Source organism: Aethina tumida, chromosome 1 (genome assembly GCF_024364675.1).
Source record: "Aethina tumida isolate Nest 87 chromosome 1, icAetTumi1.1, whole genome shotgun sequence".
NCBI classification, from domain to species: Eukaryota; Metazoa; Arthropoda; class Insecta; order Coleoptera; family Nitidulidae; genus Aethina; species Aethina tumida.
The window spans coordinates 28,194,654-28,266,742 of NC_065435.1; the positions used below are offsets into that span (position 1 = coordinate 28,194,654).

The 72,089-nt window shown below is 33.5% G+C and overlaps 3 protein-coding genes across 3 annotated transcripts; 1 reads left to right on the forward strand and 2 right to left on the reverse strand.

Annotated features, from left to right (window-relative positions):
* Positions 1-30,299: 30,299 nt before the first annotated feature.
* On the reverse strand, positions 30,300-32,451 carry LOC126264367 (uncharacterized). The gene is made up of 2 exons (XM_049962035.1): positions 30,554-32,451; positions 30,300-30,372 (listed from the first exon to the last, which is right to left on the reverse strand). The coding sequence occupies exon 1, from the start codon at positions 32,449-32,451 to the stop codon at positions 31,264-31,266; it is 1,188 nt and encodes a 395-aa protein (XP_049817992.1). The 3' UTR covers positions 30,300-30,372; positions 30,554-31,263.
* Positions 32,452-32,600: 149 nt separating this feature from the next.
* Positions 32,601-34,026, reverse strand: LOC126264368 (uncharacterized). The gene is made up of 2 exons (XM_049962036.1): positions 33,862-34,026; positions 32,601-33,815 (listed from the first exon to the last, which is right to left on the reverse strand). Exons 1-2 carry the CDS (start codon positions 34,024-34,026, stop codon positions 32,601-32,603), a joined length of 1,380 nt encoding a protein of 459 aa, XP_049817993.1.
* Positions 34,027-39,533: 5,507 nt separating this feature from the next.
* On the forward strand, positions 39,534-41,551 carry LOC126264369 (uncharacterized). The gene is made up of 2 exons (XM_049962037.1): positions 39,534-40,486; positions 40,528-41,551. Exons 1-2 carry the CDS (start codon positions 39,534-39,536, stop codon positions 41,549-41,551), a joined length of 1,977 nt encoding a protein of 658 aa, XP_049817994.1.
* Positions 41,552-72,089: the final 30,538 nt, after the last annotated feature.

The window sequence follows — 72,089 nt, forward strand, 5'->3', positions numbered from 1 at the left end:
AATCTTGAAATACTCGGAAATCAAGCCACATGAAAATTTCCCGTGGGCTTTTATTTTGCTGTATCAAAATATTACCAATTATATTTAAAGTTCACTTAAATAAAGTTAGGAGATAAGATATATTAACAAAACACCAAAATGTCTTAGAAACTGTAAAAAAAAATCCCGATTTGTATATATATCGAAAGTTAACCAAAGTTATACAATATTACAGAGTACAGAGAGTATTTAGTGTAAAATATCGTGTTATATATACCGCCCCTTTGGTTGACTGAATCAACGCACTACAACGCCGTATAATCAAATTGAGACATCCCTAATTAAAAATCGCTCCGTTATTTTCCTTCTTTCAAAAAAATCTTTGGTCACTGTGTTTTTCATTCTCTTCTACAATATGATTTATTCAATCAATTTTTGAAGATAATTTTTGCAATACCCTCAAAAATTATTTCTTTTTACAGAATGCAAATTTAAATAAAGTATCTAAGAACTCCATCTACATCCCAACGCATATGGAGAGTTACTACCACGATTTTAACATATTTTTGAAGCAAGTATGGAGCATACAGGTAAAGCAAGTAAATTGTGTCTCACTTCTTGAATGTCTATAAGAGCATAAACTTTCATTTCAATTATGATATACCTTATTACAGATATTTTAGAAGAATACTGCTTAATAGGATACAAGGCTCCGCGATGTTTGATTGTATATAATTACTTCTTTCCATGATCGGTATCGCGATTATATGATAACCGAATAAGCAGAACGAAAATACTACAACTTTAGTTCTCGATGATGTTGTCAGGGTTTTGTCAAAACATGCCTACTCCCAAGAAAATATGGAAACACTAAAAATATATATGCACTAAAGTAGATGAAAGTTTTAACAAAACTGCAACAGATAAATCTATTAATTATAAATTTCAACCCAACAAAGATTTCAAATCTTTATTTCCCCAGAAAATTGTGAAATAGAAATCACTATTTCATGATTTGGTTTATAAATTGTGTTAACATTATTTGAACTTGTCATCCAGACATGAAGAATCTAAATAATTTACGACATAAAATTATCAAATATGGAAAGATTGGTATATTAGTGTTGTTTGAGGGTGATAATTAAAGGTGAAGGAGAAAAATTCAGTGCATAGTTGAAATCTGTCGCTCACTTATTCAAGCTGAAAGAGTCAACTACGTGAATTTACTGTTGATTTAAAAAGGTGAAATATTTAAACAGTTACAAAAATAGCAACTTACCGTCTGAAGGTTTAGATTACGAGCCCTGCAAGTCACTGAAATCAAATCAGTTGCAGATCTCTCGTCGACATTTATTTTCGACAGGTAATTAATATGTGATAGGTGAGGGATAGCAACGAATTGTTTGTCAAAAAATAAAATAACATGTCAAATTACGTTTCTTTATGGCATATGTCAGAAGTATGTAGTAATTTATAAAAAAGTTGTCTTCTCTCAAGCATATTTGATTTGATTCTTACATTGTATTAATATAACACCCAATTGTGGTTCAGTTATATCTTTTCTTATAATTCGTTTTAATCCACTGTCTCAGCAAATTGACAGAGCAAAGGAATATCGTGATGATTTTTCAATTTGTTATAATATTTTTGATGGTAGAACTGTTTCGAATCAATCTCATCCTTGTATTTCAACCTACAGTGGATCACCATAAATGATATTCCCAAATATTTAAATATAACATAACTATACAAATAAAACTACTTTGTTTAACTTATGTCGATATTTTAATATTAATTTGGTGTTATAAAATGGTTTCGACACATTGCCGATTTTTTCAACATCCAAATATTCAGTGGAAAAATATACAGATATACACAATATAATTATTTATGAATCACATTTTCCGTCATAAATTACAGATTAAAATATAAGCAAAAACTACTACGGCACAATTCTAATATTATAATTACTATAAACATGCTTAATTCTCAGATGTTAGATGAGTTGAAACGTATGCCCATACCATGGAAAACTTTCCATAAAATGGAAGTACCTTCTTTATACACAGACAGATATGTGGAACTCCAACGGGAACATTCCTGTCCTCAGCCTTTTTGATAGAACTTTTGAAGACGGTTTCTTGGTATTGCTGTTTTCTCCTTTATTGTGACTTTTTCTTGACCTTTTTTCGGATTTCTTGCATATTTTTTCATATTTCATAGCCTCAGAGAAAATAGCACGTCCTCAATCTCCGGAGATCTATCTTTCAACACTCTAATCCGGAGATTGCATGCTTGCATGATATCCAACCCTGTGAATCCGACAGATACAAGAGACCTTGTCTCTTGGCTGTCTAGACCTCTGCGTCTCTTTTGAACATCTTTTCTTTACTATGTAGCGATTGTTACGTACCTCTTTAGTTTTCCCTTCTATTTTCCTAAACCTTTATGGTTAACTACTCTTAGGTCATGATCTTCGGATCATTGCCCGGAGAGGGGTTTTTAGTCGGTAAAGTCCGGCACTATGTCTTGTAGATTTCCCCCTTTTTGCTCCAATAAAAGAAAATCATAATTTATTCTGAAAACAAATCAATGTGTTATTTTATGAAGCCTTATTTTGTGTTTAGTTGGGAATTCCTGTAAATATAAATAATGAATTTAGCCAAAACTATTCCCTAAAAATAACAGTTTGGTACGATCGGTTTCATTTCTAGCATTACTGTACATAAGTATTTCTGCTAATTACAATTCTCAATGAGGAAGAACCTCATTAATAAAGAGAGAATATTTAACTATTAATTTTGAATTGAAGCGTAGGAGCAACTTCAGAAAGATGTGTTTCTTATGAAATAAAAGTCTGAACTGATTAGAGGTTTGTGGTAAACAAATAAAGAAAACTTTTTGGGCTACTTGATTTTATGAAAAATATTGTAATATGTAATACGGTAATAAATTGGATAATGATAAATTACCCATGTGGTGTGACAATGTCAACGAGGTGAGCAAGCAAGGAAACCCTTTACTGACAGAGAAGGAGGAAGTAAGCAGTTACTGAATATTGTCAATTCAGATATCTGCGGACCAATGCGAGTCAAATTCAGCGGTGGATCAAGATATCTTCTTACATTAATAGACGAATATAATAGGTGGTGCCAGGTTTTTTCCTTAAGTCAAAGAGAGAAGTTTTTGAAAAATTTAAGGAGTACAAAAGAACTGTCGAAAATAAACTGGTAATGAAATTAAGAGAGAATTAGCTGAGAAATTGAAGATCATAGATTGCAAGGTTTTTCTTTAGAATAGAAATTAATCAAAGTAAGAAAGGAGTAACACTAAAACAAAAAAAATATATTTTAGAGAAATTCAGAATGGTAGATTGCAATCCAATTAAAACACCGTATGACTGCCACTCAAAATTTAACAGAGATTTAAAACCACTAATGTACTCTAATGTAACCGATCAAAACTGGGGCTTTACAATAACTAGTTGTGTCGTTGGATGTGGTACCGCCTTCCTTTCTGCCAATAGAACCTGGATTTGAGCCTCCTTTTCCTTTTCTTATTTCACGATTCTTGTCTTTTAATAGGAACTTTAATAGGGTCACTAAATAAAAACGAAAATATCACCACCAACACTTTTCCGTAGTTGCTACCGAAACTTTGTTAAATGACGATCGTTACCTCTGCCATTGATAACGACAGAAAAGTCTCTTATTGTTAGCGACTTTTGTCAATTGTTCAAAGTGTGGGTAGCAACCAGGGAATATAGTTGAAAATTACAAATTTTTTTGAGTTGTTCGTCCTTCTTTTGTCTGAATTTAGTTATAATAGTTACCATAATCGAAAGAGAAGAGCTGTTAATTTGGCTTGTAACCTCGGTTACTAAACCAATAAACCATGTGTAGGGTCCGGAAAAAAGAAAAGCTAAGTGAAAAACTCAATAAAACGCAAAAGTCTGCTGACGTTTCCAGAGGTACCCGATTTTCTTAGGAATAAAATTTTAGAACTAGAATGTGAGATACAGAGAGTGAAAGAGTGCTTACAAAGCTTTGTCGTCTAAACTGGGGATACTATCGGTAAACTCTGATAGTACCCCTACTCCTAACGCTAATCCAAAATCTTTATCCCAACTAGCCACCCTTGCATCCCCTGCAAAGTCTCCCAGCTCCAAAACTCAGAAGACTTCTTGGAACTCGGTCACTCCCAAGGAGGTGATGTCGAAATTGCGATCCATTTATGGTTCAGTGTTGAAATTTATGTATATTGAATTGTATTAAAGTATTTTAGACCAAGTACCCTAAGAATTAGAAGAGCCTTCTCATAGAAAATAAACTCTTAAATTAGTATGGCAGAACTGGGTAGATAGAAATGGAATACAGGTTACAGTACTTTAAATCACAAACATTTATATAACCTTGTTATTAAAGTAATTATTTAACGTTTCTAATTGAATGAAATTATTTGGTAGCGCTTATGGCTAGCCGTCTCAGTCTCAGTTTCGGCTCGTATTTTTTGACAACTCACTGACAATCTTGACAACTGATCTTTGTGTAATTTTGTTTTGTTTGGTGTCCGATCCTATAATGCTCTTTGGCGAATTACAGAAAGAGGATATTTCAGTGCGAAAAATGGGATCATATAAATACTAATCAAGGAGATGACTCAGCTTACAAATTCCGATAATATGCATTCCTCAGTTAATTTAATGTTGTCTTGTTAACCCAAAGTAGTTTACCTGAAGCATTCTTCTCAAAAAAATCTAATTTACAGCGCAATTATAACACAACTTAAAACAAATAATGTTTCATCTTCTCTTGGGAATCCAATTGTAACTGATGCGATGACCTGTAGAAACTACACATAAACTGATAAAATTGTAATTTGAATTGTGCGTCTGTAGACAGTTAAGTTGTAATTTTAACACTAAATTCTTAAATATAAGTTTTTCTCCTGAAATAAAAAATTCTTTTAAGAAAAATTAACAGGTTATGGAGCCAGAAAAGCCCAGGGAAGCCGAGAATGGTTTACTTACTGAGAAAAGTAATGAAGTAAACCTAAAACGTCAATACGACAATTGAAAAGTGTTTTCTCGTAATATCTGGAATAAGGGTTCTTAAATTGTCAGCAAACAATCAATTGGCATTAATTGAAAAGTTAACCGGCCGAGATAATTACGTAACGTGGCGATTTGCTTTAAAATCATACCTACAGCAAGAGGAGTTGTGAAACTGCATAGACCCCACCACATGTGTCATTGTGGACACAAAACGAGACACAAAGGCAAAAACTAAGATAAATTTACTAGTTGACTCAATAAATTACGTGCACATACAAGAGAGTAGTACTGCAAAAGAAATATGGGATACGTTTTCATAAGTATTTGATGACTCTTGGTTGACACGCTGTGATGGGCTGCTGCGTGATCTCTATAATTCTTCACTTACTCTATGTCAAAACGTAGAGAAATATGTGAGCAAAATTATGTGTATTGCTCACAAGCTGAGAAACATTGGTTTCGCAGTTGACGATGAATGGCTAGTTACATTGCAACTCTCCGGTCTACCAGAGTCCTCCTATCAACCAGTGATTATTGCTATTGAAAGCTCCGGCATGAAGATAACTTCAATTTATGTGAAATCAAAACTATCACAAGATGTTAAACAACCTGAAAGTGACTCAACTGTATTCTCAGTCAACAATACCAACCACAAGAAACAAAGTAAGTAAGGGTGCTACACTTGTAATAAGTAAGGTCATAAAAGTCCTCAAATGCAAATCCAGGACCAAGAATGTTCAACAAAAAGCAAGTAGTTCATCATATGCTGTTGTGTTTGAGGCAACATCCAGCCAAAATGACCCATGGCAAGTGGCTTCCGGTGCATCGTCACACATGACAAGACGTAAGAACATGCTTGAAAATATGACTCTGTCATACATAAAATCAGAGTCGCAGACAACAAAGTATAGGTTGGACCATTATGACGATGAAGGTCAAAACAAAAAGGTGCTTTTTCCAAAAGTATTATGTGTTCCTAAACTGGCAACAGATTTATTGTCTCTAAGTCAGATTATTTGCGGTGGTCGCCAAGTAAAACTTGACGGAACAGGCTGTGTTATGTGAGGGTCGACTGGAATAGTATTAGGACTAGCATTAGTCTTTTCAAATCTGTTTAAAATTTGTTCCACATAAATACTAAAACTTTCTATTTGCATTCCCAAAAAATTACTTGGGGTTTCCATTATTTTAATTCCAATATGTGTTTTTCAGTTTTTTTTTTAAATTAATTTAGTTCTGATTCATCAATTGAGAATAACAGGCCATCATCAACATAGGCACAACTAGCATTTCTTCTTACTGAAATCAAATTTACTTGAAAGAAGGCAACTTTTTTTAAATTACATATTTCGAATATGGTTTAATTGGACATTGGATGTTTTGTTTATATTGTAACGTCTGGCATATGTCACAAGGAAACGTATTCTTAGCAACATAAATGTTATTTTCTTTTATTTGATAAACAAAATTCTTTCGTTTCGTGATTTCCGTGATTTTTCAGGACTCGTAATCGAAACCTTCAAACAAAAAGTTGCCATTATTGTAATTGTTTAAAAATTTCACTTTTTTAAATCAACAGTAAATTATCGTGGTTGATTCTTTCAGCTTGAATTAGTGAGCGACAATTTTTCTCTTTCACTTTTGGTTGGGTTATCACTCTCCCACAACACTAAGATACCAATGTTTCCATATTTGCTAATTTTATGACGAAAATTATTTAGATTCCTCATGTCTGGATGACAAGTTCAAATAATGTCAACACAACTTTTAAACCAAATCATGAAATATTGATTTCTATTCTACAATTTTCTGCGTAAAGATTTGCAATCTTTTTACAGTAAAAATTTATAAGTAATAGCATTCTTTTGTTGATTTATTACATATATATTTTTAGTGTCTCCACGTTTTCTTGAGAGTTGCTATCGAGTACGCACGTTTTGACAACTTTCTGACAACTTAGTCAACTAATGTTGAAGTATTTCCGTTCTGGTTAATTGCTGATCTTATAATCGCGATACCGATTATAAAAAGAGGTTATTTTATACGACAAAGCATCGCAGAACCTGGAATCCTATTAACCATTATTTTTCTAAAAATCTACTTTATAGTGCAACAAGGGCAACATAATTAAAAGGAACGCTTACGAAATTATAGACATTCAAGAAGTGAGACACGATTACTTGTTTTACTTATATGTTCCATACTTGCTTTAAAAATATATTAAAATCGTGGTAGTAACTCTCGATATGCGTTGAGTTGTAAATGGAGTTCTTAGGATGCTTTATTTAAATTTGCAATTTGTAATAAGAAATAATTTTTGAGGGTATTAGAGAGTTTGATGAATAACCCGAAAAGTTTTGACAATGACAGAATATGGAAGGGCGTGACAACTAAGTTGACTTATTAATTACTAGTCAATAATAGTTGATGTTAACAGAGAAATGGAAAGATCAACTATTTCTACACATTATTTCTTCTTCAACCATAACGCATACTTTAAGCTGGAATTTATATGCTAAATTACTGTCCATCCCATCTAAAAATTGTTCTGCAATCAGTGCACCAGAATATTCACCAGTTTTTCTTTTACATTTACGCAAATTTATTTTAGTTTGAGCCAAACCAACTTTTCTAGATAAACTACCGCCTAATCTGTTACACATTTCTAAATTTCAAACATATTACATTAAAACCTTTTATGTAAAGTGTAACTTTCGAAAATAATGTTGATTTATTTTTTTTTAAAAACTAATCACTTTACATTACAATCGTTATGATTATCTACAGTGGAAAACTTACTTGACAACTCCAGCCCAGTTAGTTCAGCAAACAATAAATCATGGCAGAATCTATCAGATGCCTTTTAAAAGTCTGTATAAACAACATAAACCTGTAAATGATTTTCAAGAGCAACAACTGTCGAATTGTTATAAATAAGAAGGTTGGTCGCAGAAGATTTACATTTGCGAAATCCATGTTGACTCTCATTTATAATATTTTGGAACTATTTTGAAAATGAATTTTTTTGGACAATTATGGAATACAAAACATTTTTCATACAGGCCTAAATTTTTTACAAGTAAACTATCTCCATTCTTTAAGGTAGGTGTAATAAATGATTTTTTCTGTACATTAGGAAATAAAGCACATTTTAAAAACAAGTTAAATTTCATGGTTAGAGGCTTTGTTAAGGATAATCCACAATTCATTCAATGCTGTAGAAGGAATATCATAAGGACCTCTATTACTAGATAAATCTGACTTCTGAGTTCATTAAAAACATCAATCTGGAAAAAATTATTATTATTTTTTGAATATAAACCAAAATATTTTCATGACAAAACGATATTGCTTAAATTTGTGTTTGCATTGAAAGCTAAAAAACGAAACAAACAGCTCACGTGTAAAGACTAAATACTTATTTCTTTTGTAGTTTTCGTCTTTTCAACGACGAAATTGTAAGTTACTAAATAATTGTTCAAGTTCAGTTTTGAAATCAAATTACATTTTGTACATATTCAGGTTCCAACAGCAATGAAGGCGATATGTTTATTAATCAAAAATAAAACATACTTCTGTTGTCTGAAGAATATGCAATGCTTTAATACAATTCAATATACATAAATTTGAACACTAAGGAAATCGGGTACCTCAGGAAACGTCGGCAGACATTTGGTTTTTATTGAGATTTTCACTTAGCTTGTCTCTTTTCCGGACACTACACATAGTTCACACACATAGTTTATTGATTTAGTAACCGAAGTTACCAGCCAAATTAACAACTCTCCTCTTTCGAATATGGTAACTGAATTGGTCTGAATTTAGTTAGTTACTAAATTCAGACAAATAAAAAAATTTGTTTACCTGGTTGGTAACCTTGGTTACCAATCCAAGAAACAACTGAATTAAGTTTAGGTTTTCGTACTATAAACAGTTTAATAACTGAATTAGCGGTCATGAAATAAGTAAACAGCAAGCGTGCCTGCAAGAAGTTTGAGTGCTTCAGAGTCCTATTGGGGCCACACGGCACATCGCCAGTTTCATTTCAGAAGACGTTCCTATTAAGAGACAAAAACCGTGAAATAAGAAAATGAAAAGGCGGCTCAAATCCAGGTTCGATTGTCAGAAAGACACAGCTAATTATTGTAAAGCCCCAGTTTTGATCGGCTGGATTAGAGTACATTAGAGTACCAATTAATTCTCTGTATCGTGTGGAGTCTTTGAACATTTTTAAATCTCTGTTAACTTTCTAAAATATATTTTTTTTGTTTAAGTGTTACTCTTTTCTTACTTTGGTTAATTTCTATTCCAAAAAAAACCTAGCATTCTTTGATCTTCAATTTCTCAGCTAATTCTCTCTTACTTTCATTACCAGTTCGTTTTTCAGCAGTTCTTTTGTACTCCTTAAATTTTTCAAGAATTCAATTTTTCAATTTTCCTTTTGACATGAGAAAATACACCTTGCACCATCCACTATTATCGTCTATAAATGTTCGAAGATATCTTGATCCACCTCTGGTTCTAACTCGCTTTGGTCCGCAGATGTCTGAATGAACAATATTCAGTAACTGCTTACTTCTTAATTATCTGGCAGTAAAGGGTGTCCTTGCATATTTACCTCATTGATATGTGCCACACCACGTGGGTAATTTATCGTTATCCAATTTTATTTATACTTAATCAAATAATATAAAATATATAAAATATATAAAATAATTGTTTCAAAAGTGCCATACATCTTTGGAAATTTCGCATCCTTTGATACTCTTGAGGTCCGATGGGCTTATGCATAGGATTATGTCCGCATTTACCTTTTTATCTTATTTACATCCACGTTTTAAGCGCTGATTCACTTTTTTTGTCACCCTGACATCTAACTGACTTTGATACTTCATTAACGAAATTCCAGGTATCGATTTTGGTAAGTAACGCCTCTACCTGAATCCGCCTCGTGTCGAAATTTTCTTTGGATAGAAGTTCAATTCTTGTACCACAGATCGCCATCTCGAGTCCCATGTTTCGATAGTATGGACCTACCTTATAACTCATCCTACATCTGAGAATTAAGCTTGTTTATTCCAATTATAATTTTAGAATAGTGCCGAAGTAATTCTTCCTTAAAATTTAATCTGTACTGTAATCAGTAAATGTGTTTCCTAAAAAATTATGTCGCATATATCTTTTAAGTACTTCTTTCCACTAACTAATTGGAGGTTAAAATTAATTAAATTAACCACAAAACTTAAACAAAGTAGTTTCATTTGGAAAGTTATATTATATTTAAATATTTGGGAACCACATTTATAGTCATTTAGTGTAAGTTGAAATATAAGGATGAAATTGATTCGGAACAGTTCTACCATTAAAGTTATTATAACTCATCTCGACATTTCTTTGCTCTGTCAATTTGTTGACACTGTGGATTCAAACGAATAGAATTATAACAAAAAATATAACTGAACCACAATTTGATGTAATATTAATACAATATAAGATCAAATCAAATTTACTTGAAAGAAGACAACGTGATTCCAAACCACATATTTCGAATTAGGTTTTATTGTATTAACCATAACTCTTGCCTATAATTGCACAGGCTGACATACATCATAAGGTGACGTAATCTTAGCAACATAAATGTTATTTTCTCTTATTTGACTAACAATCTTCCTTCGTTGCTACTGAAACAGGAAAGATTGCAAAATATCACTCAATACAACACTCACTCCAAAATGTTTGTTTAATTTTGTAAGTACTAATTAATTAAAATTTTATTTTTGTGTATATACATCAGGCAAGTTACTTGTTTTCAATTTCATCCCCCACGTCTCTTAGTAGCAAAATATATTTCTGCATTTAAGTATAAAGTTAATGAAAACAATTTCTATTCACATGTTAATTATCTGTCAGATTCACAGACAGTATTCCTTTGATGGAAAATAAATGTCGTCGAGACATCTACAACTGATTTGATTTCAGTGACTCGTAATCGGAACCTTCGGACAGTAGGTTCCTATTATTGTAACTGTTTAAACATGTCACCTTTTTAAATCAAAAAATAATTCACGTAGTTGATTCTTTAAGCAAGAATTAGTGAGCGGCAAATTTCAACTAGGTACTGAATTTCTCTCTTTCACGTTTGGTTGGATTATCACCTCAAACAACTCTAAGATACCAATCTTTCTAATTTTGCTAATTTTATGTCAAAATTTATTTAGATTCCTCATGTCTAGATGACAAGTTCAAATAATGACAACACAATTTATAAACAAATTCAAATCACAATTTTCTGTGTAAAAATTTGCAATCTTTGTTGAGTTGAAATTTATAATTAATAGCTCATTCGTAATTTTGATGAAATTTTCATCTACTTTATTGCATATATATTTTAAGTGTCTCCACGTTTTCTTGAGAGCTCTTAACCGCTACGCACGTTTTGACAACTTGCTGACAAATTAGACTACTTGGGCATGTTGGGATATTTTCATTCTAATTAGTTGCTAATCTTATAATCGCGATTATAGGAACCTGGGATCATTTTAAGTAGTATTTTTCTAAAAAAACTACTTTACCGTGCAATAAGGTATAACATAACTGAAAAGAAAGATAAACATTCAAGAGGTGACACACAATTTACTTGGTTTATCTATATGCTATATGCAGAATCTTAACATGTACTACATGTCTGATCGGTATTCTAAATAAATGATTTTCCAAGTAAATTGGGTCTCAATTCTTGACTCTGTTATAGCGTAAGCTTTATTTTCAAGAATAAGATATTTTTTCGCATTGTAAATTAAATTATATCAGCAGAATGCTACACAGTTAACTGTGACAGGAAAATAGCTCCTCGATTATTATTATAGGATCCTGTGTTCAGAATATCTCGACAATTTAGAAGAACAACTTTGTGTACTTGGTAAGGCCATTATAAAATCGTCCAACAAGCAAAATGAAATAACTCCAACATCAGTTGACAGTTAGTTGTCAAAACACACGTACAGAACCAGAGTTCTCAAAAACTTATTCTCTCGTTTTAAGAAATTGTAAATAAATAATTTCATTATTTACTCCAAATAGTATTATTCAAGTCTTAACCGTTAATTTAAACCACACACATTTTCCATTTAAATTTGATCCACTGATGTTAATCATCAAATTTGACTTTCCTTAGAAATTATGTGTTATTCCTTATGAATTACATCTGAAATAAATTAATGGCGCGTATGTTGTTGTTGATTTTTTGAATGGTGAGACACCTACTGTTCTAAAGTTTCACAGCATCTTTTGAATGTTGAAATTGATAATATTTTAAATTAAGTTTTGTGAACAGTTGTAAATTACAGATGCTAGGTTACAACAAGTGTTCTATTGTTTTTTTAAATTTGGATTCCCTTAGATACAGAATTTATTGCAGTTAATCAAGGCGGAATATTGTAACAATTACATTAATAACGAAATATATCTATTTCAGAGCTCTGATTTCAAATAGTGTTAATTAATCATGAAATACTCGGAAATCAAGCCACATGAAAATTTCCCGTGGGCTTTTATTTTGCTGTATCAAAATATTACCAATTATATTTAAAGTTCACTTAAATAAAGTTAGGAGATAAGATATATTAACAAAACACCAAAATGTCTTAGAAACTGTAAAAAAGAAATCCCGATTTGTATATATATCGAAAGTTAACCAAAGTTATACAATATTACAGAGTACAGAGAGTATTTAGTGTAAAATATCGTGTTATATATACCGCCCCTTTGGTTGACTGAATCAACGCACTACAACGCCGTATAATCAAATTGAGACATCTATATTAAACATCGCTCCGTTATTTTCCTTCTTTCAAAAAAATCTTTGGTCACTGTGTTTTTCATTCTCTTCTACAATATGATTTATTCAATCAATTTTCGAAGATAATTTTTGCAATACCCTCAAAAATTATTTCTTTTTACAGAATGCAAATTTAAATAAAGTATCTAAGAACTCCATCTACATCCCAACGCATATGGAGAGTTACTACCACGATTTTAACATATTTTTGAAGCAAGTATGGAGCATACAGGTAAAGCAAGTAAATTGTGTCTCACTTCTTGAATGTCTATAAGAGCATAAACTTTCATTTCAATTATGATATACCTTATTACAGATATTTTAGAAGAGTACTGCTTAATAGGATACAAGGCTCCGCGATGATTGATTGTATATAATTACTTCTTTCCATGATCGGTATCGCGATTATATGATAACCGAATAAGCAGAACGAAAATACTACAACTTTAGTTCTCGATGATGTTGTCGGTGTTTTGTCAAAACATGCCTACTCCCAAGAAAATATGGAAACACTAAAAATATATATGCACTAAAGTAGATGAAAGTTTAAACAAAACTGCAACAGATAAATCTATTAATTATAAATTTCAACCCAACAAAGATTTCAAATCTTTATTTCCCCAGAAAATTGTGAAATAGAAATCACTATTTCATGATTTGGTTTATAAATTGTGTTAACATTATTTGAACTTGTCATCCAGACATGAAGAATCTAAATAATTTACGACATAAAATTATCAAATATGGAAAGATTGGTATATTAGTGTTGTTTGAGGGTGATAATTAAAGGTGAAGGAGAAAAATTCAGTGCATAGTTGAAATCTGTCGCTCACTTATTCAAGCTGAAAGAATCAACTACGTGAATTTACTGTTGATTTAAAAAGGTGAAATATTTAAACAGTTACAAAAATAGCAACTTACCGTCTGAAGGTTTAGATTACGAGCCCTGCAAGTCACTGAAATCAAATCAGTTGCAGATCTCTCGTCGACATTTATTTTCGACAGGTAATTAATATGTGAAACGAAATTGTTTTTGTTAACTTTGTTAATTTTATATTTCCATTAGAATAGATTGCTGCTAAGAGAAGTTTCAACTACTATAAGGTGAGGAATAGAATTGAAAACAAATAAAATTTTAATTAATTTGTAATTAAAAAATAAAACGAGTGTGTGTGATTGAGTGACATTTTGCAAACAAGTATCAATAGCAACGAATTGTTTGTCAAAAAATAAAATAACATGTCAAATTACGTTTCTTTATGGCATATGTCAGAACTATGTAGTAATTTATAAAAAAGTTGTCTTCTCTCAAGCATATTTGATTTGATTCTTACATTGTATTAATATAACACCCAATTGTGGTTCAGTTATATCTTTTCTTATAATTCGTTTTAATCCACTGTCTCAGCAAATTGACAGAGCAAAGGAATATCGTGATGATTTTTCAATTTGTTATAATATTTTTGATGGTAGAACTGTTTCGAATCAATCTCATCCTTGTATTTCAACCTACAGTGGATGACCATAAATGAGATTCCCAAAAATTTAAATATAACATAACTTTACAAATAAAACTACTTTGTTTAACTTATGTCGATATTTTAATATTAGTTTGGTGTTATAAAATGGTTTCGACACATTGCCGATTTTTTCAACATCCAATTATTCAGTGAAAAAATATACAGATATACACAATATAATTATTTATGAATCACATTTTCCGTCATAAATTACAGATTAAAATATAAGTAAAAACTACTACGGCACAATTCTAATATTATAATTACTATAAACATGCTTAATTCTCAGATGTTATGGTTAACTACTCTTAGGTCATGATCTTCGGATCATTGCCCGGAGAGGGGTTTTTAGTCGGTAAAGTCCGGCACTACGTCTTGTAGATTCCCCCTCTTTGCTCCAATAAAAAAATAATCATAATTTATTCTGAAAACAAATCAATGTGTTATTTTATGGAGCCTTATTCTGTGTTTAGTTGGGAATTCCTGTAAATATAAATAATGAATTTAGCCAAAACTATTCCCTAAAAATAAAAGTTTGGTAAGATCGGTTTCATTTCTAGCACTACTGTACATAAGTATTTCTGCTAATTACAATTCTCAATGAGGAAGAACCTCATTAATAAAGAGGGAATATTTAACTATTAATTTTGAATTGAAGCGTAGGAGCAACTTCAGAAAGATGTGTTTCTTATGAAATAAAAGTCTGAACTGATTAGAGTTTTGTTGTAAACAAATAAAGAAAACTTTTTGGGCTACTTGATTTTATGAAAAATATTGTAATATGTTTATATACAACGAAATTCAAATGTCTACAAGTGAATAATGCATAGAAATTCAAACAAAATGGTCCTGTGGCATAGACAACTAGAGTACCTACATTATAAAGGCGTACAGGATTTGTACAGAAAGCGACTGGTACACGGTAATAAATCGGATAATGATAAATTACCCATGTGGTGTGACAATGTCAACGAGGTAAGCAAGCAAGGAAACCCTTTACTGACAGAGAAGGAAGAAGTAAGTAGTTACTGAATATTGTTCATTCAGATATCTGCGGACCAATGCGAGTCAGATTCAGCGGTGGATCAAGATATCTTCTTACATCAATAGATGATTATAATAGGTGGTTCCAGGTTTTTTCCTTAAGTCAAAGAGAGAAGTTTTTGAAAAATTTAAGGAGTACAAAAGAGCTCTCAAAAAACTAACTGGTAATGAAATTAAAAGAGAATTAGCTGAGAAATTGAAGATCAAAGATTGCTAGGTTTTTCTTTAGAATAGAAATTAACCAAAGTAAGAAAGGAGTAACACTTAAACAAAAAAAATATGTTTTAGAGAAATTCAGAATGGTGGATTGCAATCCAATTAAAACACTGTATGACTGCAACTCAAAATTTAACAGAGATTTAAAACCATTCAAAGACCTCACACGATACAGAGAATTAATTGGTACTCTAATGTACTCTAATGTAACCGGCTTTACAATAATTAGCTGTGTCATTGGATGTGGTACCGCCTTCCATTCTGCCAATAGAACCTGTATTTGAGCCTCCTTTTCCTTTTCTTATTTCACTGTTAGGAACTTTAATAGGGTCACTAAATAAAAACGAAAATGTCACTACCAACACTTTTCCGCAGTTGCTACCGAAACTTGGTTAAATGACGATCGTTACCTCTGCCATTGATAACTACAGAAAAGTCTCTTATTGTTAGCGACTTTTGTCAATTATTCAAAGTGTGGGCAAGGTAGCAACCAGGGAATATTGTTGATAGTAACAATTTTTGTTTGAGTTGTTCGTCCTTCTTCTGTCTGAATTTAGTTATAAAAGTTACCATAATCGAAAGAGAAGAGTTGTTAATTTGGCTTGTAACCTCGGTTACTAAACCAATAAACTATGTGTAGGGTCCGGAAAAAAGAAAAGCTAAGTGAAGGTGAGATACAGAGAGTGAAAGAGTGCTTACACAGCTTTGTCGTCTAAACTAGGGATGCTATCGGTAAACTCTGATAGTACCCCTACTTCTAACGCTAATCCCAAATCTTTGTCCCAACTAGCCACCCCTACTCTTGCAAAGTCTCCCAGGTCCAAAACTCAGAAAACTTCTTGGAAATCGTAAGTATTTTAGACCAAGTACCCTAAGAATTAGAAGAGCCTTCTCATAGAAAATAAACTCCTTGTTATTAATGTAATTATTTAACGTTTCTAATTGAATGGAATTATTTGGTAGCACTAATGGCTAGTCGTCTCAGTCTCAGTTTCGGCTCGTATTTTTTGACAACTCACTGACAATCTTGACAACTGATCTTTGTGTAATTTTGTTTTGTTTGGTGTCTGATCCTATAATGCTCTTTGGCGAATTACAGAAAGAGGATTTTTAAGTCTGCCAAAATGTGCGAAAAATGGGATCATATAAATATTAATCAAGGATTTGACCCAGCTTACAAATTCCGATAATATGCATTCCTCAGTTAATTTAATGCTGTCTTGTTAACCCAAAGTAGTTTACCTGAAACATTCTTCTCAATTTACAGCGCAATGTAGCTTAGGCTATTATAAAGAATGAAAAATTATAACACAACTTAAGACAAATAATGTTTCATTTTCTCTTGGGAATCCAATTGTGACTGATGCGATGACCTGTAGGAATGTACTGAAACTACACATAAACTGTTAAAATTGTAATTTGAATTGTGCGCCTGTAGACAGTTAAGTTGTAATTTTAACACTAAATTCTTAAATATAAGTTTTTCTCCTGAAATAATAAATTCTTCTAAGAAAAATTAACAGGTTATGGAGCCAGAAAAGCCCAGGGAAGCCCAGAATGGCTTACTTACTGAGAAAAGTAATGAAGTTAACCTAAAACGTCAATACGACAATAGAAAAGTGTTTTCTCGTAATATCTGGAATAAGGGTTCTTAAATTGTCAGCAAACAATCAATTGGCATTAATTGAAAAGTTAACCGGCCGAGATAATTACGTAACGTGGCGATTTGCTCTAAAAATATACCTACAGCAAGAGGAGTTGTGGAACTGCATAGACCCCACCACATGTGTCATTGTGGACACAAAACGAGACACAAAGGCAAAAACTAAGATAAATTTACTAGTTGTCTAAATAAATTACGTGCACATGCAAGAGAGTAGTACTGCAAAAGAAGTAAAAACTAAGATAAATTTACTAGTTGACTCAATAAATTACGTGCACATACAAGAGAGTAGTACTGCAAAATAAGTATGGGATAAATCTTGGTTGACACGCTGTGATGGGCTGCTGCATGATCTCTGTAATACTTCACATACTGCATGTTAAAACGTAGAGAAATATATGAGTAAAATAATGTGTACCGCTCCCAAGCTCAGAAAAATTGGTTCCGAAGTTGACGATGAATCTACCAGAATCCTATCAACCAATGATTATTGTTATTGAAAGCTCCGGCATGAAGATACCTTCAATTTCTGTGAAATCAAAACTATCACAAGATATTAAACAACCTGAAAGTGACTCAACAGTATTCTCAGTCAACAATACCAACCACAAGAAACAAAGTAAGTAAGGGTGCTACACTTGTAATAAGTAAGGTCATAAAAGTCCTCAAATGCAAATCCAGGACCAAGGATCATCAATAAAAGAAGAAATGGAAGAAACAAATCAAATTTACTTGAAAGAAGACAACTTTTTTCTAAATTACATATTTCGAATAAGGATCAATTGGACATTGGATGTTTTGTTTATATTTTAAGGTCTGGCATATGTCACAAGGAATCGTAATCTTAGCAACATAAATGTTATTTTCTTTTATTTGATAAACAAAATTCCTTCGTTGCTATTGAAACTTGAAAGTTCGTAAAATGTCACTCAGTCCAACAACCACTCCCAAATGTTCGTTTAGTTTTGTAATTACTAATTAATTAAAATTTTATTTATGTGTATATACATCTAGTTATCCTGTTTTCAATTTCATCCCTCACGTCGTCCGTATCACATATTCAAACTAAATTATAATAGTTGGAACTTCTCTTAGCAGCAATCTATTCTAATGGAAATATAAAGTTAACAAAGTTAACAAAAACAATTTCTTTTCACATGTTAATTATCTATCAGAATCACAGACAGTTTTTGTATGTCGACGATAGATCTGCAACTAATTTGATTTCCGTGACTTTCAGGAACAGTAATCGACATCTCCACAATAATGGCATCAAGTTGCCATTATTGTAATTGTTTAAATATTCCTAACGAGTTCCTAAGGAGTCCGCACGTTTTGACAACTCTGGGAATTTTGACAGCTAATGTGAGTGTATTTCGTTCTGCTTAATTGTTGTACTTATAATCGCGATACCGATTATGGAAAGAGGTTATTTTATACGACAAAACATCGCAGAACCTGGGATCCTACAGCAGTATTTGTGTAAAAAGCTACTTTAATGTGTGGGCAAACGCATCAAGATATGCTCCAGCTTTTCTTTTACATTTACCCAAAGTCATTTTAGCTTGAGCCGAACCAACTTTTCTAGAAAAACTACCGCCCAATCTATTACTCATTTTTAAATTTCAAACAAATTACATTAATATCTTTTATCTAAAGTATAACTTGCGAATATGGTGTTGATTAATTTTTTTATAAAAACTAATCACTATACATTACAATCGTTATGATTATTTACAGTGGAAAAATTACTTGTCAAATCCAGCCCATTTAGTTTAGCAAACAATAAATCATGGCAGATTCTATCAAATGCCTTTTAAATGTCTGTATAAACAGCATCAACCTGTAAATGATTTTGAAGAGCACCAACTGTCGAGAGTTTATAAATAAGAAGGTTGGTCGCAGAAGATTTATATTTGCAAAATTCATGTAGACTCTCATTTATAATATTTTGGAACTATGGCATAATTATTTTGGAAATGATTTTTTTGGACAATCTTGGAAAACAACAAGTAAACTATCTCCATCCTTTAAGATAGGTATAACAAATGATTTTTTACGTACGTTAGGAAATAAAGTAGATTTTAAAAACATATTAAGTTTCATTGTTAGAGGCTTTGTTAATGAAAATCCACAATTCATTCAATACTGTAGAAAGTATATCATAAGGACCTCTATTACTAGATAAATAAAGACTTCTGAGTTCATTGAAAACATCAATCTGGACAAAATTATAATTACGTTTTGAATATAAACAAAAATATTAGATTTGTGTCTGCATTGAAGGCTAAAAAGTGAAGCAAACAGCTAACGAAGTGTAAATACTTATTTCTTTTGTTGTTTTTGTCTTTTCAATGACGAAATTTTAAGAAGTTACCAAATAATTGTTCAAGATCAGTTTTGAAATCAAATGATATTTTGTACATATTCAGGTTTCAACAGCAATGAAGGCGATATGTTTATTAATCAAAAGTAAAACATACTTTTGTTGTCTGAAGAATATGCATCGACAAAAGTGTGTGAATTGTTAATTAGACATTGCTATTCCTAACAAATATCAAAATTTTATATATTTTCTTTGATAAGATAATAATAAAACTTAAACATCTTTTTTAGCTGCTTTTTTTCAATTTTGTTAAACTTATAAATTCACATCACATAATTAGGACCTTCCCACTTTCCGCATATTTTGGCAAATTGAAATAACCTCTCTCAGTAATTCGCCAAAGAGCATTATAGGATTGGACACCAAACAAAACGAAATTACACAAAGATCAGTTGCCAAGATTGTCAATGAGCTGTCAAAAAATATTAACCGAAACTGAGATCTGAGACGGCTAATCATGAGCGCTGTTTTTTCCCAAACCAATTTAAAAGTTACTTCTCTATGAGAAGTCTCTTCTAATTCTTAGTCTACTTGGATTAAAATACTTTAATGCAATTCGATATACATAAATTTGAACACTGAATCATAACTGGTGGGGTGCATCGTAGTTAGACAATTTCGACATCACCTCCTTGGGGGTGACCGAGTTCCTGCGTTTTGGAGCTGGAAGACTTTGCAGGAGTGGGGGTGGCTGGTTGGGATAAAGATTTGGGATTAGCGTTAACAACTCTTCTCTTTCGATTATGGTAACTATTATAACTAAATGCAGGCAGAGGAAGGACGAACAACTCAAACAAAAATTGTTACTATCAACAATATTTCCTGGTGCACTTTGAACAATTGACAAAAGTTGCTAACAATAAGAGACCTTTCTGTCGTTACCAATGGCAGCGGTAACAATCGTCATTTATCCAAATTTGAGTAGCAACTACGGAAAAGTGTTTGTTAAGGAATGAAATTGCACATTGATACTTGGAATCCCTCTGCATAGATGCCCTAACGCAAGCGTCATGCTACGAAGGGTTTTTAGTTCTTAGTTTTTAGTCTTTGACGTTTCTAGCCGAGTGCACACTTTGTAATAATATAATAAACGATTAGTTTTCTTGTAACATCGACTATTATTCTCATCACACTCACACCTCAGTTTTCAAAAGTATTTGTAGTGATATTTTTGTTTTGATTTAGTGTCCCTCTTTTGTCTGAATTTAGTTAGTTACCAAATTCAGACAAATGAAAAAATTTGTTTACTTGTCTGGTAACCTTGGTTACAATCCAAGAAACAACTGAATTAAATTTTTGTTTTCGTACTATAAACAGTTTAATAACCGAATTAGCGATAATGAAATGCGAAAACAGCAAGTGTGCCTCCAAAAGGTCGAGTGGTTCCGAATCCTATTTGAACCGGACGGCACATCGCCAGTTCCGTTGTACAAGAAGTTCCTACTAAGAGACAAAAACCGTGAAAGAAGGAAAGGAAAAGGCGGTTCAAATCCAGGTTCTATTGGCAGAAAGAAAGGTCAACCGCCCGCTAAACCCTGAGCACGACTCCGTTCCAAGTTCCGAAAGAGTTAACTATCTAAAGTAAGTAACAACAGCAAAATTCGGCAAAGCGCCTCACCGACATCAGACCCCCAAATGGAGTTAGACATAACGTTCGTACTTCTGATTGAATTTAGTTATAAGAGTTGCCATATTCAGACAAAAGAGAAGAGTCGTTAATTTGGCTGGTAACCTCGGTTACTAAACCAATAAACCATGTGTAGAGTCCACGAAAAAGATAAGCCAAGAGGTACCCGAAAACTAGACGTTAAGATTAAAATCCCGGAATCAGAGGGTGAATTACAACGAATGAAAGTAAGTAATGCAGTAAGCTGTCTGCCTATGGAGGTGTTCTCGAAATCCTGACGACGCACCCCTGTGCTCACCGAAAGGACACGGAAGCACTGGAAGTATTTGTTTCCATTAAGGTCAAAACACAAAAGTTAATAGTTAGAACATGCCTGCTTACAAGGCGACGTGGAATGATAATGCAAGGTACTCAGTAAAACGCTTATTGACTATCTTACAACATTGGTGGGCTGTATACAACTAACTCTGCTCTTACAACTTAACTCTGTTTCTATAACTACGCTCTTCTATTGTTTTTATTCTCCGTTGGCATCACAACCGTTATACATGATGTCTAGATATTCTATCATAACTTGCCTCGAGTGAATTGGACCAATGATGAGTAAGTATAGTGTTTGCATGAGTACTGAGGTTTACACTTTAAACTATCAATTATCATTGGTTGATTGTGTCTTATGAAATTTTATACAATATGTTCCTATTTTATCTTCATGTAAAAAAATTAAGAACTAAGTTTAATAAGTTGTTCTCTAAAGAGCTTATAAAATTAACTATTCGTTTTTCATTTGTAGACATTTGAATTCCGTTACCCATAAACAAATTTCAATTTTGTTCATAAAATCAGGTAGACCAAAAAGTTTTCTTTACTTGTTTACCTCCAAACTTTAATCAGTTCAAACATTTCATACGAACCACATTTCTCTGAAGTTGCTCCTACGCTTCAATTCAAAATTATTAGTTAAATATTCTCGCTTTTATTAATGAGTCCCTGCCTCATTGGAAATGATAATCGGAAGAAATACTTGTGTATAGTAATGCTAGAAATGAAACAGATCGTATCAAACTGTTATTTTTAGGTAATATTTTTGTCTAAATTCATTAATTTACTAACAGGAATCCCAACTAAACAAAGAATAAGTACTTTCATGTATATGACGCTCCTTAAAACAACACATTAATACCTAATTAATTTGTTTTCAGAATAAATTAAGATTGAAATCTTAAAGTACGATGCAAAAAGCAAATGGTGTAAAGATTCTAGTGGCCCAAGAATTGGATTTAAATGTAAGTATTATTTTCATCTGTATTCAAGATTTTTATAATTAATGACATATTTTATGTTAAAACACACAATTAAATTATATAATTTAAATGAAAAACAAATAAAATTGGTATATATAATAAAATTAATCTTTAATATTAATTTTATATATCTTTTTTAAAGTATTTCGACGATTCGTTGGGCACGACGAGTTACGTTCACATGGAAAGGCTGATTACCATTATATAAATGAAGATGAAATGAGCCACGACAAAACCTGACGACGTCGGCAAATATTTTCTCTGAGGCTATGAAATATGAATAAAAATCCAAGAAATCCGAAAAAAGTACAAAAAAAAAAATCACAATAAAGAAGAAAACATCATTACCAAGAAACCGTATTCAAAAGTTCTACCAAAAAGACTGAGGACTGGAATGTTTCCGTTGGAGTTCCACATATCTATCTCTGTATATAGCAAGTACTTTCATTTTATGGAAATGTTACCATAGTGTGGATCTAGGTTTCAACTCATCTATCATCTGAGAATGAAGCTTGTTTATAGCACTCAGTACCTCCACTGAAAAGCTGAAGGTTAAAAAAATCGACAATGGGTCGAAACCATTTATTAACAACCAAACTTATATTAAATTAACCACATAACATAAAGGTACACAAAGTAGTTTTATTTGGAAAGTTATATTATATATAAATATTTGGGAATCACATTTATAGTCATTTAGTGTGGGTTGAAATATAAGGATGACTTTGATTCGGAACAGTTCTACCATTTAGTATAACTCATCTCATCTCGATATTTCTTAGCTCTGTCAATTTGTTGACACTGTGGATTCAAACGAATAGAATTATACCAAAAAATATAACTGAACCACAACTTGATGTAATATTAATACAATGTAAGATCAAATCAAATTTACTTGAAAGACGACATCCCTCACCTCTCTTAGCAACAAAATATATATCGGCATTTAAGTATAAAGTTAACAATGTTAACAAAAACAATTTCTATTCACATGTTAATTATCTGCAGAATCACAGACAGTATTTCTTTGATTCAAAATAAATGTCGACGAGAGATCTGCAACTGATTTGATTTCAGTGACTCGTAATAGAAACCTTCAGACAGTAGGTTGCTATTATTGTAAATGATTAAATATTTTACCTTTTTAAATCAAAAGATAATTCACCTAGTTGATTCTTTAAGCAAGAATTTGTGAGCGGCAAATTTCAACTAGGTACTGAAATTTTTCTATCACGTTTGGTTGGATTATTACCCTCAAATAACACTAAGATACCAATCTTTCCAAATTTGCTAATTTTATGTCAAAATTTAATTAGATTCCTCATCTCTAGATGACAACTTCAAATAATGTCAGCACATTTTATTAACAAAATCATGAAAAAGTGATTTCTACTTTACAATTTGCTGTTTTGCAATCTTTGTTCAGATGAAATTTATAATTAATAGCTCTATCATTTGTAATTTTGTTGAAATTTTCATCTACGTTTGTGCATATATATTTTAAGTGTCTCCACGTTTTCTTGAGAGCTGACAAATTGGACAACTTGGCCTTAGTTGCTGATTTATAATCTCGATTCTAGGAACCTGGGATCCTATTAATTAGTATTTTTCTAAAAAATCTTTATAAACATTCAAGAGGTGAAACACAATTTACTTTACCTACATGCTCCATACTTGCTTTAAAATAAAGTTCAAATCGTGGTGGTGAATCAAAACTTGAAGAATGTGATGCACAATATAAATTGAACTTTGATGGGATAAGAACCCTTTAGAAGATAAATAAAAGTTGCTCAAGTTTTTTGTACTCTTCGCAATAACTAAATGAACAAGTTTAGAATGTAAATTTACCAAAAAATAGTTTTGTACATAATCTGGGTACAATAGCAACGAAGGCAGTTCTTCTTCCTTTCTATTTACCTGGAAGAATATCATCATCTGACACATGTCTGATCGGTATTCCAAATAAATGCTTTTCTGAGAAAATTGTGTCTCAATTCTTGACTCTGTTATAGCGTAAGCTTTATTTTCAATAATAAGATGTTTTTTCGCATTGTAAATTAAATTGTATCAGAAGAATGTTTCACTGTTAACTGTCACAGAAGGATAGCTCCTCCATTATTATTATAGAATCCTGTGTTCAGAATATCTCGACAATTTAGAATATCATCTTTCTATATTTGGTATCGCCAATATAAAATCGACCAACAAGCAAAATGAAATAACTGAAATATCAGTTGTCAGTTAGTTTTCAAAACAAACGTACAGGACCAGAGTTCTCAAAAACTTATTCTCCTGTTTTAAGAAATTGTTAGTAAATAATTTCATTATTTATTCCATATGGTATTACTCAAGCCTTAACCATTATGTTAAACCCTACACATTTTCCATTTAAATTCAATCCATTGATGTTAATCATCAAATTTGACTCTTTTAAGAAATTATGTGTTATGAATTACATCTGAAATAAATTGATGGCGTGTTTGTAGTTGTTGAGTTTTTGAATGATGAGATACCTAGTGTTCTCAAGTTTCACAGCATCTCTTGAATGTTGAAATTGTTAATATTTCAAATTAAGTTGTAGGAACAATTGTAAATAACAGTTGCTAATTTACAATAAGTGTTGTATTGTTTTTTAAATTTGATTTCCCTTAGCTACATAATTTGTTGCATTTATTCATTTAATCATATTGGAACAGTTACACTAATAACAAAATATATCTATTTTAGAGCTCTGATTTCAAATAGTGTTAATTCGTCATGAAATTCTCGAAAATCAAGTCACATGAAAAATTCCCGTGGGCTTTAATTTTGCTGAATCAAAATATTACCAATCATATTAAAATTCATTTAAGTAAAGTTAGGCATATGATATATTATCAAAACACCAAGATGTCTTAAAAACTGTAAAAAAGAATTCCGATTTGTATATATATCAAAAGTTAATCAAAGTTATACAATATTACATAGTACAGAGTGTATTTAGTGTACAATATCGTGTTATATATACCGCCCCTTTGGTTAACTGAATCAGTGCACTACATCGACGTATAATCAAATTGAGTCATCCCTAATTAAAAATCGCTCCGTTATTTTCCTTCTTTCAAAAAAACCTTTGGTCACTGTGCTTTTCAATCTCTTCTAAAATATGATATATTCAATCAATTTTTGAAGATAATTTTTGCAATACCCTCAAAAATTATTTCTTTTTACAGATGGCAAATTTAAATAAAGCATCCTAAGAACTCCATGTACATCCCAACGCATATGGAGAGTTACTACCACGATTTTAAGATATTTTTAAAGCAAGTATGGAGCATATAGGTAAAGCAAGTAAATTGTGTCTCACTTCTTGAATGTCTATAAGAGCATAAACTTTCATTTCAATTATGATATTATTATTATTAATATTATAGATAATTTAGAAGAATACTGCTTAATAGGATACAAGGGTCCGCGATGTTTGGTAGTATAAAATACCTTCATTCTATGATCAGTATCGCGAATAAGCAGAACGAAAATACTCCATCTTTAGTTCTCGATGTTGTCAGTGTGTTGCCAAAACACGCATACTGTCAAGAAAATATGGAGACACCAAAAATATATATGCACCAAAGTAGATGAAAATTTTAGCAGATCTGCAAATGATAAAGCAATTAATTATAAGTTTCAACCGAACAAAGATTGCAAATCAATATTTACGCAGAAAATTGTAAAATAGAAATTACTATTTTATGATTTGGTTTATAAGTTGTGTTGATATTATTTGAATTTGTCATCCAGACATGAGGAATCTAAATAATTTGCGATATAAAATTATCAAATATGGAAAGATTAGTATATCATTTGAGGGTGATAACCAATGTTGAAAAAGAAAATTTCAGTGTTGAAATCTGTCGCTCAGTTATTCAAGCTGAGAGAATCACCTACGTGAATTTACTGTTGATTTAAAAAGGTGAAATATTTAAACAGTTACAAAAATAGCAACTCACTGTCTGAAGGTTTAGATTACGTGCCCTGAAAGTCACTGAAATCAAATCAGTTGCAGATCTCTCGTCGACATTTATTTCAAGCTTCAATAGCAACCAATTGTTTGTCAAAAAATGAAATAACATTTAGGTTGCTAAGATTACGTTTCCTTATGACATATGTCAGAAGTATGTAATTTAGCAAAAAAGTTGTCTTCTCCCAAGCAAAACTTGATTAGATTCTTATATTGTATTTCACCAAATTGTGGTTCAGTTATATCTTTTCTTATAATTCTATTCGTTTTAATCCACAGTGTCAGCAAACTGACAGAGCAAAGGAATATCGTGATGATTTTTCGATTTGGTATAATATTGTTGATGGTAGAACTGTTTCGAATCAATCTCATCCTTATATTTCAACCTACACTGGAAGAGTATAAATGAGATTCACAAATAATTAAATATAACTTAACTTTACAAATAAAATTACTTAGTTTAACTTAAGTCGAAAATTTAGTTTGGTGTTATAAAATGGTTTCGACACATTGTCGATTTTTTCAACCACCAATTTTTCAGTAGAAAGATTTACAGCTATATATAACATAATTATTTAGGAAACGCATTTACCGTCATAGAGTACAGATTACAATAGGAAAAATTTCTTCGCCACAATTATAAAATTATAATTATGATAAACATGCTTAATTCTCAAAATGAAAGTACCTGCTTTATACACAGACAGATATGTGGAACTCCAACGGGAACATTCCAGTCCTCAGCCTTTTTGGTAGAACTTTTGGTAATGCTGTTTTCTTCTTTATTGGGATTTTTGCTTGTACTTTTTTTGATTTCTTGGATTTTTTTTTTTTTTTTCATATTTCCCGATATGTGGCTTTGTCATAGCACATTTCATCTTCATTTATATGATAGTAATCAGTCTGTCAATGTGTCAATTCCTGATGTCCAACGAATCGTCGAAATAGCTTATTTGTTTTTTATTTAAATTAAATAATTTAATTGTGTGTGTTTTAGCATAAAATATATCATTAATTATAAAAATCTTGAATACAGATGAAAATTATACGTACATTTAAATCCAATTCTTGGGCCACTAGAATCTTTCCAGCATTTACCTTTTACATCGTACTTTCAGATTTCAATCTTAATTTATTGAATTTACTCTGAAAACAAATTATGTATAAGAGAGGTATGTTTCGATATGAACTGATTAAAGTTTTGTGGTAACCAAATAAAGAAATCTTTTTGGGCTACTTGATTTTATGAAAAATATTTAATTTTGCTTATGACAACGAAATTCAAATATCTGCAAATGAATAATGAATTGTTAATGTCATAAGCTCTTTATAGAACAACTTAAGAAACATAGTTCTTAATTATTTTTACAGGTAGATCAAGTTGGAACATATTGTATAAAATTTCATAAGATTTGTGCTCTCAATCATTAACATCCATATTGCTTAAAAGTAAATCCCAATCAACTAATGACAAGTGATAGTTTAATGAGTAAACCTCAGAACTCATGAAAACACTAAACTCATCATTAGTCCAATTCACTCGGGGCAGGTTTCAATCTCCAGTTACTAAAAATATATCCACTGATGCACAATGATTGGAATAAAAATCAGAACCAGATGCTGGTAAACTGTTCCAATTATTCACTTTTGGCTTTTGACCATAATGGAAATAAAGACTTCCAGTACTTTCATGTCTTTTCGGTGAGCACAGGGGTGCGTCATCATCAGACGATTTCGACATCACTTTTATAGGCGTGACCCACTTCGTGGAAAACTTTTGCGTTTCGGAGGTGTGAGGTGGCTAGTTGGGAGAAAGGATTGGTGTTAGAAGTAGGAGTATTTCCAGGATTTACCGAAGGTGTCTGTAGTTTAGCAGACAGCTTACTGCATTACTTACTTTCATTCGTTGTAGTTCACCCTCTAGTTCCGATATTTAATCTTAAGGCCTCTTGAAGCGCCGGCAGACTTTTGGGTTTTATTGAGATTTTCACTTGGCTTGTCTTTTCTCCTCAAACTACATATAGTTTATTTATCTGAGTTTGAATCCGAATATAAACGCACACTGCTAAAATGTAATATTTTTCAAGGAAAAGAATAATATATATTAGGGCAAATTTTAATATTGATAAGATTTAGATGACTGAGATAATGTTAGAAATTGTTCAGTGTTCAAATTTATGTATTTTGAATTGAATTAAAGCAAAAAGGTCAATACACTAACATTTAGAAAAAAGTTTTCATAGAAAAGAAACACTTAAATTAGTTTGGCAATATTGTGAAGACTGATATGGAATACGGTTCGTATTCTTTGACAACCCCTTGACAATCTTGACAACTGATCTTTGTGTAATTTTATTTTGTTCAGTGTCCGATCCTATAATGCTCTTTGGCGAATTATGGAAAGAGGTTATTTCAATCTGCCAAAATGTGGAGAATGTGTATCGTATAAATATTACTCCAGGAGCTGACCCAGCGTACTAAATTTGATAATATGCTTTCCTTAGTTAACTTAATGCTGTCTTGTTAACCCTAATTAGTTTACTTGAAGGATTCTTCTAAAAAAAATCTAATTTACAGCGCAATGTAGCTTACACTACTATAAAGAATGAACAATTTTGACAAAACTTAAAACAAATAATGTTTCATCTCCTCTTGGGATGCCAATTGTAACTGAACTGCACTGAAACTACACATAAACTGTTAAATTTTAATTTGAATTGTGCGCCTGTGGACAGTTAAGTTGTAATTTTAACACTAAATTCTTAAATATAAATTTTTCTTGAGAAATAATAAATTCTTTTAAGCCCAGAAAGACTTATTTACTGAGAAAAGTAATAAAGGGTTCTTAAATTGTCAGCAAACAATCAATTGGCATTAATTGAAAAGTTAACCAGCCGAGATAATTACGTAACCTGGTTATTTGCTATAGACTGCATAAAACCCCCCACATGTGTCATTGTGGACACAAAACGAGACACAAAGGCAAAAACTAAGATAAATTTACTAGTTGACTCAATAAATTACGTGCACATACAAGAGAGTAGTACTGCAAAATAAGTATGGGATAAATCTAGGTTGACACGCTGTGATGGGCTGCTGCATGATCTCTGTAATACTTCACATACTGCATATTAAAAAGTAGAGAAATATATGAGTAAAATAATGTGTACCGCTCACAAGCTCAGAAACATTGGTTTCGAAGTTGACGATGAATGGCTATTTACAGTGCTACTCTCCGGTCTACCAGTATCCTATCAACCAATGATTATTGCTATTGAAAGCTCCGGCATGAAGATATCTTCTGTTTCTGTGAAATCAAAACTATCACAAGATGTTAAACAACCTGAAAGTGACTCAACAGTATTGTCAGTCATCAAGAAAATTAAAAACAACCACAGAAACAAAGTAAGGGTCCAAGGTGCTACACTTGTAACAAGTAAAGTAGAATATGGGGCACTTGAGACAGACAGCGTAGGTGTGACGTCACGCCTCCCCCCTCCCCTCTGGCGCCAGTGGGGCACTTGAGACGAACAGCGTAGGAGTGATGTCACGACCCTGTCGGCACGTGCCGCCCATCTGTTTGGGTGGTTGCTGGCCTTTGTCGGCAAGTGAGCACGCGCCACCCCTCTGTTTGGGGCGGTTTGTAGCCTTTGTCGGCATGTGGGCACGCGCCACTCATCTGTTTGTGATGGTTTATAGCCTTTGTCGGTATGTGGGCAAGCGCCACCCTTGTCGTGGGCCACCTCAGACCAAAAGCGTAGGTGTGACGTCACGAGTGTATGATATGCGCACCTTTCGTGGGGCACTTCAGACCAAAAGCGTAGGTGTGACGTCACGAGTGTATGATATGCGCACCTTTCGTGGGGCACTTCAGACCAAAAGCGTAGAAGTGACGTCACGAGTGTATGAGTCATGGGCCACCACCACAGACCAAAAGCGTAGAAGTGACGTCATGAGTGTATGACATGCGCACCTTTCGTGGGCCACTTGAGTCCAAAAGCGAAGGAAGACGCGTATGCGCGCATTTGTTTATTTTACCTGTTCGTGGACCACTTCAGACCAAAAGCGTAGAAGTGACGTCACGAGTGTATGAGTCGTGGGCCACCTCAGGCCAAAAAACGTAGGAAGACGCAAGAGTGAATGAAAATGCAATTAATTTATAATTATGATTTATTACATATTAAAAACAAAAACATATCAATAAGTTAACAATTTATTATTATTATTGTACATTTATATTACAATTTATTATACATTTTGTTATTTCGATACATGAAAAAGAGGTGAAAAAGTTCTTTCTTTCGTTGTTGCTTTCGAATCCCAGTCGTTGATTGCTGCAAATACCGTGTTTCTAAACAGAAAACATACATATACAATATTAATTATTCAATGGTAATTTTTGTAGTGATACACCTTTTTTTTGTGATTGATTATTTGACTGAGGCTCATAAGTGTAGTTGTGGTGGCTGCGATGTAAGCTGAGTGTACAAGTCCGTTTCTCACCCGGTTGTACGCGTTGAATATATCAAAAACAAAATAGACAAATTGTATGTACCATATATATCTATATAATATTAATAATTCAAAGTTACCTTTTTTTTATATTATTATATTAATTTTTAATTTCCACTTAATTAGTTCCTAGGGACCTTGTACCCGAATGGCCGAGAACTGTTGTCATCCATGAAGAGTCTCTTCGTTGAATTCGTTCTGTAGGTCTTTGTCTCCTCTTTGGTTACTACACGATGATCTTTTGTCCGCACAAAGTTCATCGACGTCAAATGAATGGGATCTGTTTTTTCTAGAACCATTTGTTTAATTTTCTCAAAATTAATCAGCCGAGAAGCACTGTATGTTAAGGCGATCCCTTTCACCTTACAAACATGTTCGATACACTGCTTCGTCGTTGACCACACCGAGTATGCGTAATTTTTCGGCCCGCCCGAAACAAATTCCGTGATGTAGGAACCGATACCGTAAGCCTCCAGCTCATCGGTCATGTCCCCAATGAATTTTCCAGTCGGGGGATCTGGAAAATGGCTGCTTGACACATAGATAACGGAATCGGTGTCGTAGTATAAAACTCGTGTATCCAACATCTCTAGATATTCGTACAACTTCAAACGGGCCTGTGCTGTAACAAAAGCTGCAATTACCACATTCACAGTAGGCAGAGATTCCACAGCCTCGTCGGCGTACTCCCAGTTGATTACAACAGTTTGTTCATTCACAGGAGTTATACTGTTGACATTCTTCGACGGATGCGCAAGGAGATCAAAGCATTCCTGAGGATCGTTGACGATGGTCGTTTGTGGTTGGTTTTCACGTTGTCCAAACTTTCCCCAGAACGAATTCAACATTAATTTGGCGAGGGATCGAAGACCAGGGTTATTTTCGATGCGTTCCGGTGTTAGCTTCACTTTTTCAGCTTCTTCAAAATCCACCAGATATTGTTGTTGTTTCACCACATCGTTTATGCAATCCGCGAGCCAGTCGGAGGCTTCCTGTTTAATTTTGATGAATTTATTCATCATTTCTGTGAATAAACCCGGCTGACCCGCCGCATGGTTGTATTGACGCGTTTCGTAGGTCCACACTTCAAACACTTCCACAATCCTGTAGCCTTTTTCCAATGCTTTCACGACTTCTGCAATTACCCATGTCCCTGTGAACAATCGTTCTTCCTCTGTATGGCAACACTCACGCTGCTGTGAACTTTCACCACAGCTGTTGCAAAGGGCGAACATTAACTTTCCCTTCATCCTGACAGGGAGAACGGGGTGGTACAACTGCGCGGGTGGTAAAATTTTACATTTCACCATGCCATCATATATATATATATATATATATATATATATATATATATATATATATATATATATATATAGTATATATTATTTCGTTGTGGTGTTTACACAATGAAATATTTTCTCGTTCTATTCACATTGTGATGCCGATATTCAACTTATATTTAAGTCACAGTGCGTACAATTTCACTTAGCGGTAGATACTCCAAAACACAATCGTGCACGATTACGCAATATGCCTTTGTTTTCTGGGGAAATGCGACCCTCGATTCAATTTCCAATTTAACATCTATAGTACCCAGTTTCAGTGCTGTATTTCTTTTGGAGCAATCAATAACAAATATGGTATTATCCTTAAACGTTGAATAATCGAGTAGAGGTTGCTTTACTTGGGATGCATCATGTTTGAAATTGTTAAAAAACTGAGTATAGTTGTAATGCGATTCGGTATAACTGTGTTTGGCAAAATTCAAACCCTGTCGTTCAGCTGGATAATATTCACAGTTCAACACGACCCGTACTTCCGAGGCGTGCATATTATCAAAGACGGTCGTATCAACCGAATCATTTTCTCTTTTGTCCGATTGAAAAGCAACAATTACAAATCGTGGACTCTCCACAGCTGTACATGTTTTCACACCCCAAATTTCCTTCGTTGATCCAGTTGTTAATTGTGGCAGTTCATGATATTCCCATCTTCTGAATGGTAAAAGTATAGGTTTATCATTTTTTATCGAATCCAACAATTTTATTTTCAGCATGTCATTTGGAACAACAATGGGTGCTTTTAGACAAATGTTGGTCATTTTGATGATACCTGAGGTGGGCGCTGTATCTTTCAAGGATTTACACACAATAGCATCTAGATCGCTTCGAGCTCTGACCAATCTTAAGGTGTGTTTGCCAAATTGAGCTAGTTTATAGTCGATAAATAGACCAAACAGATGATGCAGTGGTATTCTTAAAACAAACGTTGACTTGTTCTTGGTCGTAACTAGATTGTTTGGGTAACACCATCCTGCCGTACTCAAAATATTGCTATCCATTTGATTGTAACAAAGATATCCTCTAATTGTGGAAACGATTCCCGGTGTACGAACAGAGTCCACTTCTTTTCCGTTTAGTTCGTACGTGATATTGTCAAACATAAATGCACCAGCATTGTTGACCAGTGAAACTTCACCTTCACCTCCATCTCTTCTCAGCTCCCCTTCAATCACAATTGCCGCCTCGTGCATCAGTACCCAGGAATCCCTCTGGTTTATGGAGATTTCAATAACGTCATTATTATTGAACGATTTTATGTATGGGTAATAGGTGCGAGTTTCCATTTTTTGAATTGTTTCGTCGTACCGTGGTTTGCGGTAGACCTCGAACACCTGATTGTACAACGACATTGTAACCCAGTGATTGTAAAAACAATACGTTGTCTAGAGTCAAACGTTGCTTCGGGCTGCGCTTCTGCTTCTGCTTCTGTTTCTTCTTTTGCTGTTGATAATTAAGCTGATTCACACACGATGACGGTTTTTCATATACTGATGGATTTGTACTGTTGTTGTCCGAATTATAGTAATCGAAAGTCAAACCCATTTTACGTGAGCTTTTTCAATTCCAATCGGATAATAATTTCCTCCCCTCGGAAATTAACAGGTTCAAAATTTTGATCCAAAATCTGCAGTGAAATGTTTGAAATTTGATTTCTGTTCACTACGGGGAGATAGATAATATGTCTTGGCGTTTCGTCAATCGCGTAGCCAGGGTTGCTGTCCAATGCAAATTCGTAGATGGTGTGTGTCGGTCTGTCCTTGTAAAATGCACCCGTGGTAATGTTACAGTCGATATGTAATGTTTTCACCTTTACTATATCCACAGGTAAGTCAGATTCGTAAAGTGTTCCTGTTTCTAGAAGTTTTGCCGAAAAACCCAACAATTTCCCAACAGAAGACGGTGTGCTGAAGTCAATTGCAAGTGTTTCGCTATATATTTCGCACTTGAGGGTGTTATGGTTAGGTTTTATCGATAAAATCTTTCCTTCCGCTAACTCGTCTTCAATGGAATCTTGAATAATTCTCTTTCGTAAATATTTTTCAATATCACTTATTTCATATGCACCCTCGGGGATTTCTATATATCCGATACGATTGGCTATGTTCCGGTAGTTAAACGTATTACAATTTGAATCAATATTCGGAATACTGTTGTACGAATGAAATCCAATTAAGGCGAGCCCGTACTGTACTTCGGGATCCAACTGAATAGGATTTACAAAATCGATATTTAATATGTGGCTGGTACTTGTAAGAGTAAATATATATGACATTGCTCTCACAACGCTTCAAATAAGACTGAGTAATAGTTTAGCTCACTGCTTATTTAACACAAAATAATAGAAAACGCAACAACAATAATAACAACAACAACAGCAATTGTGGATGTGTGTGTGCGTGTGTGTGTGCATGTGTGTGTGTGTGTGTGTGTGTGTGTGTGTGTGTGTGTGTGTGTCATCAAATAAAACTCAATTAAAATTAATGATTTTTCTTTATTATTATTATTATAGTATGACAAAGTATTCATTGTTTTATATTGTATAAAAATTTCAAGCAGTAACGACCACAGGATGACTCATTAAACTTCTGCTCAGGGTGTACATTGTAATAAATTTGACAATTTTTTCCCATGTATCGAATTATCTCCAACGGTGGTCGTAAATCCCCAAAACTATCATAATACTTGACTTGATTTCCTCTCTTTGCGTAACAAACCAGTGAGTTCCGTAATTTGTTGAATCGTCCAGGTTCACGACGGCACTTTCGTTTTTCTTAGGATACAAAGGTAGAGCGTCACGCATAAAAACACCTCTAAAATAGGGTATTTTCAATTGTTTGGCAAATTTGATTATTTCATGATCGTAGAGTGCTCGTGCGGGCACTCTTATCGGTAGTTTTTTGGAATTTTTTCCAAGAACAAACCGTACCCTTTTGGGTTTTTTCGTAAGTACAATCCACTACCCTTTTTTCCTATTTGCTCCATGCGTTGATTGTGTCGTTTCTGTTCATCTAGATTCTTCTTCGCATTTTTCGCGTCGACTATTGTTTTTGCCACACCGGCAGCACCACCCATTAATGCTCCAAGACTTGATAAACCAGCGAGAATTGGCAGTAATGGCAGAATTCCTCCTTGTTTCGAACTAAACGGAATTGTTCTAGGTATCTTCACGTTTTTTCGACCCCCAATTCGTTTAGTGTTGACTTTGGCTATTTTTATTGCCGCTGCAGCGATTTTTCGTAGTGACTTGCTACCTGGTTTTATGTCGACCGATTTTAAAATCTTTTTATCGATTTTGTCGACAATGTCTTTCTTGAATGAAATTTTTGATTGGTGTTGTGTACGATGACCCATTCCGAGCTTCCTTTTTATCTTCATTCCCGTTGTTACAAGCCACGCGGCTGCTTTTTCACCCAAATTAGCGTTCTTGACTTTTACTCGGTTCCACGCCTCGTTTTCCAAAACAAAGTCTGCCTTGTGTCTATCCTGCAGCGATTTATTTTCCTCGTAGGCAATGTCGTGTCGTTTACAGGCTTTGTCCAACTCGTTGATACCTGTATCACCTCTCGCTAGTCGTTTTTTCAATTTTGTACCAGGACCACAGTACTGATAAAATGGTATATGTAATTCAAACGGTAAGTTGTCAATAACAGAGTTTAATAAACCATTACCGCGATACTCAATGACCAACATTGAAATGAAATGTCAACACTCTGTACATCATATTTATCACCGATGTTTTCAATCAGTGAGGTAATTGAAAAAAAACATTCAAATTTATTTGTAACGTATATTTTTAATATTAAATTCTTTCTCAATACAATATATATATATATATATATATATATATATATATATATATATATATATATATATATATATGTCGCAGCGCGGTCAGGATTATCGGCCATTTCGAATATTAAATAACACGCAAATAGTCCTTACAATGTAATTGAACTAACAGGCACAGGATTACAACTAATAGTCAAACAATTAGGTAGGAGTTGTATGAAACGCGGTGATCCCGACGGTTATGCCAAGCCAAGACTTCTACGCAGCTTCCCTGACGGAGCTTAACTGTCCGCCCTCGCAGGTCTCCTCTACCGTCACCCTCGGTTCGAGTACCATCCCCTGCTTAGCACTTCCGCTGATTCCACCCAAGTACTATAAGTATGCAACCCATAGTACTACTTGCGTTTCACATGAACCCTCCGACATATATATATATATAAAATATTATTTATGCCGTCTTTTTGCATCGAGGGAGACGGCTATTCCCCTCGCTGTTGCACTTGATGAATCCGCAATGATGCGGAGCCGTCTAGCCTCTATTTGGAGACCAGCAAGTGTCGCCGCAGCCTCAACGGCGCGGCGCTCTGCCGCTTCGGCTTTGGCTACAGTGGCCTTAGCCACCGCCTCTGCTGCCACCACCTCAGCGTCCTCCGCTGCCGCATCTACCTCAGCCTCTCTCCTCAATCGTTGGTGACGTTCACCCTCGCGAAGTCTAAACGCCTTTCTTTCCCCACGAGTGAGACCGTGAGGTGGATACCGGATGATCGGTAGATTCTCCGTTCTTACGTAAAAATCTGTGTCAAAAAAGGAAGGCCCGCCGCAATCGTCGTCCCAATTTTCCTATAGAAGAAAATATATGTTTAATAAGTAAATTGTAATAATATAATAAGCTAAAAACTCACCTCAATCACGTTTGCCCTGACTGACATATTGCCAATGATTTTAAGAATTAAATAAAAATTCTAGACTGTCTAATTCTTCAGAATACAAATGGTTTTAAAGAAAATACCCCACTCTGGAATTCACTCTTTACACCTACACCCTTGTTGTCAACCACTCACAAGTAACCATCCACTCCCACCAAATAGATAAAAAGAAACAACCACCACCTAATGAAGTGAAAAAATCACCACCCTAGAAGAAACGCCCCCACATTCGAAATGTAATGGTAGGGATGGTGGTGGTACAGGGTCTTATATTTAGAGTCTTCCGCTCAGATTTTCATATTCTTACATTAACCATCAGTTTATTAACACTGTTGACTGTTATTTGAAAGAATAGCTCTGTTGATCATCCTCGCGAATATTTTTGTTCGTATTTTTTATTTTATTTTTAGACTTCTACTTCACCTTTTTATTCTGCTATCATGGGTAAGTTGTTTTTATTTATTTTTATTTATTTATTTATTTGTGTTTATTACAGAAAACAACGCATTCCACTTTGTGAATGATAATGATGATAATAATCTTGAATCTTCAGACATCATTTTCTACGTTATAGATGAACTTGGCTTGACACCAAACAATGGTAAATTGATTTATAAATATATATGTATACAAATTATTTATATATTTATTAATTTATTTATATTTTTTTCCAAAAGATGAATCCTCCGTTGTAGATAATGACGATGAGTCCTACAACATGAGTTTACACATAATAGATGAGATTGAATCGCAAGAACAACAACAACAACAACAACAACAACAACAACAACAACAACAACCACAACAACAACAAGCATTGTTGAACAATCGACTGGCCGTTTTAACCTAATCCAGCGAGCTGTTTCCTTTAAAATTAACCCCGTTCCGGAGAACATTCATCCCGTGAATTGGATACGCAACGGAATAACCTCAATTGTTCAACATTCATTGGAGGGACTCAATCCGGAGGATCGCGTCGGTTTTTCGTTTTCTGGTAGTGAACTTGTTCGCGGTGAAGCCTGGGCACGCTTCAAACCAAGGCATTCAGTGTCCGCTGATGAGGTGCTCGATTTGGTGCAATCAGTATACCAATCTAATTCGGCTGGTGTGAACACTGAAACTTTTCAGATAAAAGTGACGGTTATTAAGATGCCGGTGGGTATGGGGCGTGCCCAGAAAACAAAATATAATAGTTTCGAAGAAGAATGTGCTGCAAGAAGAGGTATTATTGTTATAAAAAATTCAGATAACCTTTGCCTGCCACGGGCACTTGTTGTGTTAATCGCGAAACTGACCAGTGATCCACAATTCGTACAGGTTCGCCGGGACATTGGACAAATACAAGGAATACGAGCTATGGAACTGTGCCAGAGAGCGGGTGTTGATATTCCCGCAGAGGGTGCCGGGATTCAGGAGTTGCAGGCATTCCAAAGGGTTTTATCCGAATACAGAATTACTGTGTTCAAGTACGGTGCCGGTGGACGAGAGGTGATTTTTAAAGGACAAAGTGAAGGACCAACCCTTAATTTGCTACTCCACAAAGAACATTACAACGCGATTGTATCGTTAACCTCTGCGTTTTCCTGTGATTACTACTGCGAAGAATGTAATCTTCCCTACAATACACGCGTCAACCATCGTTGCAATGGGATTTGTCCGTGCTGTCGTGAATCACCACGGTGCGAGGCTGAGGAGAAAAAAGAGTGTGTGGATTGTCATCGTCACTTCAGGAGCCGGAAATGTTTGGAAAATCATCTACGGATTAAGAAGACATCCAACGTGTGTGCCGACTTGCGATTGTGTCAAAGGTGCTTTAAAACTGTCGATGGAAAACGTAGGCATGAATGTGGTGAAATTTTTTGTAAGATCTGTAAAAAACACCATCAGATAAATCAACAGTGTTATATTCAGCCAAACACAAAGGAACCCTGCCTTACTGATTTATTATTCATATTTTACGATTTGGAAACACGACAGGACACCATTCAGACCGACGGCAGTGCAGTGCATGAAACCACATTGTGTGTGTTTAAATTGTGTTGTTCCAACTGTTTAGATACGGAAGTGGAATTTTGTGAAAAATGCGGCGTAAGGACCCACGTAATTATCAACAACCCTATTGAAAATTTTATGAACTTTGTGTTGAATCAAAGGAAAATTTTCAAAAGAGTGACAGTGATTGCACATAACGGTCAAGCATTCGACCATCAGTTCATCCTGAACTATATTCTCACCAAAACGGATATCAAGCCAAACTTAATTATGCGGGGGACAAAAATTATTTTGGCTGAGGTGGGAAATGTGCGATTTTTGGATTCGCTAAATTATTTTCCAATGGCTCTGGCAAAGTTACCTAAAGCTTTCGGCCTTGCTGGAAACTTTAAAAAGGGTTATTTTCCACACTTGTTTAACACCCTGGAAAATCAGCAATACGTGGGTCCTTTACCATCTGCTGAATTTTACGGTCCGAATCAGATGAAGCCCGAGGACCGACATACGTTTTTAAGCATCAGAATGATGATGCATCAAGAGCATCAGAATGATGTTTTTAATTTCCAGGAGGAAATCGTGGCATATTGCAAGTCGGACGTTGAAATACTAATGAGAGCCTGTCTTTCATTTAGGTCGATGCTTCTTAACGAGTGTAAGGTTTGTCCATTCACCGAAGCAACAACAATAGCATCAGCGTGTAATAAGGTGTTTGCACGAAACTATCTGGAAGCCGATACAATCGCCGTTATTCCCCGTGGTGGTTACCGATTGGCTGATAATCAATCGGTTATCGCTTTACAATGGTTGTTGTGGGAGGAGAACGTACGAGGAATCACCATACACCACGCCGGTACAGGTCGAGAACACCTAGTAGGAGGAGGACTCAAAGTTGACGGTTTTAACGAGGAGCAGCGTCAGGTATTCGAGTTTCACGGTTGTTACTTCCATGGATGCACCAGCTGTTTCAAATTTCACCGAGACACATCGATTGGAGGAGGTAAAATGGATACCATGCGAAATCGTTACGAGGCCACCACCATTAAAACGACTCGACTTCGCAACCTGGGATTTGAAGTCATCGAAATGTGGGAATGTAACTTCCGCGCATTATTAAAACAGAGTTGTGAAGTGCGTGATTTTGTCGAAAACCATCCCGTGTTGACAACAACACCATTGAATCCTCGTGACGGTTTTTATGGAGGTCGAACCGGAAACACTGTTACATACTACAAATGTAACGAGGGTGAGCGCATCAAATACATCGATGTATGTTCGTTGTACCCTTTTGTGTGCAAGTACGGCCGATTTCCTCTAGGACACCCCACAATTTATGTAGGATCTGCATGGTGAAATGTAAAATTTTACCACCCGCGCAGTTGTACCACCCCGTTCTCCCTGTCAGGATGAAGGGAAAGTTAATGTTCGCCCTTTGCAACAGCTGTGGTGAAAGTTCACAGCAGCGTGAGTGTTGCCATACAGAGGAAGAACGATTGTTCACAGGGACATGGGTAATTGCAGAAGTCGTGAAAGCATTGGAAAAAGGCTACAGGATTGTGGAAGTGTTTGAAGTGTGGACCTACGAAACGCGTCAATACAACCATGCGGCGGGTCAGCCGGGTTTATTCACAGAAATGATGAATAAATTCATCAAAATTAAACAGGAAGCCTCCGGCTGGCCCGCGGATTGCATAAACGATGTGGTGAAACAACAACAATATCTGGTGGATTTTGAAGAAGCTGAAAAAGTGAAGCTAACACCGGAACGCATCGAAAATAACCCTGGTCTTCGATCCCTCGCCAAATTAATGTTGAATTCGTTCTGGGGAAAGTTTGGACAACGTGAAAACCAACCACAAACGACCATCGTCAACGATCCTCAGGAATGCTTTGATCTCCTTGCGCATCCGTCGAAGAATGTCAACAGTATAACTCCTGTGAATGAACAAACTGTTGTAATCAACTGGGAGTACGCCGACGAGGCTGTGGAATCTCTGCCTACTGTGAATGTGGTAATTGCAGCTTTTGTTACAGCACAGGCCCGTTTGAAGTTGTACGAATATCTAGAGATGTTGGATACACGAGTTTTATACTACGACACCGATTCCGTTATCTATGTGTCAAGCAGCCATTTTCCAGATCCCCCGACTGGAAAATTCATTGGGGACATGACCGATGAGCTGGAGGCTTACGGTATCGGTTCCTACATCACGGAATTTGTTTCGGGCTGGCCGAAAAATTACGCATACTCGGTGTGGTCAACGACGAAGCAGTGTATCGAACATGTTTGTAAGGTGAAAGGGATCGCCTTAACATACAGTGCTTCTCGGCTGATTAATTTTGAGAAAATTAAATGGTTCTAGAAAAAACAGATCCCATTCATTTGACGTCGATGAACTTTGTGCGGACAAAAGATCATCGTGTAGTAACCAAAGAGGAGACAAAGACCTACAGAACGAATTCAACGAAGAGACTCTTCATGGATGACAACAGTTCTCGGCCATTCGGGTACAAGGTCCCTAGGAACTAATTAAGTGGAAATTAAAAATTAATATAATAATATAAAAAAAAGGTAACTTTGAATTATTAATATTATATAGATATATATGGTACATACAATTTGTCTATTTTGTTTTTGATATATTCAACGCATACAACCGGGTGAGAAACGGACTTGTACACTCAGCTTACATCGCAGCCACCACAGCTACACTTATGAGCCTCAGTCAAATAATCAATCACAAAAAAAAGGTGTATCACTACAAAAATTACCATTGAATAATTAATATTGTATATGTATGTTTTCTGTTTAGAAACACGGTATTTGCAGCAATCAACGACTGGGATTCGAAAGCAACAACAAAAGAAAGAACTTTTTCACCTCTTTTTCATGTATCGAAATAACAAAATGTATAATAAATTGTAATATAAATGTACAATAATAATAATAAATTGTTAACTTATTGATATGTTTTTGTTTTTAATATGTAATAAATCATAATTATAAATTAATTGCATTTTCATTCACTCTTGCGTCTTCCTACGTTTTTTGGCCTGAGGTGGCCCACGACTCATACACTCGTGACGTCAGTTCTACGCTTTTGGTCTGAAGTGGTCCACGAACAAGTAAAATAAACAAATGCGCGCATACGCGTCTTCCTTCGCTTTTGGACTCAAGTGGCCCACGAAAGGTGCGCATGTCATACACTCATGACGTCACTTCTACGCTTTTGGTCTGAAGTGCCCCACGAAAGGTGCGCATATCATACACTCGTGACGTCACACCTACGCTTTTGGTCTGAAGTGCCCCACGAAAGGTGCGCATATCATACACTCGTGACGTCACACCTACGCTTTTGGTCTGAGGTGGCCCACGACAAGGGTGGAGCTTGCCCACATACCGACAAAGGCTATAAACCATCACAAACAGATGAGTGGCGCGTGCCCACATGCCGACAAAGGCTACAAACCGCCCCAAACAGAGGGGTGGCGCGTGCTCACTTGCCGACAAAGGCCAGCAACCACCCAAACAGATGGGCGGCACGTGCCGACAGGGTCGTGACGTCACTCCTACCCTGTTCGTCTCAAGTGCCCCACTGGCGCCAGAGGGGAGGGGGGAGGCGTGACGTCACACCTACGCTGTCTGTCTCAAGTGCCCCATATTCTACTGCAGTCCACAACTTCTCTTGCTGTAGATGTGTTTCTATAGCAAATAACCAGGTTACGTAATTATCTCGGCCGGTTAACTTTTCAATTAATGCCAATTGATTGTTTGCTGACAATTTAAGAACCCTTATTCCAAATGTTACGAGAAATCACCTTTCAATTGTCGTATTGACGTTTTAGGTTAACTTTATTACTTTTCTCAGTAAATAAGTCTTTCTGGGCTTAAAAGAATTTATTATTTCTCAAGAAAAATTTATATTTAAGAATTTAGTGTTAAAATTACAACTTAACTGTCCACAGGCGCACAATTCAAATTACAGTTTTAACAGTTTATGTGTAGTTTCAGTGCACTCCTACCTGGTCATCGCATCAGTTACAATTGGCATCCCAAGAGGAGATGAAACATTATTTGTTTTAAGTTGTGTCAAAATTGTTCATTCTTTATAGTAGTGTAAGCTGCATTGCGCTGTAAATTAGATTTTTTTTAGAAGAATTCTTCAAGTAAACTAATTAGGGTTAACAAGACAGCATTAAGTTAACTAAGGAAAGCATATTATCAAATTTAGTACGCTGGGTCAGCTCCTGGAGTAATATTTATACGATACACATTCTCCACATTTTGGCAGATTGAAATAACCTCTTTCCATAATTCGCCAAAGAGCATTATAGGATCGGATACCGAACAAAATAAAATTACACAAAGATCAGTTGTCAAGATTGTCAAGGAGTTGTCAAAGAATACGAACCGTATTCCATATCAGTCTTCACAATATTGCCAAACTAATTTAAGTGTTTCTTTTCTATGAAAACTTTTTTCTAAATGTTAGTGTATTGACCTTCTTGCTTTAATTCAATTCAAAATACATAAATTTGAACACTGAACAATTTCTAAAATTATCTCAGTCATCTAAATCTTATCAATATTAAAATATGCCCTAATATATATTATTCTTTTCCTTGAAAAATATTACATTTTACCAGTGTGCGTTTATATTCCGATTCAAACTCAGATAAATAAACTATATGTGGTTTGAGGAGAAAAGACAAGCCAAGTGAAAATCTCAATAAAACCCAAAAGTCTGCCGGCGCTTCAAGAGGCCTTAAGATTAAAATATCGGAACTAGAGGGTGAACTACAACGAATGAAAGTAAGTAATGCAGTAAGCTGTCTGCTAAACTACAGACACCTTCGGTAAATCCTGGAAATACTCCTACTTCTAACACCAATCCTTTCTCCCAACTAGCCACCCCACACCTCCGAAACGCAAAAGTTTTCCACGAAGTGGGTCACGCCTATAAAAGTGATGTCGAAATCGTCTGATGATGACGCACCCCTGTGCTCACCGAAAAGACATGAAAGTACTGGAAGTCTTTATATCCATTATGGTCAAAAGCCAAAAGTGAATAATTGGAACAGTTTACCAGCATCTGGTTCTGATTTTTATTCCAATCATTGTGCATCAGTGGATATATTTTTAGTAACTGGAGATTGAAACCTGCCCCGAGTGAATTGGACTAATGATGAGTTTAGTGTTTTCATGAGTTCTGAGGTTTACTCATTAAACTATCACTTGTCATTAGTTGATTGGGATTTACTTTTAAGCAATATGGATGTAATGATTGAGAGCACAAATCTTATGAAATTTTATACAATATGTTCCAACTTGATCTACCTGTAAAAATAATTAAGAACTATGTTTCTTAAGTTGTTCTATAAAGAGCTTATGACATTAACAATTCATTATTCATTTGCAGATATTTGAATTTCGTTGTCATAAGCAAAATTTCATAAAATCAAGTAGCCCAAAAAGATTTCTTTATTAGGTTACCACAAAACTTTAATCAGTTCATATCGAAACCTACCTCTCTTATACATAATTTGTTTTCAGATTAAATTCAATAAATTAAGATTGAAATCTGAAAGTACGATGTAAAAGGCAAATGCTGGAAAGATTCTAGTGGCCCAAGAATTGGATTTAAATGTACGTATAATTTTCATCTGTATTCAAGATTTTTATAATTAATGATATATTTTATGCTAAAACACACACAATTAAATTATTTAATATAAATAAAAAACAAATAAGCTATATCGACGATTCGTTGGACATCAGGAATTAACACATTGACAGACTGATTACTATCATATAAATGAAGATGAAATGTGCTATGACAAAGCCACATATCGGGAAATATGAAAAAAAAAAATCCAAGAAATCAAAAAAAGTACAAGCAAAAATCCCAATAAAGAAGAAAACAGCATTACCAAAAGTTCTACCAAAAAGGCTGAGGACTGGAATGTTCCCGTTGGAGTTCCACATATCTGTCTGTGTATAAAGCAGGTACTTTCATTTTGAGAATTAAGCATGTTTATAATAATTATAATTTTATAATTGTGGCGAAGAAATTTTTCCTATTGTAATCTGTACTCTATGACGGTAAATGCGTTTCCTAAATAATTATGTTGTATATATTATAAATAATTATGTTATATATAGCTGTAAATCTTTCTACTGAACTACACCAAACTAAATTTTCGACTTAAGTTAAACTAAGTAATTTTATTTGTAAAGTTAAGTTATATTTAATTATTTGTGAATCTCATTTATAGTCTTCCAGTGTAGGTTGAAATATAAGGATGAGATTGATTCGAAACAGTTCTACCATCAACAATATTATAACAAATCGAAAAATCATCACGATATTCCTTTGCTCTGTCAATTTGCTGACACTGTGGATTAAAACGAATAGAATTATAAGAAAAGATATAACTGAACCACAATTTGGTGAAATACAATATAAGAATCAAATCAAGTTTTGCTTGGGAGAAGACAACTTTTTTGCTAAATTACATACTTCTGACATATGTCATAAGGAAACGTAATCTTAGCAACATAAATGTTATTTTAATTTTTGACAATCAATTGGTTGCTATTGAAACTTGAAATAAATGTCGACGAGAGATCTGCAACTGATTTGATTTCAGTGACTTTCAGGGCACGTAATCTAAACCTTCAGACAGTAAGTTGCTATTTTTGTAACTGTTTAAATATTTCACCTTTTTAAATCAACAGTAAATTCACGTAGGTGATTCTCTCAGCTTGAATAACTGAGCGACAGATTTCAACACTGAAATTTTCTTTTTCAACATTGGTTATCACCCTCAAATGATATACTAATCTTTCCATATTTGATAATTTTATATCGCAAATTATTTAGATTCCTCATGTCTGGATGACAAATTCAAATAATATCAACACAACTTATAAACCAAATCATAAAATAGTAATTTCTATTTTACAATTTTCTGCGTAAATATTGATTTGCAATCTTTGTTCGGTTGAAACTTATAATTAATGGCTTTATCATTTGCAGTTCTGCTAAAATTTTCATCTACTTTGGTGCATATATATTTTTGGTGTCTCCATATTTTCTTGACAGTATGCGTGTTTTGGCAACACACTGACAACATCGAGAACTAAAGATGGAGTATTTTCGTTCTGCTTATTCGCGATACTGATCATAGAATGAAGGTATTTTATACTACCAAACATCGCGGACCCTTGTATCCTATTAAGCAGTATTCTTCTAAAATATCTATAATAATAATAATAATAATAATATCATAATTGAAATGAAAGTTTATGCTCTTATAGACATTCAAGAAGTGAGACACAATTTACTTGCTTTACCTATATGCTCCATACTTGCTTTAAAAATATGTTAAAATCGTGGTAGTAACTCTCCATATGCGTTGGGATGTACATGGAGTTCTTAGGATGCTTTATTTAAATTTGCCATCTGTAAAAAGAAATAATTTTTGAGGGTATTGCAAAAATTATCTTCAAAAATTGATTGAATATATCATATTGTAGAAGAGATTGAAAAACACAGTGACCAAAGGTTTTTTTGAAAGAAGGAAAATAACGGAGCGATTTTTAATTAGGGATGACTCAATTTGATTATACGTCGATGTAGTGCACTGATTCAGTTAACCAAAGGAGCGGTATATATAACACGATATTGTACACTAAATACTCTCTGTACTATGTAATATTGTATAACTTTGATTAACTTTTGATATATATACAAATCGGAATTCTTTTTTACAGTTTTTAAGACATCTTATGCCTAACTTTACTTAAATGAATTTTAATATGATTGGTAATATTTTGATTCAGCAAAAATAAAGCCCACGGGAATTTTTCATGTGACTTGATTTTCGAGAATTTCATAACGAATTAACACTATTTGAAATCAGAGCTCTAAAATAGATATATTTTGTTATTAGTGTAACTGTTCCAATATGATTGAATAAATGCAACAAATTATGTAGCTAAGGGAAATCAAATTTAAAAAACAATACAACACTTATTGTAAATTAGCAACTGTTATTTACAATTGTTCCTACAACTTAATTTGAAATATTAACAATTTCAACATTCAAGAGATGCTGTGAAACTTGAGAACACTAGGTATCTCATCATTCAAAAACTCAACAACTACAAACACGCCATCAATTTATTTCAGATGTAATTTATAACACATAATTCTTAAAAGAGTCAAATTTGATGATTAACATCAATGGATTGAATTTAAATAGGAAATGTGTAGGGTTTAACATAATGGTTAAGGCTTGGGTAATACCATATGGAATAAATAATGAAATTATTTACTAACAATTTCTTAAAACAGGAGAATAAGTTTTTGAGAACTCTGGTCCTGTACGTTTGTTTTGAAAACTAACTGACAACTGATATTTCAGTTATTTCATTTTGCTTGTTGGTCGATTTTATATTGGCGATACCAAATATAGAAAGATGATATTCCAAATTGTCGAGATATTCTGAACACAGGATTCTATAATAATAATGGAGGAGCTATCCTTCTGTGACAGTTAACAGTGAAACATTCTTCTGATACAATTTAATTTACAATGCGAAAAAACATCTTATTATTGAAAATAAAGCTTACGCTATAACAGAGTCAAGACTTGAGACACAATTTTCTTAGAAAAGCATTTATTTGGAATACCGATCAGATATGTGTCAGATGATGATATTCTTCCAGGTAAATAGAAAGGAAGAAGAACTGCCTTCGTTGCTATTGAACCCAGATTATGTACAAAACTATTTTTTGGTAAATTTACCTTCTAAACTTGTTCATTTAGTTATTGCGAAGAGCACAAAAAACTTTTATTTATCTTCTAAAGGGTTTTTATCCCATCAAATAACATTCGCAAAGTTCAATTTATATTGTGCATCACAATCTTCAAGTTTTGATTCACCACCACGATTTGAACTTTATTTTAAAGCAAGTATGGAGCATGTAGGTAAAGTAAATTGTGTTTCACCTCTTGAATGTTTATAAAGATTTTTTAGAAAAATACTAATTAATAGGATCCCAGGTTCCTAGAATCGCGATTATAAATCAGCAACTAAGGCCAAGTTGTCCAATTTGTCAGCTCTCAAGAAAACGTGGAGACATTTAAAATATATATGCACAAACGTAGATGAAAATTTCAACAAAATTACAAATGATAGAGCTATTAATTATAAATTTCATCTGAACAAAGATTGCAAATCAGCAAATTGTAAAGTAGAAATCACTTTTTCATGATTTTGTTAATAAAATGTGCTGACATTATTTGAAGTTGTCATCTAGAGATGAGGAATCTAATTAAATTTTGACATAAAATTAGCAAATTTGGAAAGATTGGTATCTTAGTGTTATTTGAGGGTAATAATCCAACCAAACGTGATAGAAAAATTTCAGTACCTAGTTGAAATTTGCCGCTCACAAATTCTTGCTTAAAGAATCAACTACGTGAATTATCTTTTGATTTAAAAAGGTGAAATATTTAAACATTTACAATAATAGCAACCTACTGTCTGAAGGTTTCGATTACGAGTCACTGAAATCAAATCAGTTGCAGATCTCTCGTCGACATTTATTTTGAATCAAAGAAATACTGCCTGTGATTCAGCAGATAATTAACATGTGAATAGAAATTGTTTTTGGTAACATTGTTAACTTTATACTTAAATGCCGATATATACTTTGTTGCTAAGAGAGGTGAGGGATGTCGTCTTTCAAGTAAATTTGATTTGATCTTGCATTGTATTAATATTACATCAAGTTGTGGTTCAGTTATATTTTTTGGTATAATTCTATTCGTTTGAATCCACAGTGTCAACAAATTGACAGAGCTAAGAAATATCGAGATGAGGTGAGTTATACTAAATGGTAGAACTGTTCCGAATCAAATTCATCCTTATATTTCAACACACACTAAATGATAAATGTGATTCCCAAATATTTATATATAATATAACTTTCCAAATAAAACTACTTTGTGTATCTTTAAGTTATGTGGTTAATTTAATATAAGTTTGGTTGTTAATAAATGGTTTCGACCCATTGTCGATTTTTTTAACCTTCAGCTATTCAGTGGAGGTACTGAGTTATATGGAACATATTTTTTTAGGAAACACATTTAGTGATTACAGTATAGATTAAAATTTAAGGAAAAATTACTTCGGCACTAAGTTAAGCAACAGAGTTAAGTTGTAAAAGCAGAGTTAGTTGTATACAGCCCACCAATGTTGTAAGATAGTCAATAAGCGTTTTACTGAGTACCTTGCATTATCATTCCACGTCGCCTTGTAAGCAGGCATGTTCTAACTATTAACTTTTGTGTTTTGACCTTAATGGAAACAAATACTTCCAGTGATTCCGTGTCCTTTCGGTGAGCACAGGGGTGCGTCGTCAGGATTTCGAGAACACCTCCATAGGCAGACAGCCTACTGCATTACTTACTTTCATTCGTTGTAATTCACCCTCTAGTTCCGAGATTTTAATCTTAACGTCTAGTTTTCGGGTACCTCTTGGCTTATCTTTTTCGTGGACTCTACACAAGGTTTATTGGTTTAGTAACCGAGATTACCAGCCAAATTAACTACTCTTCTCTTTTGTCTGAATATGGCAACTCTTATAACTAAATTCAAACAGAAGTACGAACGTTATGTCTAACTCCATTTGGGGGTCTGATGTCGGTGTGGCGCTTTGCCGAATTTTGCTGTTGTTACTTACTTTAGATAGTTAACTCTTTCGGAACTTGGAACGGAGTCGTGCTCAGGGTTTACCGGGCGGTTGACCTTTCTTTCTGCCAATAGAACCTGGATTTGAACCGCCTTTTCCTTTCCATCTTTCTCTTAGTAGGAACTTCTTGTAGAACGGAACTGGCGATGTGCCGTCCGGTTTCAATAGGATTCGGAACCACTCGACTTTTGCAGGCACACATGCTGTTTTCCCATTTCATTATCGCTAATTCGGTTATTAAACTGTTTATAGTACGAAAACAAAAATTTAATTCAGTTGTTTCTTGAATTGGTAACCAAGGTTACCAGACAAGTAAACAAATTTTTCATTTGTCTGAATTTGGTAACTAACTAAATTCAGACAAAAAGGGACACTAAATAAAAACAAAAATATCACTACAAACACTTTTGGAAACTGAGGTGTGAGTGTGATGAGATTAAAAGTCGATGTTACAAGAACACTAAACGTTTATTATATTATTACAAAGTGTGCACTCGGCTAGAAACGTCAAAGACTAAAACCTAAGAACTAAAAACCCTGCGTAGAATGACGCTTGCGTTAGGGCATCTATATAGAGGGGTTCCAAGTATCAATGTGCAATTTCATTCTTTAACAAACTATTTTCCGTAGTTGCCACTCAAATTTGGATAAATAACGATTGTTACCGCTGCCATTGGTAACGACAGAAAGGTCTCTTATTGTTAGCGACTTTTGTCAATTGTTCAAAGTGCAACCAGGGAATATTGTTGATAGTAACAATTTTTGTTTGAGTTGTTCGTCCTTCCTCTGTCTGAATTTAGTTATAATAGTTACCATAATCGAAAGAGAAGAGTTGTCAACGCTAATCCCAAATCTTTATCCCAACCAGCCACCCCCACTCCTGCAAAGTCTTCCAGCTCCAAAACTCAGGAACTGGGTCACCCCCAAGGAGGTGATGTCGAAATTGTCTAACTACAATGCACCAGTTATGGTTCAGTGTTCAAATTTATGTATATGGAATTGTATTAAAGTATTTTAGACCAAGTACACTAAGAATTGGAAGAAACTTCTCATAGAGAAGAAACTTTTAAATTGGTTTGGGAGAAAACAGCGCTAATGATTAGCCGTCTCAGATCTCAGTTTCGGTTAATATTTTTTGACAGCTCATTGACAATCTTGGCAACTGATCTTTGTGTAATTTCGTTTCGTTTGGTGTCCAATAATATAATGCTCTTTGGCGAATTACTGAGAGAGGTTATTTCAATTTTCCAAAATATGCGGAAAGTAGGAAGGTCCTAATTATGTGATGTGAATTTATAAGTTTAACAATATTGAAAAAAAGCAGCTAAAAAAGATGTTTAAGTTTTATTATTATCTTATCAAAGAAAATATATAAAATTTCGCCTTCATTGCTGTTGAAACCTGAATATGTACAAAATATCATTTGATTTCAAAACTGATCTTGAACAATTATTTGGTAACTTCTTACAATTTCGTCATTGAAAAGACAAAAACAACAAAAGAAATAAGTATTTACACTTCGTTAGCTATTTGTTTCACTTTTTAGCCTTCAATGCAGACACAAATCTAATATTTTTGTTTATATTCAAAACGTAATTATAATTTTGTCCAGATTGATGTTTTCAATGAACTCAGAAGTCTTGATTTATCTAGTAATAGAGGTCCTTATGATATTCCTTCTACAGTATTGAACGAATTGTGGATTCTCAATAACAAAGCCTCTAACAATGAAATTTAATATGATTTTAAAATCTACTTTATTTCCTAACGTACGTAAAAAATCATTTGTTATACTTACCTTAAAGGATGGAGATAGTTTACTTGATGTTTACCAAGATTGTCCAAAAAAATCATTTCCAAAATAATTATGCCATAGTTCCAAAATATTATAAATGAGAGTCAACATGAATTTTGCAAATGTAAATCTTCTGCGACCAACCTTCTTATTTATAACCTCTCGATAGTTGGTGCTCTTGATAATCATTTACAGGTTGATGCTGTTTATACAGGCATTTAAAAGGCATTTCATAGAATCTGCCATGATTTATTGTTTGCTAAACTAAATGGGCTGGATTTGACAAGTAATTTTTCCACTGTAAATAATCATAACGATTGTAATGTAAAGTGATTAGTTTTTATAAAAAAATTAATCAACACCATATTCGCAAGTTATACTTTAGATAAAAGATTTTAATATAATGTGTTTGAAATTTAAAAATGAGTAATAGACTGGGCGGTAGTTTTTCTAGAAAAGTTGGTTCGGCTCAAGCTAAAATGACTTTGGGTAAATGTAAAAGAAAGAGCGTATCTTGATGCGTTTGCCCACACATTAAAGTAGCTTTTTACACAAATACTGCTGTAGGATCCCAGGTTCTGCGATGTTTTGTCGTATAAAATAACCTCTTTCCATAATCGGTATCGCGATTATAAGTACAGCAATTAAGAAGAACGAAATACTCTCACATTAGCTGTCAAAATTCCCAGAGTTGTCAAAACGTGCGGACTCCATAGGAACTCGTTAGGAATATTTAAACAATTACAATAATGGCAACTTGATGCCATTATTGTGGAGATGTCGATTACTGTTCCTGAAAGTCACGGAAATCAAATTAGTTGCAGATCTATCGTCGACATACAAAAACTGTCTGTGATTCTGATAGATAATTAACATGTGAAAAGAAATTGTTTTTGTTAACTTTGTTAACTTTATATTTCCATTAGAATAGATTGCTGCTAAGAGTTCCAACTATTATAATTTAGTTTGAATATGTGATACGGACGACGTGAGGGATGAAATTGAAAACAGGATAACTAGATGTATATACACATAAATAAAATTTTAATTAATTAGTAATTACAAAACTAAACGAACATTTGGGAGTGGGTGTTGGACTGAGTGACATTTTACGAACTTTCAAGTTTCAATAGCAACGAAGGAATTTTGTTTATCAAATAAAAGAAAATAACATTTATGTTGCTAAGATTACGATTCCTTGTGACATATGCCAGACCTTAAAATATAAACAAAACATCCAATGTCCAATTGAACCTTATTCGAAATATGTAATTTAGAAAAAAGTTGTCTTCTTTCAAGTAAATTTGATTTGTTTCTTCCATTTCTTCTTTTATTGATGATCCTTGGTCCTGGATTTGCATTTGAGGACTTTTATGACCTTACTTATTACAAGTGTAGCACCCTTACTTACTCTGTTTCTTGTGGTTGGTATTGTTGACTGAGAATACTGTTGAGTCACTTTCAGGTTGTTTAACATCTTGTGATAGTTTTGATTTCACAGAAATTGAAGTTATCTTCATGCCGGAGCTTTCAGTAGCAATAATCATAGGTTGATAGGAGGACTCTGGTAGACCGGAGAGTAGCAATGTAACTAGCCATTCATCGTCAACTGCGAAACCGATGTTTCTGAGCTTGTGAGCAGTACACATAATTTTGCTCACATATTTCTCTACGTTTTGACATACAGTAAGTGAAGTATTATAGAGATCACGCAGCAGCCCATCACAGCGTGTCAACAAAGAGTCATCAAATACTTATGAAAACGTATCCCATACTTCTTTTGCAGTACTACTCTCTTGCATGTGCACGTAATTTATTTAGACAACTAGTAAATTTATCTTAGTTTTTGCCTTTGTGTCTCGTTTTGTGTCCACAATGACACATGTGGTGGGGTCTATGCAGTTCCACGTCTCGGCCGGTTAACTTTTCAATTAATGCCAATTGATTGTTTGCTGACAATTTAAGAACCCCTATTCCAGATGTTACGAGAAAACACTTTTCAATTGTCGTATTGACGTTTTAGGTTAACTTCATTACTTTTCTCAGTAAGTAAGCCATTCTAGGCTTCCCTGGGCTTTTCTGGCTCCGTAACCTGTTAATTTTTCTTAAAAGAATTTATTATTTCAGGAGAAAAACTTATATTTAAGAATTTAGTGTTAAAATTACAACTTAACTGTCTACAGGCGCACAATTCAAATTACAATTTTAACAGTTTATGTGTAGTTTCAGTACACTCCTACAGGTCATCGCATCAGTTACAATTGGATTCCCAAGAGGAGATGAAACATTATTTGTTTTAAGTTGTGTTATAATTTTTAATTCTTAATAATAGCGTAAGCTTCATTGCGCTGTAAATTAGATTTTTTTGAGAAGAATGCTTCAGGTAAACTACTTCGGGTTAACAAGACAGCATTAAATTAACTGAGGAATGCATAATATCGGATTTTGTAAGCTGGGTCAGCTCCTTGATTAATATTTATATGATCCCAGTTTCCGCACATTTTGGCAGACTGAAATAACTTCTTTCTGTAATTCGCCATAGAGCATTATAGGATCGGACACCAAACAAAACAAAATTATGAGAAGGCTCTTCTAATTCTTAGTGTACTTGGTCTAAAATACTTTAATACAATTCAATATACAAAAATTTCAACACTGAACCATAAATGGTTCACAATTTCGACATCACCTCCTTGGGAGTGACCGAGTTCCAAGATGTCTTCTGAGTTTGGGAGCTGGGAGACTTTGCAGGAGTAGGGGTGGCTAGTTGGGATAAAAATTTGGGATTAGCGTTAGGAGTAGGGGTACTATCAGAGTTTACCGATGGTATCCCTAGTTTAAACGACAAAGCTGTGTAAGCACTCTTTCACTCTCTGTATTCTCACCTTCTAGTCCCAAAATTTTATTCCTAAGGAAATCGGGTACCTCTGGAAACGTCAGCAGACGTTTGGGTTTTATTGAGTTTTTCACTTAGCTTTTCTTTTTTCCGGACCCTACACATAGTTTAACAAATTAACAACTCTTCTCTTTCGATTATGGTAACTATTATCACTAAATTCAGACAAATGAAGGACGAACAACTCAAAAAAAAAATTGTAATTTTCAACAATATTCCCTGGTTGCTACCCACACTTTGAACAATTGACATAAGTCGCTAACAATAAGAGACTTTTCTGTGGTTATCAATGGCAGAGTGTTGGTAGTGATATTTTCGTTTTTATTTAGTGACCCTATTAAAGTTCCTATTAAAAGACAAGAACCGTGAAATAAGAAAAGGAAAAGGAGGCTCAAATCCAGGTTCTATTCGTAGAAAGGTAGGCGGTACCACATCCAACGACACAGCTAATTATTGTAAAGCCCCAGTTTTGATCGGTTACATTAGAGTACATTAGAGTACCAATTAATTCTCTGTATCGTGTGGGGTCTTTGAATGGTTTTAAATCTCTGTTAAATTTTGAGTGGCAGTCATACGGTGTTTTAATTGGATTGCAATCTACCATTCTGAATTTCTCTAAGATATATTTTTTTTGTTTAAGTCTTACTCCTTTCTTACTTTGGTTAATTTCTATTCTAAAGAAAAACCTAGCAATCTTTGATCTTCAATTTCTCAGCTAATTCTCTCTTAATTTCATTACCAGTTTGTTTTTCGACAGTTCTTTTGTACTCCTTAAATTTTTCAAAAGCTTCTCTCTTTGACTTATGGAAAAAAACCTGGCACCACCTATTATAATCGTCTATTAATGTAAGAAGACATCTTGATCCACCGCTGAGTCTGACTCGCATTGGTCCGCAGATATCTGAATGAACAACATTCAGTAACTGCTTACTTCTTCCTTCTCTGTCAGTAAAGGGTTTCCTTGCTTGCTCACCTCGTTGACATTGTCACACCACATGGGTAATTTATCATTATCCAATTTATTACCGTGTACCAGTCGCTTTCTGTACAAATCCTGTACGCCTTTACAATGTAGGTACTCCAGTTGTCTATGCCAAAGGACCATTTTGTTTGAATTTCTATGCATTATTCACTTGTAGACATTTGAATTTCGTTGTATATAAACATATTACAATATTTTTCATAAAATCAAGTAGCCCAAAAAGTTTTCTTTATTTGTTTACAACAAAACTCTAATCAGTTCAGACTTTTATTTCATAAGAATCACATCTTTCTGAAGTTGCTCCTACGCTTCAATTCAAAATTAATAGTTAAAAATTCTCTCTTTATTAATGAGGTTCTTCCTCATTGAGAATTGTAATTAGCAGAAATACTTATGTACAGTAGTGCTAGAAATGAAACCGATCGTACCCAACTGTTATTTTTAGGGAATAGTTTAGGCTAAATTCATTATTTATATTTACAGGAATTCCCAACTAAACACAGAATAACGCTCCATAAAATAACACATTAATTTGTTTTCAGAATAAATTATGATTTTTTTTATTGAAGCAAAGAAGGAGAAATCTACAAGACGTAGTGCCAGACTTTACCGACTAAAAACCCCTCTCCGGGCACCGATCCGAAGATCATGGCCTAAGAGTAGTTAACCATAAAGGTTTAGGAAAATAGAAGGGAAAATTAAAGAGGTACGTAACAATCGCTACATAGTAAAGAAAAGATGTCCCAAAGAGGCGCAGAAGTCTAGACAGCCAAGAGACAAGGTCGGTATCTGTCGGATTCACAGGGTTGGATATCATGCAAGCATGCAATCTCCGGATTAGAGTGTTGAAAGATAGATCTCCGGAGATTGAGGGCATGCTATTTTCTCTGAGACTATGAAATATGAAAAAATATGCAAGAAATCCGAAAAAAGTACAAGAAAAAATAACAATAACAGAGAAAACAGCATTACCAAGAAACCGTCTTCAAAAGTTCTATCAAAAAGGCTGAGGACTGGAATGCTCCCGTTGGAGTTTCACATATCTGTCTGTATATAAAGCAGTTACTTTCATTTTATGGAAAGTTTTCCACAGTATGGGCATACGTTTCAACTCATCTAACATCTGAGAATTAAGCACGTTTTTAGTAATTATAATATTAAAATTGTGCCGTAGTAGTTTTTGCTTATATTTTAATCTATAATTTATGACGGAAAATGTGTTTCCTAAATAATTATATTGTGTATATCTGTATATTTTTCCACTGAATAATTGGAGGTTGAAAAAATCGGCAATGTGTCGAAACCATTTTATAACACCAAACTAATATTAAAATATCGACATAAGTTAAACAAAGTAGTTTTATTTGTAAAGTTATGTTATATTTAAATATTTGGGAATCTCATTTATGGTCATCCACTGTAGGTTGAAATACAAGGATGAGATTGATTCGAAACAGTTCTACCATCAAAAATATTATAACAAATTGAAAAATCATCACGATATTCCTTTGCTCTGTCAATTTGCTGAGACGATTAAAACGAATTATAAGAAACGATATAACTGAATCACAATTTGGTGTTATATCAATACAATGTAAGAATCAAATCAAATTTGCTTGAGAGAAGACAACTTTTTTCTAAATTACATACTTTTGACATGTGCCATAAAGAAACGTAATTTGATATGTTATTTTATTTTTTGGCTAACAATTCGTTGCTATTGATACTTGAAAGTTTGCAAAATGTCACTCAATCACACACCCACTCGTTTTATTTTGTAATTACAAATTAATTAAAATTTTATTTATGTGTATATACATCAGGCTAGTTATCTTGTTTTCAATTCTATTCCTCACCTTATAATAGTTGAAACTTCTCTTAGCAGCAATCTATTCTAATGTAAATATAAAGTTAACAAAGTTAACAAAAACAATTTCTTTTCACATATTAATTACTTGTAGAAAATAAATGTCAAAGAGGGATCTGCAACTAATTTGATTTCAGTGACTTTCAGGGCTAGTAATCTAAACCTTCAGACGGTAAGTTGCTATTTTTGTAACTGTTTAAATATTTCACCTTTTTAAAAATTTAAGAATTTTTCTCCTTCACCTTTAGTTATCACCCTCAAACAACACTAATATACCAATCTTTCCATATTTGATAATTTTATGTCGCAAATTATTTAGATTCTTCATGTCTGGATGACAAGTTCAAATAATGTTAACACAATTTATAAACCAAATCATGAAATAGTGATTCACACTATTTCACAACTTTCTGGGGAAATAAAGATTTGCAATCTTTGTTGGGTTGAAATTTATAATTAATAGATTTATCTGTTGCAGCTTTGTTAAAACTTTCATCTCTATTTTAGTGCATTTATATTTTTAGTGTTTCCATATTTTCTTGGGAGTAGGCATGTTTTGACAAAACACTGACAACATCATCGAGAACTAAAGTTGTAGTATTTTCGTTCTGCTTATTCGGTTATCATATAATCGCGATACCGATCATGGAAAGAAGTTATTATATACAATCAAACATCGCGGAGCCTTGTATCCTATTAAGCAGTATTCTTCAATTTACTTGCTTTACCTGTATGCTCCATACTAGCTTCAAAAATATGTTAAAATCGTGGTAGTAACTCTCCATATGCGTTGGGATGTAGATGGAGTTCTTAAGATACTTTATTTAAATTTGCAATTTGTAAAAAGTAATAATTTTTGAGGGTATTGCAAAAATGATCTTCAAAAATTGATTGAATAAATCATATTGTAGAAGAGAATGAAAAACACAGTGACCAAAGATTTTTTTGTAAGAAGGAAAATAACGGAGCGATTTTTAATTAGGGATGTCTCAATATGATTATACGGCGTTGTAGTGCGTTGATTCAGTCAACCAAAGGGGCGGTATATATAACACGATATTTTACACTAAAAACTCTCTGTACTCTGTAATATTGTATAACTTTGGTTAACTTTTGATATATATACAAATCGGGATTCTTTTTTACAGTTTCAAAGACATTTTAGTGTTTTGTTAATATATCATATGTCCTAACTTTATTTGAGTGAACTTTAAATATGATATGATATGGTAATATTTTGATGCAGCAAAATTAAAGCCCACGGGAAATTTTCATGTGGCTTGATTTCCGAGAGTTTCATGATTAATTAACACTATTTGAAATCAGGGCTCTAAAATAGATATATTTCGTTATTAGTGTAATTGTTACAATATTCCGCCTTGATTAACTGCAATAAATTATGTATCTAAGGGAATCCAAATTTAAAAAACAATAGAACACTTGTTGTAACCTAGCAACTGTTATTTACAACTGTTCCCAAAACTTAATTTAAAATATTAACAATTTCAACATTCAAGAGATGCTGTGAAACTTTAGAACAGTAGGTGTCTCACCATTCAAAAAATCAACAACTACATACACGCCATTAATTTATTTCAGATGTAATTCATGAGGAATAACACATAATTTCTAATGAAAGTCAAATTTGATGATTAACATCAGTGAATCAAATTTAAATGGAAAATGTGTGTGGTTTAAATTAATGGTTAAGACTTGAATAATACTATATGGAATAAATAATGAAATTATTTATTAACAATTTCTTAAAACGAGAGAATAAGTTTTTGAGAACTCTGGTTCTGTACGTGTGTTTTGACAACTAACTGTCAACTGATGTTGGAGTTATTTCATTTTGCTTGTTGGCCGATTTTATAATGGCCTTACCAAGTATAAAATGTTGTTATTCTAAATTGTCGAGATATTCTGAACACAGGATCCTATAATAATAATCGAGGAGCTATTTTCCTGTCACAGTTAACTGTGTGGCATTCTGCTGATATAATTTAATTTACAATCCGAAAAAATATCTTATTCTTGAAAATAAAGCTTACGCTATAACAGAGTCAAGAATTGAGACGCAATTTACTTAGAAAATCATTTACTTAGAATACCGATCAGACATGTAGTAGATGTTGAATGTTTATCTTTCTTTTCAGTTATGTTTTACCTTACTGCACGGTAAAGTAGATTTTTTAGAAAAATACTACTTAATATGATCCCAGGTTCCTATAATCGCGATTATAAGATTAGCAACTAAGCAGAATGAAAATACCCCAACATGCCCAAGTTGTCTAATTTGTCAGCAAATTGTCAAAACGTGTGTAGTGGTTACGAGCTCTCAAGAAAACGTGGAGACACTTAAAATATATATGCACTAAAGTAGATGAAAATTTCATCAATATTAAAAATGATAGAGTTATTAATTATAAATCTCATTTCAACAAAGATTGCAAATTTTTACACAGAAAATTGTGATTTGATTTTGTTTATAAATTGTGTTGTCATTATTTGAACTTGTTATCTAGACATGAGGAATCTAAATAAATTTTGACATAAAATTAGCAAAATTAGAAAGATTGGTATCTTAGAGTTGTTTGAGGTGATAATCCAACCAAACGTGAAAAAGAGAAATTCAGTACCTAGTTGAAATTTGCCGCTCACTAATTCTTGCTTAAAGAATCAACTACGTGAATTATTTTTTGATTTAAAAAGGTGACATATTTAAACAGTTACAATTATAGCAACCTACTGTCCGAAGTTTCCGATTACGAGTCACTGAAATCAAATCAGTTGTAGATGTCTCGACGACATTTATTTTCCATCAAAGGAATACTGTCTGTGAATCTGTCAGATCATTAACATGTGAATAGAAATTGTTTTCATTAACTTTATACTTAAATGCAGAAATATATTTTGCTGCTAAGAGAGGTGGGGGATGAAATTGAAAACAAGTAACTTGCCTGATGTATGTACACATAAATAAAATTTTAATTAATTAGTTATTACAAAATTAACGAACATTTTGGAGTGAGTGTTGTAGTGACATTTTGCAATCTTTCATATTTCAGTAGCAACGAAGGAAGATTACGTCACCTTATGATGTATGTCAGCCTGTCCAATTATAGGCAAGAGTGATGGTTAATTCAATTAAACCTAATTCGAAATATGTGGTTTGGAAACACGTTGTCCTCTTTCAAATAAATTTGGTTTGATCTTATATTGTATTAATATTACATCAAATTGTGGTTCAGTTATATTTTTTGTTATAATTCTATTTGTTTGAATCCACAGTGTCAACAAACTGACAGAGCAAAGAAATGTCGAGATGAGTTATAATAACTTTAATGATAGAACTGTTCCAAATTAATTTCATCCTTATATTTCTACTTACACAAAATGACTATAAATGTGGTTCCCAAATATTTAAATATAATATAACTTTCCAAATAAAACTGCTTTGTTTAAGTTTTGTGGTTAATTTAATTAATTTTAACCTCCAATTAGTTAGTGGAAAGAAGTACTTAAATCAAATATGCGACATAATTTTAGGAAACACATTTACTGATTACAGTACAGATTAAATTTTAAGGAAGAATAACTTCGTCACTATTCTAAAATTATAATTAGAATAAACAAGCTTAATTCTCATATGTACTATGAGTTATAACGTAGGTCCGTACTATCGAAACATGGAACTCGAGATGGCGATGTGTAGGACAAGAATTGAACTTCTATCCAAAGAAAATTTCGACACGAGGCGGATTCAGGTAGAGGCGTTACTTACCAAAATCGATACCTGGGATTTCGTTAATGGTGAAGTATCAAAGCCAGTTATATGTCAGGGTGACACAAAAAGTGAATCAGCGCTTAAAACGTGGATGTAAATAAGATAAAAAGGTAAATGCGGACATAATCCTATTTATGCATAGGCTTAGTATCAAAGGATGCGAGATTCCCAAAGATTGAAATTGGAGTCAATCCATGCTTCAAATAGACCGGCACTATTGGAACAATTATTTTATATATTTTATATATAATATTTATTTAAGTATAAATAAAATTGGATAACGATAAATTACCCACGTGGTGTGACAATGTCAACGAGGTAAGCAAGCAAGGAAACCCTTTACTGATAGAGAAGTAAGAAGTAAGCAGTTACTGAATATTGTTCATTCAGACATCTGCGGACCAATGCGAGTCAGAACCAGTGGTGGATCAAGATATCTTCTAACATTTAGGTGTATTTTCTCATGTCAAAAGGAGAATTTCTTGAAAAATTTAGGGAGTACGAAAGAACTGTCGAAAAACAAACTGGTAATGAAATTAAGAGAAAATTAGCTGAGAAATCAAGATCAAAGAATGCTGTGTTTTTTAGAATAGAAATTAACCAAAGTAAGAAAGGAGTAACACTTAAACAAAAAAAATATATTTTAGAGAAATTCAGAATGATAGATTACAATCCAGTTAAAACACCCTATGACTGCCACTCAAAAGTTAACAAAGATTTAAAAATGTTTAAAGTCCCCACACGATACTGAGAATTAATTGGTAGTCTAATGTAGTCTAATGCAGCCGATCAAAACTGGGGCTTTACAATAATTAGCTGTGTCTTTCTGACAATCGAACCTGGATTTGAGGCGCTTTTTCAGTTTCTTATTTCACCGTTTTTGTCTCTTAATAGGAACTTATTCTGAAATGGAACTGGCGAAGTGCCGTGTGGTCCCAATAGGACTCTGAAGCACTCGAACTTCTTGCAGGCACGCTTGCTGTTTTCGCATTTCATGACCGCTAATTCAGTTATTAAATTGTTTATAGTACGAAAACCAAAACTTAATTCAGTTGTTTCTTGAATTGGTAACCAAGGTTACCAACCAAGTAAACAATTTTTTTTATTTGTCTGAATTTAGTAACTAACTAAATTCAGACAAAAGATGGACAGATTTCAGTAGTTGCTACCCAAACTTGGATAAATGACGATCGTTACCGCTGCCATTGGTAACGACAGAAAAGTCTTTTATTGTTAGCAACTTTTGTCAATTGTTCAAAGTGTGGTTAGCACCCAGGGAATATTGTTGATAGTAACAATTTTGGTGTGAGTTGTTTGTCATTCTTCTGTTTGAATTTAGTTATAATAGTTACCAAATTCGAAAGAGAAGGGTTGTTAATTTGGCTGGTAACATCGGTTACTAAATCAATAAACTATGTGTAGTGTCCGGAAAAGAGACAAGCTAAGTGAAAAACTCAATAAAACCCAAAAGTCTGCCGACGTTTCCTGAGGTACCCAATTTCCTTAGTGTTCAAATTTATGTATATTGAATTGTATTAAAGCATTGCATATTCTTCAGACAACAAAAGTATGTTTTACTTTTGATTAATAAACATATCGCCTTCATTGCTGTTGGAACCTGAATATGTACAAAATGTAATTTGATTTCAAAACTGAACTTGAACAATTATTTGGTAACTTACAATTTCGTCGTTGAAAAGACGAAAACTACAAAAGAAATAAGTATTTACTCTTTACACGTGAGCTATTTGTTTCATTTTTTAGCTTTCAATGCAAACACAAATTTAAACAATATCGTTTTGTCATGAAAATATTTTTGTTTATATTCAAAAAATAATAATAATTTTTTCCAGATTGATGTTTTTAATGAACTCAGAAGTCAGATTTATCTAGTAATAGAGGTCCTTATGATATTCCTTCTACAGTATTGAATGAATTGTGGATTATAATTAACAAAGCCTCTAACCATGAAATTTAACTTGTTTTTAAAATGTGCTTTATTTCCTAATGCACAGAAAAATTCATTTATTATACCTACCTTAAAGAATGGAGATAGTTTACTTGTAACAAATTTAGGCCTGTATGAAAAATGTTTTGTATTCCATAATTGTCCAAAAAAATTCATTTCCAAAATAATTATGCCATAGTTCCAAAATATTATAAATGAGAGTCAACACGGATTTTGCAAATGTAAATCTTCTACGACCAACCTTCTTATTTATAACAATTCGACAGTTATCATTTACAGGTTGATGTTGTTTATACAGACTTTTAAAAGGCATTTGATAGAATCTGCCATGATTTATTGTTTGCTTAACTAACTGGACTGGAGTTGTCAAGTAAGTTTTCCACTGTAGATAATCATAACGATTGTAATATAAAGTGATTAGTTTTTAAAAAAAAATAAATCAACACTATTTTCGAAAGTTACACTTTAGGTAAAAGGTTTTAATGTAATATGTTTGAAATTTAGAAATGTGTAATAGATTAGGCGGTAGTTTATCTAGAAAAGTTGGTTTGGCTCAAACTAAAATGAATTTGCGTAAATGTAAAAGAAAAGCTGGTGAAAATTCTGGTGCTGAAAGAGTTCAAACACAGAGGTTCAAGAATACAGATATTATTAAAAAGCACTGATTGCAGAACAATTTTTAAATGGGATGGACAGTAATTTAGCATATAAATTCCAGCTTAAAGTATGCGTTATTGTTGAAGAAGAAATTATGAGTAGAAATATTTAATCTTTCCATTTCTCTGTTAACATCATCTATTACTGACTAGTAATTAATAAGTCAACTTAGTTGTCACGCCCTTCCAAATTCTGTCAATGTCAAAACTTTTCGGGTTATTCATCAAACTCTCTAATACCCTCAAAAATTATTTCTTTTTACAAATTGCAAATTTAAATAAAGCATCCTAAGAACTCCATTTACAATTCAACGCATATGGGAGTTACTACCACGATTTTAACACATTTTTAAAGCAAGTATGGAACATATAAGTAAAACAAGTAATCGTGTCTCACTTCTTGAATGTCTATAATAGTGTAAGCGTTCCTTTTAATTATGTTGCCCTTGTTGCACTATAAAGTAGATATTTAGAAAAATACTGGTTAATAGGATCCCAGGCTCTGCGATGCTTTGTCGTATAAAATAACCTCTTTTTATAATCGGTATCGCGATTATAAGATCAGCAATTAACCAGAACGAAAATATTCCAACATTAGTTGACTAAGTTGTCAGAGAGTTGTCAAAACGTGCGTACTCGTTAGGGACACTCAAGAAAACGTGGAGACACTAAAAATATATATGTAACAAACCAACAAAAAATGCTATTACTTATAAATTTCTACTGTAAACAGATTGCAAATCTTTACGCAGAAAATTGTAGAATAGAAATCAATATTTCATGATTTGGTTTAAAAGTTGTGTTGACATTATTTGAACTTGTCATCCAAACATGAGGAATCTAAATAAATTTCGTCATAAAATTAGCAAATATGGAAACATTGGTATCTCAGTGTTGTGGGAGAGTGATAACCTAACCAAAAGTGAAAGAGAGAAATTGTCGCTCACTAATTCAAGCTGAAAGAATCAACCACGATAATTTACTGTTGATTTAAAAAAGTGAAATATTTAAACAATTACAATAATGGCAACTTTTTGTTTGAAGGTTTCGATTATGAGTCCTGAAAAATCACGGAAATCGCGAACTTTCAAGTTTCAGTAGCAACGAAAGAATTTTGTTTATCAAATAAAAGAAAATAACATTTATGTTGCTAAGATTACGTTTCCTTGTGACATATGCCAGACGTTACAATATAAACAAAACATCCAATGTCCAATTAAACCATATTCGAAATATGTAATTTAAAAAAAGTTGCCTTCTTTCAAGTAAATTTGATTTCAGTAAGAAGAAATGCTAGTTGTGCCTATGTTGATGATGGCCTGTTATTCTCAATTGATGAATCAGAACTAAATTAATTTAAAAAAAAACTGAAAAACACATATTGGAATTAAAATAATGGAAACCCCAAGTAATTTTTTGGGAATGCAAATAGAAAGTTTTAGTATTTATGTGGAACAAATTTTAAACAGATTTGAAAAGACTAATGCTAGTCCTAATACTATTCCAGTCGACCCTCACATAACACAGCCTGTTCCGTCAAGTTTTACTTGGCGACCACCGCAAATAATCTGACTTGGAGACAATAAATCTGTTGCCAGTTTAGGAACACATAATACATTTGGAAAAAGCACCTTTTTCTTTTGACCTTCATCGTCATAATGGTCCAACCTCACTTATACTGAGCATTGCACAGATTATACTTTGTTGTCTGCGACTCTGATTTTATGTATGACAGAGTCATATTTTCAAGCATGTTCTTACGTCTTGTCATGTGTGACGATGCACCGGAAGCCACTTGCCATGGGTCATTTTGGCTGGATGTTGCCTCAAACACAACAGCATATGATGAACTACTTGCTTTTTGTTGAACAATCTTGGTCCTAGATTTGCATTTGAGGACTTTTATGACCTTACTTGTTACAAGTGTAGCACCTTGAATCCTTACTTGGTTGTTGGTTGTTTTCTTGATGACTGACAATACTGTTGAGTCACTTTCAGGTTGTTTAACATCTTGTGATAGTTTTGATTTCACAGAAACTGAAGTTATCTTCATGCCGGGGCTTTCAATAGCAATAATCATTGGTTGATAGGATTCTAGTAGACTGGAGAGTAGCACTGTAAATGGCCATTCATCGTCAACTTCGAAACCAATGTTTCTGAGCTTGTGAGCAGTACACATTATTATGCTCACATATTTATTTACGTTTTAACATGCAGTAAGTGAAGTATTACAGAGATCATGCAGCAGCCCATCACAGCGTGTCAACCAAGAGTTATCCCATACTTATTTTGCAGTACTACTCTCTTGTATGTGCACGTAATTTATTGAGTCAACTAGTAAATTTATCTTAGTTTTTGCCTTTGAGTCTCGTTTTGTGTCCACAATGACACATGTGGGGGGTTTTATGCAGTCCACAACTTTTCTTACTGTAGATGTGTATTTACAGCAAATCGCTAGGTTACGTAATTATCTCGGCCGGTTAACTTTTCAATTAATGCCAATTGATTGTTTGCTGACAATTTAAGAACCCTTATTCCAGATGTTACGAGAAATCACCTTTCAAATGTCGTATTGACGTTTTAGGTTAACTTTATTACTTTTCTCAGTAAATAAGCCTTTCTGGGCTTAAAAGAATTTATTATTTCTCAAGAAAAATTTATATTTAAAAATTTAGTGTTAAAATTACAACTTAACTGTCCACAGGCGCACAATTCAAATTACAATTTTAACAGTTTATGTGTAGTTTTAGTGCACTCCTACCAGCTCATCGCATCAGTTACAATTGGCTTCCCAAGAGGAGATGAAACATTATTTGTTTTAAGTAATGTCAAAATTTTTCATTCTTTATAATAGTGTAAGCTACATTGCGCTGTAAATTAGATTTTTTTTAGAAGAATGCTTCAAGTAAACTAATTAGGGTTAACAAGACAGCATTAAGTTAACTAAGGAAAGCATATTATTATATTTAGTTCGCTGGGTCAGCATCAGTAATATTTATACGATCCACATTCCGCACATTTTGGCAGATTGAAATAACCTCTTTCCGTAATTCGCCAAAGAGCATTATGGGATCGGATACCGAACAAAACAAAATTACACAAAGATCAGTTGTCAAGATTGTCAATGAGTTGTCAAAGAATACGAACCGTATTCCATATCAGTCTTCAGAATTTTGCCAAACTAATTTAAGTGTTTCTTTTCTATGAAACCTTTTTTCTAAATGTTAGTGTATTGATCTTTTTGCTTTAATTCAATTCAATATACATAAATTTGAACACTGAACAACTTCTAACATTATCTCAATCATCTAAATCTTATCAATATTAAAATTTGCCCTAATGTATATTATTTATTTCCTTGAAAAATATTACTTTTTACCAGTGTGCGTTTATATTCGGATTCAAACTCAGATAAATTTTTATTTATTTATAGATTTTATTATGATTAACCATGAGTGACAATAAAGTATGTATCTAAGGACATTTATATAAAATTTAAAAAACAAAAGAAAACTTACTGCATTGTCCCGGATGTGAATCGGGACGGTCTCAGTCGGGGATCGTCGTATCGGTACGGATATTCGAACCGGCACGACTTGGGCGCCGTGTCTGAAGGACAAATATATATATATATATATATATATATATATATATCAGTTACTAAATCAATAAACTATGTGTAGTTTGAGGAGAAAAGACAAGCCAAGTGAAAATCTCAATAAAACCCAAAAGTCTGCCGGCGCTTCAAGAGGCCTTAAGATTAAAATATCGGAACTAGAGGGTGAACTACAACGAATGAAAGTATGTAATGCAGTAAGCTGTCTGCTAAACTGCAGACACCTTCGGTAAATCCTGGAAATACTCCTACTTCTAACACCAATCCTTTCTCCCAACTAGCCACCCCACACCTCCAAAACGCAAGTTTTCCTCGAAGTGGGTCACGCCTATAAAGGTGATGTCGAAATCGTCTGATGATGACGCACCCCTGTGCTCACCGAAAGGACATGAAAGTACTGGAAGTCTTTATATCCATTAAGGTCAAAAGCCAAAAGTGAATAATTGGAACAGTTTACCAGCATCTGGTTCTGATTTTTATTCCAATCATTGTGCATCAGTGGATATATTTTTAGTAACTGGAGATTGAAACCTGCCCCGAGTGAATTGGACTAATGATGAGTATAGTGTTTTCATGAGTTCTGAGGTTTACTCATTAAACTATCACTTATCATTAGTTGATTGGGATTTACTTTTTAGCAATATGGATGTTAATGATTGTGAGCACAAATCTTATAAAATTTTATAAAATATGTTCCAACTTGATCTACCTGTAATATTTGAGAACTATGTTTCTTAAGTTGTTCTATAAAGGGCTTATGACATTAACAATTCGTTATTCCTTTGCAGATATTTGAATTTCGTTGTCATAAACAAATTTAAATATTTTTCATAAAATCAAGTAGCACAAAAAGATTTCTTTATTTGGTTACCACCGAACTTTAATCAGTTCATATCGAAACATACCTTTCTTATACATAATTTGTTTTCAGAATAAATTCAATAAATTAAGATTGTAAATCTGAAAAGTACTATGTAAAAGGCAAATGGTGGAAAGATTCTAGTGGTCCAAGAATTGGATTTAATTGTACGTATAATTTTCATCTGTAATCAAGATTTTTATAATTAATGATATATTTTATGCTAAAACACACACAATTAAATTATTTAATTTAAATAGAAAACAAATAAACTATTTCGACGATTCGTTGGACATCAGGAATTAGTTACACATTGACAGATGAAATGAGCTATGACAAAGCCACACGATATCGGGAAATATGAAAAAAAAAAATCCAAGAAATCAAAAAAAGTACAAGAAAAAATCCCAATAAAGAAGAAAACAGCATTACCAAAAGTTCTACCAAAAAGGCTGAGGACTGGAATGTTCCCTTTGGAGTTCCACATATCTGTCTGTGTATAAAGCAGGTACTTTCAATTTGAGAATTAAGCATGTTTATAATAATTATAATTTTATAATTGTGGCGAAGAAATTTTTCCTATTGTAATCTGTACTTTATGACGGTAAAAGCGTTTCCTAAATAATTATGTTTATATCATAAATAATTATGTTGTATATAGCTGTAAATCTTTCTACTGAATAATTGGGGGTTGAAAAAATCGACAATGTGTCGAAACCATTTTATAACACCAAACTAAATTGTCGACTTAAGTTAAACTAAGTAAATTTATTTGTAAAGTTAAGTTATATTTAATTATTTGTGAATCTCATTTATAGTCTTCCAGTGTAGGTTGAAATATAAGGATGAGATTGATTCGAAACTACCATCAACAATATTATAACAAATCGAAAAATCATCACGATATTCCTTTGCTCTGTCAATTTGCTGACACTGTGGATTAAAACGAATAGAATTATAAGAAAAGATATAACTGAACCACAATTTGATGAAATACAATATAAGAATCAAATCAAGTTTTGCTTGGGAGAAGACAACTTTTTTTCTAAATTAAATACTTCTGACATATGTCATAAGGAAACGTAATCTTAGCAACATAAATGTTTTTTTTTGACAAACAATTGGTTGCTATTGAAACTTGAAATAAATGTAGACGAGAGATCTGCAACTGATTTGATTTCAGTGACTTTCAGGACACGTAATCTAAACCTTCAGACAGTAAGTTGCTATTTTTGTAACTGTTTAAATATTTCACCTTTTTAAATCAACAGTAAATTCACGTAGGTGATTCTCTCAGCTTGAATAACTGAGCGACAGATTTCAACACTGAAATTTTCTTTTTCAACATTGGTTATCACCCTCAAATGATATACTAATCTTTCCATATTTGATAATTTTATATCGCAAATTATTTAGATTCCTCATGTCTGGATGACAAATTCAAATAATATCAACACAACTTATAAACCAAATCATAAAATAGTAATTTCTATTTTACAATTTTCTGCGTAAATATTGATTTGCAATCTTTGTTTGGTTGAAACTTATAATTAATGGCTTTATCATTTGCAGTTCTGCTAAAATTTTCATCTACTTTGGTGCATATATATTTTTGGTGTCTCCATATTTTCTTGACAGTATGCGTGTTTTGACAACACACTGACAACATCGAGAACTAAAGATGGAGTATTTTCGTTCTGCTTATTCGCGATACTGATCATAGAATGAAGGTATTTTATACTACCAAACATCGTGGACCCTTGTATCCTATTAAGCAGTATTCTTCTAAAATATCTGTAATAATAATAATAATAATATCATAATTGAAAAGAAAGTTTATGCTCCTATAGACATTCAAGAAGTGAGACACAATTTACTTGCTTTACCTATATGCTCCATACTTGCTTTAAAAATATGTTAAAATCGTGGTAGTAACTCTCCATATGCGTTGGGATGTAGATGAAGTTCTTAGGATGCTTTATTTAAATTTGCCATCTGTAAAAAGAAATAATTTTTGAGGGTATTGCAAAAATTATCTTCAAAAATTGATTGAATAAATCATATTGTGGAAGAGACTGAAAAACACAGTGACCAAAGGTTTATTTGAAAGAAGGAAAATAACGCAGCGATTTTTAATTAAGGATGACTCAATTTGATTATACGGCGTTGTAGTGCATTGATTCAGTCAACCAAAAGGGCTATATATATAACACGATATTGTACACTAAATACTCTCTGTACTATGTAATATTGTATAACTTTGATTAACCTTTGATATATATACAAATCGGAATTCTTTTTTACAGTTTCTAAGACATCTTGGTGTTTTGATAATATATCATATGCCTAACTTTACTTAAATGAATTTTAATATGATTGGTAATATTTTGATTCAGCAAAATTGAAGCCCACGGGAATATTTCATGTGATATATTTTGTTATTAATGTAACTGTTCCAATATGATTGATTAACTGCATAAATTATGTACCTAAGGGAATTCAAATTTAAAAAACAATACAACACTTATTGTAAATTAGTAACTGTTATTTACAATTGTTCCTACAACTTAATTTGAAATATTAACAATTTCGACATTCAAGAGATGCAGTGAAACTTGAGAACACTAGGTATCTCATCATTCTAAAACTCAACAACTACATACACGCCATCAATTTATTTCAGATGTAATTCATAACACATAATTTCTTAAAAGAGTCAAATTTGATGATTAACATCAATGGATTGATTTTAAATGGAAAATGTGTAGGGTTTAACATAATGGTTAAGGCTTGACTAATACCATATGGAATAAATAATGAAATTATTTACTAACAATTTCTTAAAACAGGAGAATAAGTTTTTGAGAGACTCTGAAGCCGTTGTCGTTTGTCTGCAGGAGACATTCCTAAAACCGGACATGGGATTCTTTATCCCAGGATACTCTATCCTCCGGGCTGGTGGAGGGGTTGGCATTCTGATCCGGAACTCCATCAGGCACCAGAGGATCGATACGTCCCTCTTTCTGGGCGAGTCGATTGGAGTCGAACTCGCCCTAGAAAGTGGTCCGCTTAGGATTGTCTCGGCTTATGTTCGACCGACTGAGAGAGTTTCCTGACTCAATCTCCCGTCCATCCTGCATCCCAACTGTCGTACTGTCATTGCTGGGGACTTCAACAGTAAGCACACAGCGTGGGGTTGTGTAAAATCTAACACCAACGGCGGTTTCCTGCTGCGGGCGTCACTGGACTACCGGTTCTCGGTGGAAACCACCGAGACGCCAAACCACTTCCCTGATAGTCCCTCATGCCGACCTGATATCCTTTCCATTTTCCTCTGCAAAAACATCACAGAGGTGCCGGAGGTCATTAACCACCAGGTGTTGTCTTCGGACCACAACCCGATCTCCCTGGCACTTAACGAGAATTGTTGCCAGTGGGAGCCTCGTAAGAGGAAAACCAACTGGTTGCAATTCCGTTATTTAATGGAAACCACCGATTTGCGGTGCAGGATTTTGAACTCTGAAAGGGATATAGACGGTGAAGTGGATAGGCTGTCAAATGACATCCTGACAGCCTTAGAACGGTCGACGCATGCTTGCTCTAACATCTGCAAGCAGCATAGTCTTCCTGGCGAGGTTGTCACCCTCATCAGGAAGAAAAACCGTAGCAGGAAACTTTGGCAGCGTACTCGGGACCCCTTCATCAAGG

What these genes read in the sequence shown, in the direction of transcription:
- LOC126264367 (XM_049962035.1), bottom strand. Translation starts at nt 32,451, where the DNA reads ATGGTGAAATGTAAAATTTTACCACCCGCGCAGTTGTACCACCCCGTT.
- LOC126264368 (XM_049962036.1), bottom strand. Translation starts at nt 34,026, where the DNA reads ATGGGTTTGACTTTCGATTACTATAATTCGGACAACAACAGTACAAAT. An exon ending in AACGTTTGACTCTAGACAAC is followed by an intron (nt 33,816 to 33,861) that starts GTATTGTTTTTA and finishes TTGTACAATCAG; the next exon opens with GTGTTCGAGGTCTACCGCAA.
- LOC126264369 (XM_049962037.1), top strand. Translation starts at nt 39,534, where the DNA reads ATGGCTCTGGCAAAGTTACCTAAAGCTTTCGGCCTTGCTGGAAACTTT. An exon ending in TTGTACCCTTTTGTGTGCAA is followed by an intron (nt 40,487 to 40,527) that starts GTACGGCCGATT and finishes CAATTTATGTAG; the next exon opens with GATCTGCATGGTGAAATGTA.